The 72,089-nt window shown below is 35.3% G+C and overlaps 1 pseudogene; it reads right to left on the bottom strand.

The window, feature by feature from the left end:
• Positions 1-55,135: 55,135 nt before the first annotated feature.
• Positions 55,136-57,011, bottom strand: LOC122439483 (annotated as a pseudogene).
• Between the last annotated feature and the right edge of the window lie 15,078 nt (positions 57,012-72,089).

Here is a 72,089-nt window from a genome sequence, read left to right as displayed (position 1 = left end):
GATCTTCTTTGTACAGTTCTTCTGTGTATTCTTCCACTTCTTAATACCTTCTGCTTCTGTTATATTCATACCATTTATGTCCTTTATTGTGCCCATCTTTGCATGTAATGTTCTCTTGGCATCTCTAATTTTCTTGAAAAGATCTCTAGTCTTTCCCATTCTATTGTTTTCCTCTATTTCTTTGCATTGATCGCTGAGGAAGGCTTTCTTATCTCTCCTTGCTATTCTTTGGAACTCTGCATTCAGATGGGAATATCTTTCCTTTTCTCCTTTGCCTTTCATTTCTCTTCTCTCCTCAGGTATTTGTAAGGCCTCCTCAGACAACCATTTTGCCTTTTTGCATTTCTTTTCCTTGGGGATGGTCTTGATCACTGCCTCCTGTACAATGTCACAAACCTCCGTCCATAGTTCTTCAGGCACTCTGCCTATCAAATATAATCCTTTGAATCTATTTGTCACTTCCACTCTATAATCATAAGGGATTTGATTTAGATCATTCCTGAATGGTCTAGTGGTTTTCCCTACTTTCAATTTAAGTCTGAGTTTTGCAATAAGGAGTTCATGATCTGAGCCACAGTCAGCTCCCAGTCTTGTTTTTGCTGACTGTATTTCCTTTTCTCCATTACCTTTAGTTGATATCACTTTATGGTTATTATAAAAATGTCCCATACTTTAAATAAGTAATATTATGTGGCTGAAGTCAAAATAAAACTAGTAGTACTTCTGTGTTATATTTTAAGAAATTCGGAAAACTTTCCCTACCTTGACAATGAAATAGAAACTATTCTACTGTTAAGTATTAAAATTTTCCTTTTTAAACAATCTAAATACAAGTATACTAAATGTTAAGAACTTAAAATCAGATATTAGCAATAAACTATCAGCATTGAAACTAGCCACTACCTTTATTCAGTGTTTTGATGTAATAATTTTGGTGATCAATAATTTATTATCCAAACCAGGACACATTCGAAAGGTGAAGGAGGGTGGTTATAATTGTTTTGTTTTAATTACCAAGGATTGCTTCAAGAAAATAGGGAAATATATTTACCTTAATTACTTTTGGGTACAGTTTTTGTATAGGAAGTGTCTCTTGTCCATATGCACAAAGAAAGCACACTTCATTGATTTGCAATATGATTTTCTACAAAGTCTATATGGAGAAGTAAGACATGAAGATAGGAGCCAGTTCACTTTTTATAAAATCAGGAATTTGTACAAGTCAGTTTTTTCAAATGTAATGAAGAGTTTATATGGACTCTTAAAATGCATTATTTTAATAAATTCCATATGATTCCCTGGTCGATATTTTTTTCTCTTACAATGTGAGTCAGAAAGGTGCTTCCCTATTATGTCTGTTTGTTTACACTGGAGCTATTCATGAGAGAAATATGTAGTAAACCTTGCAAACCATAGAGAAACATGCTCTCAGTTTCTCAGAGCTGATGTTCTCTTAAGTATATTTCTAACTTTGACTTTCATAGTATTCATTAATCACACTTACCTATATAGTAACTATGTCTAATATCCATAGGTTCTTCTAGTGTTCTGCATGTAACAAGCATTAGATAAACATTTTCTCATTTGAAATAAATGAACTGATTCAAGCATTATTGCTCAGGTTCTATTAAGGTCACAAATAATAATCAACATACTGGTTTAAAATAAAATTTGATGAGATGCCACGACTTCCCAGGTGGATCAGTGGTAAAGAATTCACCTGCCAATGCAGGAAACATGGATCCCTGGATCAGCAATATTCCCTGGAGAAGGAAATGGCTACACACTCCAGTTTTTTTGCTTGGGAAATGCCATGGACAGAGAAGCCTGGTGGCCTAGAGTTTATGAGGTCACAAAGAGTCAGGCACAATGACTAAGCAAAAACAATTTCTTAGTTCGCTTTGAAAATCTGTATTTGCTGTACATATAATTTGTCTTTCATCTGGATATTTCAAACCTAATAAACAGGGTTAACTGCTAGCTCCTCTGGGGGGTTAGCTCCTCTAAGAATCCATGGGGATTCTCCAGGCAAGAACACTGGAGTGGGTTGCCATGCCCTCCTTCGGGAGATCTTCCCAATCCAGGGATTGAACCCACGTCTCCCACATTGTAGGTGGATTCTTTACCATGACAGCCACCAGAAAAGCCCAATTGTTAGCAAGAGGTAGTTAAATGGAAGCTTACACTTTAAATATAAGTCCAGTTGTAAAAAGTATATTTATATCTTGTATCACAAAGGTCAACAAAGTTTTTCTGAAAACAGTCAGATAGTAAATATTTGTGAGTTAGTAAGCTATATGTGCTATGCTTAGTTGTCAGTAGGGTCTGACTCTTTGCAACCCTTTGGACTGTAGCCCACAAGGCTCTTCTGTCCTTGGGATTTTCCAGGCAAGAATACTGGAGTGGGCACTAAGCTATATACTCTGTTATATCTAGTCAACCCTGTGGCTGTACCATGAAAGCAACCATAGAAAATATGCAAAGGAGTATGCCTGTGTTTCAGCAAACCTTTATTTACAGACACTGAAATTTATATTTTATAAAACTGTCATGTTTCATGAAATAATATTCTCCCCTTCACTTTTTTTTAACCACTTACACATGTGAAAAAATCTTCAGTTCAATTGCTTAGTCATGTCAACTCTTTGCAATTCCATGGACTGCAGCACATCAGGCTTCCCTGTCTATCACCAACTCCCAGAGCTTGCTCAAACTTATGTCCATTGAGTCAATGATGCCACCCAACCATCTCTCCTCTGCCATCCTCTTCTCCTCCTTCTTTCAGTCTTTCCCAGCATCAGGGTCATTTCCAGTGAGTCAGTTCTTCCCATCAGGTGCCAAAGTATTGGAGTTTCAGCCTCAGCAGCAGTCCTTCTAATGAATATTCAGGACTGATTTCCTCAAAGATTGACTGGCTTAATATTCCTGCAGTCCAAGAGGCTCTCAAGTCGTCTCCAACACACAGTTCAAAAGCATCAATTCTTCTGTGCTCAGCTTTCTTTATGCTCCAACTCTCACATCCATACATGACTACTAGGAAAACCACAGCTTTGACTAGACGAACCTTTGTTGGCAAAGTAATGTCTCTGCTTTTTAAGAAAAAATCTTAGCCAGAAGGATATATTGAAAATAGGCAGTCAGGAAGATTTGACCTGTGGCTCATAGGTATTCCCTCTTTTATCAGGGAATGTCATTTCCAGTCACATCAAAATCCACAACCAAAAATACCTATAATTTTCCTTGGCTGATTTTCAATTATGAAACACAACAATTGATATCATATTTATATTATAGTCATACCCACTGCTTGAAAACTGAAACTGAATAAAGTTAAATTATGTTAAATGAAAACACAGAATTATAAACACCTGACATCAGAAAGTAATCATGTGTACAAATACATCAGTGCAATCTTGGTGGTGAAAAACTGGAATGTATATTATCATTAATTTAATTCAATCCAAAATGTAAATTTATCTTCCAACTCACAAAATTAATTTTACAAAAGATCTAGCATTAATTGCACTAGTCTTAGCAATGCTGGCATCTCACCACTTTAGGAATGAGAAAGGGAAAATCCACACAAGACTCCTATAAACATATCTAGTAATTCCTTTCAAGAAACAAACTGAGGCATTAGATAAATCTGCCCTTTTCTCTTGTGGGATCTTGATTATGAATGGCTTGGGATTTTAATCATGCCTCCCATGTATGACTTTGTATCCCATGTATTCCATGTTCATAGACTCTTGTTTTCTGAGGAAAAAAATCAAACATGTGAAATTCAGAGAAAAAATAAGATAAATGACAGATGAATCTAGGGAATGTAATATACAAATAACAGTAGGAGAAAAAGAAGTGAATGGAAGTCAGAGAATAATTATTCCATTAAAAGGAAAATAAGATTTCTAAAATGAATAATGATCTGAATATGTACGTGGATGACATTTTGCTGGGTGAAATTGATGACAAAACGGCACAAATTTTGAGAAATTAAAAAACTAAAAGACTATCATAAAGACTCCCACTCAGAAAAAAGAGCTACTTAATAAATTAGATTTCTCTTCACCAACACTAGAACCAAAAGACAGCAAATAATATTTATAGCTAGTGAAATATAAGGGCTGCTCCTACATACATCAATAAATGTCATTCATTAGACAAAGTGAAAGAAGTTGATTTTTTTATACAAAGAAAATGTCACTCACTCTACTATCTGAAGAAAATACTGAAAAGGAATCTAGTAAACCAATAAAAGCAGCAGAATGGAACTTCAAAAAAGGGGAAAATGCAGAGGAAATAAAACAGTGGTGAGCAATAAACTTTGGCATATAAAAAGTTAAGTCCAAATTAATAGAGTATGAACTGTAAGTCCAGAATAAGTATTCTTGGAAAGGAAAATCCTTGCTACTAAAGAAAGAGTAAAAGCTGTTAACTGAATGATATTTTAACTAAAGAAAATGTAGGAAACTTTGAAAGGGTAAAGTTTGTTTTAAGGAAATAAAACTGTTCTGAAGATTCCTTATAATTTTGGTAAGGAAAGGCAGTAGGCAACATAGTACCCTAGTATTCATCTCTAGTATAAATGAACAAATAAATATTTATTTATATTATATATATATATACTATATATACAATTTATACTATATGCACATATAGTATAGATATATGCAAGGAAAGAGAAATAGAAGTATCCATTAATGAAATGGAGAAGTATAATTAATCTCATAAATTAATAAGATAAAGTCAATGTAAAGTAACTTGATCAAAACATAAAATAAGGGTAAGAAGAGAAAACTAAAATTTAAATAATAAAAACAGAAGAAAACTGTATGTACCCATTTTTTATTCTAAATATGAACTGATTGATTGATCCCATGAAGACAGATTTCAGCTTTACTAACTGAAATAAGAAATACAGCCCAGTCAGTGATAAAGAAAATTAGAAAACAAAGTAATGAGTACAATATGCATAATACAAATATTAGAAAGGCAAATTTTAAGAATACAAGTATAAAACAGAGTAACAAGAATCTATTAAAAAATGTACAAAGTCATAAACAATAGAGGCTATTTAAATAAAAATATCTAAAAATATTTTTTTTGAGAGATGCCTTTTGATTTGAGAGAGAGAAATTTATTTTAAGGAATTATCTTGTGCAACTGGATGTTGGGTATGGGAGAGGATCACCAGGGCTGGCTGGCCAACTGGAGACCTAGGAAAGAGTTGATGTCCAGTCCTAAGGCAGTCTGGAGTCAGAGTTCTTTCTTCCTTGTGGAAATTAGTCTTTTTCTCAAAGCCTTCAACTGGTTGGTAAGACCTTCTAGAGGTTAATCTATTTTATTCAAAACCTACATATTTAAATGGCAATAACATCAACATTTACAGCAATATCTAGACTACATTTGACCAAAAACTGAGTATCATGTCAAGTTGACACATAAAATTAACTATCACAGTCAAATGTTCAGTTGATGTTTATAAATGTATATAATGCATATATATATGAGGCACAAGGTTTTCTTTATTTACATCTATATTGAGTGTGTTAATCATATTACTTTATAAATATATTTGTGTATATGTATATATGTGTATATATATATTCTATACTTACATCTTATTAATCTGTTTCTCTTGAAAACACTTAGACATTGGTACAAAGAAAAATCTTGAAAAAAGTTTTAAATCAAATACTTTATGATAGAAATCTCCACAGTATTTTAGGTAATTCAGAAAAAGTAAACAAAAAATCTTAATAGCTTGGAAACTTAGGAAAAAGGAAAACAAAAAGAAAATCAAATATCGAATTATTTAGGAAGCAATGAAAACTGCCAATTCATGTGAAATGGCAACACAGCAGACATGTACTTAGAAGAAAATGTAAGAATTCAATTACATTCATTGGTAAAGAAGATAAAAGTAGTTTTACAACAAGTTATAAAGTTTAGAAAGAAATTTAAAGGTAACTAAGCTAAAAATATAGAATATAAAAGCTAAAAATAAATATAATGTATATAAATAAATGTGCAAAGTATTCACAGATTGAAAGTCTTGTTTTTGAGAAATACTAGTTAAAGTCTGGCTTGCATTTTTTTCTCATAATAATTTTGCTTTCTGTCGAAGAGTAACACAGCTTACTGATCAATTGACTCTTTTTTCACTTCTGTACTCCACATGTTTTTGTTCTACTAAGTTTTTTTTCTGATTTTAGGTACTATAGGGAAATTTAGGGACCTTTGTGAAGTTATAACAGCTTATAATTTTGTTGTTGTTGTTGTTGCAAACAGGGATGATTCCATCTAATTACTATTTGGATTAATGTGAACATCAGTGATTAACCAAAGGGTGCCATGTGACACATGGTTTAAACTGTATGAAGTTTTCATAGTAATTCTTTCTATAGGAATTTGGAACTGAAATTCAGAAAAGGATATAAATTGCTGTCAGTACTAATGGAGGTGTGTAAACTAGAGCTCTGCAGTGGCTGGATGCCCTCAGAAGCACTAAAACCCCCAGAACTAAAGGGAAAGATGGCATAAGGGAGAAAGGAACAGAAAAAAACAAATTAAATAGCATTCCAGTTCCTGTCTGTTCAGTCTTTACTTGGATTCTATTGGATATTTTAACTCACTTCTTAAAAAGTTGTGTTTTGCTTAAGCAAAGTTGTAATGAATTTCTATAACTTGCAACTTAAAGACCCTGGGTTTAGACCATAGTATCCAGATTGTATTCTGTAATGTATAGACTACATCAGATTTAAGTACTTGGAATATGTAGATAGAGAAATGTATTTGTTCTCAGAAAATGCATGTAGGAGTAGAATGAGAATCAAAAATATTATAATGCAGGATATACAGGACATATTTTGGAAAATTAAATAAGAGAAGTAATTCATTCTGTTAAAGGGATTACAAAATACTACTGAGCTGAGATGTCACTTAAACAGCGTGTTTGAGCATAAGTGGCATTTAACCAAGTGCAAAATATAAGGAGAAAGTCATGCTAGACAGCAGAAAACTGCATAAAGGCCCAGAGGAGTAGGAGAGAAGGTCATTTTCAAGCATCTATAAATAACCAAAAGTGTAGGGAGAAGAGGGAGGCATAATGGAATAGGAATATAAATAAGACAGGCAACAAATTACACTCAACCTTTTCCTGAATGTGATGGGAAGCCACAGAAAGATTTAAAGCTGGGTGAAATGATAAATTTTCAATTTTAGAAGAACACTCGGGAAGAACTTTGGAAGGTATAGAGTGGCCAAGAAAGTAAGGGAAGAGATATGTGGAAACTATTCAAAACTCATATTTGAAATAAGGTAAGTAGTTGAGTTAGGCAGAGGAAAATGGTAACAGATTGGAGAGGAAGGACCCAGGAAATAACTAAGAGTGGTCTTCCATGAGCACAGGTTGAGGACACAGTCAGAAGCTCTTTCCTCATTTATCGCTCAGATAAAAATGCAAAACTCAGTCACACTATGTGAGGACAAATTAGACAGGATATAGAAAACCTTGCAAAATTTATACACACACACACACACACACACACACACACACACATATCTTTGGCATTAGTCTTATTAAGCTCAGATGTATCCATTATTAGAAACTAAATAACTCTTCGGTCCCTCCAGCTATAGCTTATGGCTTTTACATATGAAAATGACCATTGTGTACTCATCCTAACTTTCATCTTCAGATCATTTTTCGTTCCTACTCTCCCTTCCACTTGTCTCATCTCCTTTCCTTTTTCATTGTCTCTTTGTATTTCCTCAACTCCTTTCTTTTTCTTGTCTCACAGAGAGCACTTTTTCAAAATATTAATATAAGTGAGCAATAGGGATTGACATTGAGTTCAAGTATCTCACCGGGCCAGAAACAGCGGTGATGAAGAAGAATTGGTCACTGTCCTCATTAAGCTTATAGTCTACCAGGTAAGACTGTCAATTGCAGAAATGTTAAGGTGTGTGTATGGGGCAGGGGGTGGGTCTGGGTGTATGTACAGAGAGCGAGAGTGAAAGGCTTTGAGGTTCTGTGGCATTATAGAGCAAGAACCTAATATATGGCTAAAAATATCAGTCTTCACAGAATAAATAATGTTTAGGAGGAGAACTAGCAAGTGAAGAAAGGTTATTTGGGTACTGCTGGGCATCACATGAATAAGAATTGTTCCAGGGCTTCCCTAGTGGTCTGGTGGTTGAGAATCTGCCTTGCAATACAGGGGACATAGGTTTGATCCTGGTCCAGGAAGGTCTCATATGCCCAGAGCAACTAAGCTCCTGTGCTATGACTACCGAGCCTGAGCTCTAGAGCCTGCAAGCCCCAACTACTAAGCCCAGTGCTGCAACTACTGAAGCTCACTTGATTAGAGAAGCCAGTACAATGAGAATCTCACATACCACAACGGAGGTGTAGCTCCTGATCACTGCAACTAGAAAAAACCCACATGCAGCAACAAAGGTCCACCACAGTCAACAAATAAAATAAAAAAATAACTTCCTTAAAAAGAAGAGAATTGTTCCAGAATAAGGGGAGGACTTCCTTGAATGTCCTGATGCAGAGGATAACACTATAACTTTCAGGAATAAGGATATTAAGTTGGCCTGGAAAACAGGTGGTGAAGAGAGAAATATCAAAGAGTCAATACTATCAAGAATGTCAAGATGAGTATCATGTGACTACATGAAGAATGAGGCCTTAAGAATCACATAGTGATACCAAGATGTACTTTAAAGCAAAACTCCATCTAAGAAAGAACATCTGAATCAGAATATTTCTAAGTATTATCACATCAGGGAATACAGGGACTATGAAACTGACTTGAAGATAAAGGAGAAAAATGATATTTTATAGAATTAAATAAATATTTCTATAAAATCATACCATCCTCTGATTAGATTTTAAAAATATAATGTACCTACTGGGAAACTGATTAAATGGTTTGAAATTGCTTGCACTGGAAAATAAATATACTTGGAAAATAGACATAATTGTAGCATAATTTAATGCCATAAAAACTCTAAAATACTATTATCTCCTCATTTGCAGAGGGTCTCCCACTCAGAATAAAGACAGAAAGAACAATCGATAAGCAGAAGCTGCACCAAGGACTGCAAAGCAGAAAGAAACACATCATCTCTACATGGCATGACCTCCATTATCAGCAGACCTGTCACTCACACCCACTGGGGAAGCTCCTGGTAGCATTCAAAGAAGTTGATGATTAGAGGGCCAAGTGGAAGAGTTGCATTACATGTAAGTAAATTGCCTATCAGCTTTCAACTGTAGCAACTTTTCAAGAAACGATGCAAAGGTCAAAAGGAAAGTAATAAAAAGCTCCTGATCAACATTGCTATAAGACATAGACAGTACCTATTTTAAGGTGTAATACTTTGATGTTTTTCAAGGACTCAAAAACTATATTAGAAAATTCACAAACCTCTTCTTCCAGAAATAGGCAATTGCAATCACTAAAATCCATTCTAGTGAAGGAGAAAAATATCTGTTGACCAACTGAAATTCAGGACTCTGTGGACCCATCTAAATTATTTATTTATGTATTCATTTTCTTTCAATCATTTATATCTGTGCTCATTATGAAACAGTTGTTTTGGTTTATTCAAGCTACTAGTTTATGTCAATTAGTGTTCAATCAGAACAGAATAATACTATGCTGCTGCTGCTGCTGCTGCTGCTAAGTCACTTCAGCCGTGTCCGATTCTGTGTGACCCCATAGACGGCAGCCCACCAGGCTCCCCCGTCCCTGGGATTCTCCAGGCAAGAACACTGGAGTGAGTTGCCATTTCCTTCTCCAATGCATTAAAGTGAAAAGTGAAAGTGAAATCGCTCAGTCGTGTCCAACCCTTTGCGACCCCATGGACTGCAGCCTACCAGGCTCCTCCGTCCATGGGATTTTCCAGGCAAGAGTACTGGAGTGGGCTGCCATTGCCTTCTCTGAATACTATGCTACTAATGGTTAAAAGAAAACATAAAATGATGTATGAACTTATTTTAGAATTAGAAGATTCACATTTTCTCCTATGTTTAAATCATCCAGATTTCAATCAGATTTCAGTATTATTTTATATCTTTAATCCATCCAGTAATTCATTCATTTCATATAAACTTAACCAACAATTATACTTTTAATATGAATAAGTACGTGCATCTAAAAAAAATCTGTATTTTATAATTTCACATTGTTACTGTAATTATATTTCTGTAATCTTTAGGTTGCTGCTATTGTTCGAAGGGGAGTTTTCTTCCCTCTCTCTGTTGTCTCTCCTTCCTTTCTAAAGATTCTATACCAGATTATTCCAATGTGTGCAGGTGGGACAAAGCAGTTCTCCAATACATGCTGGGTGTCCTACAACTCAGCTCAGTTCTGACACTATCAACCCAGGGGTGTCATCAGATTCCACAGATAAAGGGCTCAGTCCTACGAGACTGCCCTCCACTTCACTTATCAGTTGCAAGTTCAGGTTGTCACTTGTGCTTCTGACAAAAGGGATTTAAGCCCCAGGTTTTCACAACCTCCTCCTTGGGTTCTATTAACTTGCTAGTGTGACTCACAAAACTCAGGAATGCCATTTTCTCACTAGATTACTGGTTTATATAGGATATTAAAAGATACAAACCTGCAGTCAGATGATAGATCCATAGGGTGAGGCCCCTATGGAATTTTGCCCCAGCATGGTAGCCCATAGAAGTGTTCTAGTTCACAAAACTGAAAGTTCTTCAAACTCTATCCTTTAGGACTTATAAGGAGGCTTTATTACACAAAATTCTCCAAGCCAGGCTTCAGCAATACATGAACCATGAACTTCCAGATGTCCAAGCTGGTTTTAGAAAAGGTAGAGGAACCAGAGATCAAATTGCCAACATCCGCTGGATCATTGAAAAAGCAAGAGAGTTCCAGAAAAACATCTATTTCTCCTTTATTGACTATGCCAAAGCCTTTGACTGTGTGGATCATAATAAACTGTGGAAAATTCTGAAAGAGATGGGAATAACAGACCACCTGACCTGCCTCTTGAGAAACCTATATGCAGGTCAGGAAGCAACAGTTAGAACTGGACATAGAACAACAGACTGGTTCCAAACAGGAAAAGGAGTATGTCAAGTCTGTATATTGTCACCCTGCTTATTTAACTTATATGTAGAGTACATCATGAGAAATGCTGGGCTGGAAGAAGCACAAGCTGGAATCAAGATTATCAGGAGAAATATCAATAACCTCAGATACGCAGATGACACCACCCTTATGGCAGAAAGTGAAGGTGAACTAAAAAGCCTCTTGATGAAAGTAAAAGAGGAGAGTGAAAAAGTTGGCTTAAAGCTCAACATTCAGAAAACTAAGATCATGACATCTGGTCCCAGTACTTCACGGGAAATAGGTGGGGAAACAGTGGAAACAGTGTCCAAATTTATTTTTTGGGGGGACTCCAAAATCACTGCAGATGATGATTGCAGTCATGAAATTAAAAGACATTTATTCCTTGGAAGGAAAGTTATGACCAACCTGGACAGCATGTTAAAAAGCAGAGACATTACTTTGCCAATGAAGGTCCATCTAGTCAAGGGTATGGTTTTTCCAGTAGTCATGTATGGATGTGAGAGTTGCACTGTGAAGAAAGCTGAGCACCGAAAAAGTGATGCTTTTGAACTGTGGTGTTGGAGAAGACTCCTGAGAGTCCCTTGGACTACAAGGAGATCCAACCAGTCCATCCTAAAGGAGATCAGTCCTGGGTGTTCATTGGAAGGACTGATGCTGAAGCTGAAACTCCAATACTTTGGCCACCTCATGAGAAGAGCTGACTCATTGGAAAAGACCCTGATGCTGGGAGGGATTGGAGGCAGGAGGAGAAGGGGATGACAGAGGATGAGATGGCTGGATGGCATCACCGACTGGATGGACATGAGTTTGAGTAAACTCCGGGAGTTGGTGATGGACAGGGAGGCCTGGCGTGCTGCGATTCATGGGGTCTCAAAGAGTCGGACACGACTGAGCAACTGAACTGAACCATTGATTAAATCATTGGATATTGGTAGTCAATTCAACCTCCAGGGGGTGGTAAGGAAAGCTCTGACCTTTTAATCACAAATCTGGTTCCCCTGGCAACCAGCCATCCTTAGGTGTTTTCCAAGTCACCTGATTAACATATACTCAGGTGTAGTTGCGAGAGATTTTTAAGAATATTAAGGCACTTTTGTCACTTTTTTCACTTAAGAAATTCCAAGGGTTTTAGGGACCTTGTGCCAAAAATGGTGACAAAGACCAAATACAAATTACAATACCACACCTTTCTTATCTTCTACTTTTCCTTCTTTAAACAATTATGTGTAAAACAATATGGTCATTTGTATGTGTCAAGCACGACCACAATACTCTCTCATCTAATTTTGTCTTCTGAAAATGTAATCTTCGGCCATTGGTGGGGATCCTATGTTCTCCACCACGTATCTGAGTAGGAAACTGACCTTGGAGGAAAAGACTTGTAACAGAGGGAAAAGATATCTCTGCATTACTTTCAGGAAAATTCCCCTTTGGAAGCACTGAGTTTGCCTACCTCGAAGCACCTATGCTCTAAAAAACCTCAAAAGCACCTAAGGAGAGACTACAGGAAAAACCCCCAATGCCCCATGAAATGAAAAACAAAAACAAGTCAGATACCGATCCCCCATCTTCTTCCAACCCCCAGAGCTCCAGCCATCTGTCTGCAGCCATCTGTCTGCAACCTTGTGAATCGTCCCAAGTCAGAAACCCCAAGACAAGAAGAAACCATGGGAGTAAATGAAATTATTGTTGTTTTAACCTATCTGAGGTGATTCATTTTCAGCAGTAGAGAAGCAGAGGAAACACTAAATTTATGTTGACGTCTATAGATGCTAAGGTCACAAAATGAGTGGACTTCTCTTGTTTTCACAGTCTAGTAGAAAGAAAATATTTAAAATAACAATACATAGCAAACAGTACAACCACAGAGTTAAATGTATTATGTAGGGAATCCCAGAAGACTGTTGGAAGAGGCTATGGGCTCTGAGCATTCCTGAACTTTCTTGCAAGGGTACAGCAGGAATACATGTTCCAGGGTTGTGTTTATAGCACCAATATGATGTGTTTGCTGCTTACTCTGTCATGAGTGATAAAGTTCTCTGTTTCTACATAAGTACTGTCATAGTGTCCTGTCTTCTGCTGGTACCCATCAAACAGTGACAGTCAGGCTCATTAGTTTGTAAGCAGATTAAAGAACAACTTGTCAGTAATCACAGTTGAACTTTTCATATCTTCTGGGACCCATGTAGGATAGCACATCCTATTTTCATGGTTGTATAGGCTATCTATTTGACCAAGGTGAAATTAAAACTTAACTGCCTTAAAATACAATTCCCTACATGATATTTTTAATGAGACTGAAAAATCATGACTGGAATTAGAAACAGTCTAGGACAAAACTTAGAATGCCAGATAAAATTTTGACTTTATCTTGTTGAACAAAAGTTTCAAACAAGCAGGTGAAAAAAAATCAACTTTCCCTCATTGCTGATACTTTCAAAATTTGGTTTATCTGCAGTTTGATTCCATCTGTAGGTGTTAAGAATTCACAGAAGGCTTTCTCTTTGTTCTTTATTTCCTTCATTTCTACCATCAATTTGAAAAGTGTATTCCCTAGTTTGCATCAACAGACTGACAAGTTTTCAATTATTAATTGACAATTACCATCTGGTAGCTCAGACAGCAAAGAATTCACCTGCAATGTGGGAGACCTGGATCAGGAAGATCCCCCAGAGAAGGAAATGGCAACTCACTCCAGTATTCTTGCTGGAGAAATCTCATGAACAGAGGATATTGGTGGGCTACAGTCCATGGGGTAGCACAAAGTCAGATAAGACTGAGCGATGAACATTTCATTTCATTTCATCTGCTTTTTAAAAAATGTGACTGTCTTTTGTGTGTCATACTATAATTCATCAACATAAATGTAGACTGGGGCAAAATGGTTAAAGACAGTTCTATACATATACAGAATAGAATATTTCTCAGCCATAAAAAGGAATGCATTTGAGTCAGTTCTGATGAGGTGGATAAACCTAGAACCTATTATACAGAGCGAAGTGAGTCAGAAAGATAAAGATAAATATTGTATTCTAACACACATATAAGTAATCTAGGAAAATGGTACTGAAGAATTTATTTACAGGGCAGCAATGGAGAAACACACATAGAAAATAGACTTATGGACATGGGGAGAGGAGAGGAGAGGGTGAGAGGTATGGAAAGAGTAACATGGAAACTTACATTCTGTTCAGTTCAGTCGCTCAGTTGTATCCGACTCAGACCCCATGAATCACAGCATGCCAGGCCTCCATGTCCATCACCAGCTCCCGGAGTCACCCAAATCCATGTCCATCAAGTCGGTGATGCCATCCAGCCATTTCATTCTCTGTCGTCCCCTTCTCCTCCTGCCCCCAATCCCTCCCAGCATCAGGGTCTTTTCCAATGAGTCAGCTCTTCTCATGAGGTGGCCAAAGTATTGGAGTTTCAGTTTCAGCATCAGTCCTTCCAATGAACACCCAGGACTGACCTCCTTTAGGATGGACTGGTTGGATCTCCTTGCAGTCCAAGGGACTCTCAAGAGTCTTCTCCAACACCACAGTTCAAAAGCATCAATTTTTCAGGGCTCAGCTTTCTTCACTGTCCAACACTCACATCCATACATGACCACTGGAAAACCCATACCCTTGACTAGATGGACCTTCGTTGGCAAAGTAATGTCTCTGCTTTTTAATATGCTATCCAGGTTGGTCATAACTTTCCTTCCAAGGAGTAAGTGTCTTTTAATTTTATGACTGCAATCACCATCTGCAACAATTTTGGAGCCCCCAAAATAAAGTCTGACACTGTTTCCACTGTTTCCTCATCTATTTGCCATGAAGTGATGGGACCAGATGCCATGATCTTAGTTTTCTGAATGTTGAGCTTTAAGCCAACTTTTTCCCTCTCCTCCTTCACTTTCATCAAGAGGCTTTTTAGTTCCTCTTCACTTTCTGCCATAAGGGTGGTGTCATCTACATATCTGAGGTTATTCATATTTCTCCTGGCAATCTTGATTCCAGCTTGTGCTTCTTCCAGCCCAGCGTTTTCCATGATGTACTCTGCATATAAATTAAATAAGCAGGGTGACAATATACAGCCTTGACGTACTCCTTTTCCTATTTGGAACCAGTCTCTTGTTCCATGTCCGTTTCGAACCTGACCTGCATACAGGTTTTTCAAGAGACAGGTCAGATGGTCTGGTATTCCCATCTCTTTAAGAATTTTCCATAGTTTATTGTGATCCACACAGTCAAAGGCTTTGTCATAGTCAATAAAGCAGAAATATATGTTTTTCTGGAACTCTCTGGCTACCATATTTAAAATAGATAGCCAATGGGAATTTGCTGGAAAGTCAAACAGGGGATCTGTATCAACCTAGAGGGGTGGAATGGTGAAGGAGATGGGAGGGAGTTTCAAAAGGGAGGGGATATATGTATACCTATGGCTGAGTCATGTTGAAATTTGACAAAACAACAAAATTTTGTAAAGCAATTATCTATCAATAAAAAAAATTTAAAAAAACCAGAAAACTGCTTGTATCTCAAGAATAATATTAGCATAGTTACTTGTTTTACAGCATCTTTTTCTAAAATGTTACAAATTCCTCCCATTGAGGTACTAGATATAAATGCATATACTGTTATCAATAATGAACCTTAACATTATTAGTCTATGTGAAAGAAGGGGTGAAAGGGATGAAAAGGCTAGTTGCTCAGTCATGTCTGACTCTTCATGACCCCATGGACTATAGCCTACTAGGCCCCTCTGTCCATGGAATTCTCCAGGCAAGAATACTGAGTTGGGTTGTCATTCCCTCATAGCTCAATTGGTAAAGAATCCACCTGCGATGTAGGAGATCCCAGTTCGATTCTGGGTTGGGAAGATCCACTGGAGAAGGGATAAGGTGCCCACTCCAGTATTCTTGGGCTTCCCTTGTGGCTCAGCTGGTAAAGAATCTGCCTGCATTGTGGGAGACCTGGGTTCGGAAGATCCCCTGAGGAATGGAAAGGCTACCCACTCCAGTATTCTGGCCTGGAGAATTCTGTGGACTGTATAGTCCATGGGGTCGCAAAGAGTAGGGCATGACTGAGTGACTTTCACTTTCACTTTCCTTCTCTAGGGGATCTTCCTGATCCAGGGATGAAACCTGGGTCTCCTGTGTGGCAGGCAGATTGTTAACCATTTGAGGCACCAGGGAAGTCCTATTATTAATCTATGTGGTAACTAATTTTTTTCGTTGAAGTAAATGATTAGATATTCAAATATATAGTTATAACATTTGACATATTTTGATAAATAATATTGTCACATAATTACATGCAAGATATTGATGTATTCCAAAACAGGAGCACTGAGTCATTTTATAATGCTCTGCTGTGCTTATTTGCTCAGTCATGTTTGACTCTTTGCAACTCCATGGACTGCAGCCCACGAGACTCCTCTGCCATGGGGATTCTCCAGGCAAGAATACTGGAGTGGGTTGCCATGCCCTCCCTGCCAGGGGATCTTCCCAACCCCGAAATTGAACCCAGGTTTCCCACATTGCAGGCAGATTCTTTACTGTCTAAGCCACCAGGGAAGCCCAAGAAAGAATATTGGAGTGGGTAGCCTTCCCATTCACCAGGGGATCCTCCTGATCCAGGAATTGAAACTGGGTCTCCTGCATTGCAGGCAGATTCTTTATCAGCTGAGTTACCGGGGAAGCCCAGTTTTATAATACCATACAGTATTTTACAAATTAAACTTAAGTGACACTGATTATTTTCTCAATATTATACAGCAAATTAAAGACTTAAATTTTGTTTTATTTTTATTGAAGTATAGTTGATTTGAAATATTGCGATAGTTTCAGGTACACAGCAAAGTGATTCAGTTGTATGTATATTGTATATGTCTATATTCTTTGTTTATTCTTTTCCATTATAGTTTGCCATTAAGATAGTGAATATAGTTCCCTGTGCTATACAGTAAATCCTTATTGTTTATGGAAGAATACATTTAAAACATGAGTTTCCTGAATACAAAGTAACATAATTTTAAATGATTTTTTTAGTACTAATAGAAAGATATGTTATTTTTCCTGCATTCTTTTTACAGTGGCTTTGTATAATTATTCCTGATTATTTCTTTCCCAGCAAAAGAATAATGGCCTTTGGAGTATGGGAAGGAAGGTTACAAGAAGGAGAAGATAATAATGTTTATTTTTAATAGAAGATTTAACAGGTATACAGGATAGGTGATTTACTCAAAATATTCTGTTCAGTTCAGTTGCTCAGTTGTGTCCAACTCTTTGCAACCTCATGAATCACAGCACACCAGGTTACACTATTTTAATTATATCAAACATTTTTATGTCAAAGTATAATGAAGAAAAGTCATTACAAAACAAATCTTGCATTTATAGATCAGTGACTTATATCTTGTAAAAACACCCAGGAAGCACCACCCCAATCAAAATATTAGACATCACTATATACTAGAAACTACCCATGTGTTCTCTCCCTCCCATTATGCACCCCCAAATATATACACTATTTTGATTTCTATCACCAGAGATTAGATTTCCTTTTATATACTTTAAAATATCATTTAAAGGATGTCATGAAGTATACTCTTGTGTTTCAATTCTTTCAATATTCATTATATTTGTGAGCTACATTAATCTAGTTTTAAACAAGTATTAAGTAAGTGTTCATTGTTGCTTATGCATTCCTCTTGTTATTATATCTTGGAATAGGATTCCTACAACATAGGGTATATGTAAGCTCCAATATCAATTAATACTGACAAACATTTTTCCAAAGTAGTATCACCAACTGGAGCTTCCAAAGTGTTTCAGTAGTAAAGAACTGCCTGCCAGTGCAGGAGAACAGGAAACACAGATTCAATCCCTCGGTCAGGAATATTCCCTGGAGAAGGAAATGACAACCCACTCCAATATTCTTCCTGAGGAAATCCCATGGAAGAGGAGCCTAGTGGGCTACAGTCCATGGGGTAGCAAAAGAGTAAAACACGACTTAGTGATTGAGTAGAAGCATGATCACCAATTATCAGTATACATTCAAGCAACATTATGTGCCAGATCCACTATCACCTCATCCTTGATGACACTTATTATTGCTTTTCGCTTTCCTTCCTTCATTCTTTTCTTCCTTCACCTCTCTCTTTTTCTTTCTTTCTTCTTTTATTTCAGTCATTATAATGAGCTGCAGTGGTATTTCATTATGGCTTTAATTTAAATGTGTCTCCAATATCCATGACTTTTTGTATCTATCTTAATACTATGTGTATTTTAAGTTATTGTTAATATTATAAACAGTTAATATTCATTTGGATTTAATAGTTTATTTATTCTTTGTAGTGGTCTTTATTATTTCCTTTTGTGGTGTGTCCATCAGAAATCATTTTATTTATGCCTTACAAAGTAAATCATTTAATGCAGGGCTACTGGTGAGAAATTTTTGTTGTTGTTGTTCTTTGTTTGTTTGAAAGCATCTTTTTCATTTTTGAAGGATGCTTTTATCAGTGATAGACTTCTATGTCGGCACTTCTTTTCTTCCAGAATTTTAAACATGCCATTTTATTATTTTCTTTCCTCTATCATTTCTATAGTCAAATCAGTTATCAGTCTAATTTTTGTGTCTTTGAGTTATATGTCTTTTTTGTTTCCTTTGGGCTGCTCTGAATGTTTCTCTCTAACATTGCTTTTGAACTATTTTACAGTAATGTAAAACATTGTATTTGTTCCTTTTATAATCTGTTGGGCTTCATGAATCTGGGCATAGATGCATTTCATCATTTTAATTTTGGGGAGATATTTTTTCAAAATATTTCTCTTCTCTCTCCTCCAAGGACCCCACTTACATTTATTTTGAAGTTTTGTGTTTTTTATCACTTCTGATGTTTCATATTCTTTTTTTGCACTTTATTCCAATTATTTTTCTCTGTGTTTTATTCTTTATATTTTCTATAGCCCTACTTCCAATCATTTTATCTCAATAATTTCTAGAATCCTATATGACAATTCTTTATAAACTTCAATTCTCTAATTAATTCTCACTTGTGTCATCAGTTTCTTAAAGTTATTCATAATTAATATGTACTCTGTATCATCAGTCAGTCTGTCTGATAACTAGTATCTGGATCACCTGTGACCCTCTTTGTACTATCTGATTTTATTTTTCCCTCAATTTCCTTTTCCCTCAATTCATACCCTTTGTCATTATTTATAATTTTTTATTGAATGCTGAACATTTTAATGATGAACTTCAGAAACTGAATAATTTTACCTTTCTCCATAGTAAATTTTTTTTCCATATCTGTACTCACAGTAGGAGAAGATCATATTGATCCAAAGAGAGACTAAGATGATTCAAAGCTAAATTTAAAACTGTGTAAATATTGGTCTATTTACAGTTACGATTTTCTTCAGACATAGTTTCTCAACAGTTTTAATTAAAAGCCTAAGTTGCTTTTAGGACCTATTCTCAAGGATAGGCCCTATACTCCTTTCCATATATTTTCCCCAGTTAATGTTTCTTTGTAAACATATCTTATTTAATACAGATTGTTGAATTACTGTCACTAAACTGCATAGTTCACAGCACTGTAACTCCTGCCTGAACAAAGATTATCTAACACACACATTTTCTCCATAAGGAGCACCATAGTCATCTCTGACTCAAGAACAGTATACAGTACCTCAGCTATATGCTTGGATATCATTACAAATAGCAGAGTCACAAACAAAACACATACACACACAAAATATGGCACAAAATAGACCACCAAAGAGACATTTGTTTACAGTATGGTTGAAACAATAATAATTTGTTCTAAAGTGGGTACATGCCTGTGAAGCAACTCAAATGTGTTACCACTCTGCATGGCCACATATGCCCATAGAATGCCACAAGTACAGTGTGAGAAATGAAAACAATTTTATAGAGTAGACAAATTCAAAAATATGAAATTCACGAGTAATGAAGAAAGGCTGTATACAAATTCCTGTTATATATGTAAGTATTAAAAAGCCACACACTGCTCAGAGAGAAAGAGAATTTATATTGATATCTTTTGACTTGTGGTGAAGACCTGACCAATATGATGTAAATGTTTAATTTAGTTGAAATACAAAATTTCAATGTTCTAGAAAGCTTAAGAGAAAGACATGGAAAAAATATCAGATGTAAGCATACTTGATATTTGATAGCTCTTTTTTAAAAAGAAAAACATAAAAAAAAACTTGCCAGAGAGGTGTCAGTGGCCGCCAGCTAGACTACCAGAAACATACCTGTAATTGACAAATGTTGAGCGTTTTGACTTGGTGCAATGCAGGAGACAGTGCACAGATGAGAATCATGTAATATCTCAGTAAGAGGGTGTTTAAAAAGAAGTGTATGATTCAACCTTACGTTAGGTGATTTGGGGAGATATTTCAAAGAGGTGATGCTTTTCTCTGGATTTCATGCAGTCAGGGAGCAAAGGGAATTCTACACTAGCCTATTTTAATAAATTTTATATAATGTAAGGCATGTAGTGAAGCTGAGGCTGTAATAAGTGCAGAGGCAGCAGTCACTCATCCAAGAAAAAGATTTTTGCTTATATTTGAAGTTTAGACAATGTTCTTTTGTCTAAATTCAGTCATAGTTATGGGGTGATCTTACGTTGCCTTGATCCAACATATTCACAGAATGGCCTCGCATGATCCTGTTATTTTGCAAAATTCACTTATCTGAAGTGAATACCAGGACGTAACTATGAGACCTAACTGTCTCCACACAACACCAACATCTAACTGATTGTGCTACAGTAGCTGCTGAAGGTGAAGGGCTACTTTGATTTTTCCCAGGGGCACAAAGTATTAAAAACATTCCAAATAATCCATATTGTATCACCTCTGTTTTAATCTAAGTTATGTTGTTGAAAATCATACATTTCTTTTTTGTGCATATAGGAAATGGTAGTATAAAGATGAAAGAACATGACCCATTAACCCTAAAGTATTAAAGTATATTCCTGAGCATAGAAACAAGGGTTTTGAAAGAAATATTGCACAATCATAAAATATCCACAGATAGAGTCGGAATGCATATTTTCTCTACAAAAATGGAGAACACTTAATAAAAATAAAACCTCAGTAGAAAAATACAGTTTTATATTTGAATCTGGTTACTCTCTCTGGTTTTGTGTGGTTGTTTGCCTTCTACATATTTTTCCTTTGAAAATTAACAATATCCTCCTCATAAAGGGAAGTGTGAATTCTATTCTTTATTGACATTTATATCCAAAATTATTGGATGTGCATTATTGTTATAAACTGGTGGCCTGACTTAAGTTACTATACATGACTATTGTAGTTTGCGGCTATGGTTGAACAATTTAAAAGGCCATTATTAGGGATTTCCCTATCATTTTAGTGGTTAAGATTCTGTGCTTCCACTACAGGGGACATAGGTTTGATCCCTGGTTAGGGATTCTACATGCCATGCAGCAAAAAGAATGAAAAATAAGAGGCCATTATTATATGGAGTAAAAAAAAAAAAAATCAAAGAATGATGTTGATATACCAGCAACTAAAATGTTTTTATTACAATTCAAATATAGATGGAATTTTGAAAATTAGTACATATATATATCTAATATCATTGCTAACTTCTGCTAGTCACGTCCAAAATATGACATTTTAAAAATATACTTTAAAGTTTTTTAAATATACTTTAATAAATCAATCTTGGATATTGCTTCCCCCAAATCATAAAGCCATAGAATTTAAAATTAACAGACAAATGATGAAATCATTCATCTAAAAAATGTTTAATTATAACATTAAATCACATACACAGACAGAATAGAGAGAGAGAGACAGAACAATATGACAATCACAAATTTTCAGCCCCATATCATGCAAACACAACATTTTCTCATGGATAACAAGTTATTTAAAGTAAATACTAAATGTTCATCACAGCACTGTTTATAATAGCCAGGACATGGAAGCAATCTAGATGCCCATCAGCAGATGAATGGATAAGGAAGCTGTGGTACATATACACCATGGAGTATTACTCAGCCATTAAAAATAATTCATTTGAATCAGTTCTAATGAGATGGATGAAACTGGAGCCCATTATACAGAGTGAAGTCAGCCAGAAAGATAAACACCAATACAGTATACTAATGCATATATATGGAATTTAAAAAGATGATAATGATAACCCTATATGCAAAACAGAAAAAGAGACACAGATGTACAAAAGACTTTTAGACTCTGTGGGAGAAGGCGAGGGTGGGATGTTCAGAGAGAACAGCACTGAAACAAGTATACTATCAAGGGTGAAACAGATCACCAGCCCAGGTTGGATGCATGAGACAAGTGCTCAGGGCTGGTGCACTGGGAAGACCCAGAGGGATGGGATGGGGAGTGAGGTGGGAGTGGGGGTCGGGATGGGGAACACATGTAAATCCATGGCTGATTCATGTCAATGTATGACAAAAACCACTACAATATTGTAAGGTAATTAGCCTCCAACTAATAAAAATAAATGGAAAAAAGAAAAGAAAAAAAAATAAAGTAAATACTAAAATAAGTTTCTAAAAATGAAGTTGGTTTGGGGGTTGAATTCAGGTATGCCCCTAGGCCTCAAGTGAGACTCCAACTTGAGCCTCCACATCTATTTCCTGCCTATGACCAATGGGTCTCACAGCCCAAGTACTGATGTCAGGTTCTGCAAAGTATGGATTTTAGCTCTCAGCTTCAGCTGGTAGAGTTGACAGTCTCACGAATCACATTCGTTTTGAATATGTCATGATTCTTTATTACCAGATTAATGGTCTGTATCTCTATATGACACTAAAAATTGCTGACCTCCTCAAAATTTAGTAGTTTTCTGTCAGATTAAACAGATTTCAAGGCAGAGGCATTTAGATGTTTTACTGAATTTCTGATCATACCAATGATACCTTTGTTTACTTTCATATGAAAATTCCAAATTGCAGTGCGTTTTTCCCCTTAAAATTTTTAGACTTTCTTTTGGTTGGGATTGCGCTGATATGCTCCGTCATGGCTGACTCTTTGCTACCCCATGAACTGTAGTCCACCAGGCTCCTCTGTCTAAGGTTTTCCAGGCAAGAATACTGGAGTGGGTTGCCATTTATTTCTCCAGGGGATCTTCCTGACCCAGGGATTGAATCCGTGTCTCCTGCATTGCAGGCAGATTCTTTACCACTGTGCCACCCGGGAAGCCAAGGAGAGATTAAATGGCCCTCCATTTGGCTGTCCCCCAACTCCTGTCACACGATAGACCACAGATGGAGAGGGGGCCAGCTGGCCAAGTCAGAGAAGAGCAGGCAGCTCCAAGTGTCTATAAGAAATTCAGTTTTACCTGCTACATCAAGGGTGACCTAAGGCTCCACTGGGGTAATGAAAATGGATCAAGTGGGATCTGTATCTAGGCAGGCACTCAGGCCCCATCAGTCAGTATGTGGGCTCTCTCATCCAGCTTATTCACAAAGAACTGAAGCTGGTCGGGGTTGCCCTTTGGGTGTCCTCCAGGAGTGCGCTCAGGACATTTCCCCTTCCAGTGTCCCCTTTTCTGACAGAAGCACATCGGTTCAGGCCCAGGCGACTTCTTGGGGGTCTGAGCTTTCCCAGTCCTTCAAAGTCCCCTTGAGGTGGTGGCTGAATCAGAACAGCCAAGAGCTGCATTTTCTTTATTAGTCTCTGATTCTTATTGGCTTCCTCCATTGTCTTGGTAGTTACAGACCCTGAAAGCCTTCTCTACCAAGGATGATGGGGTTTGGGGTCCTAGTCATTGATAATTCAGAGATCTCAGTGCAATTATTATTTGTACTTTTATTAAGACTGTCAAAGTGAATTTTTTTAAAAAACAGCATGTGTTTGCTAATAAAAATGAAATGCTATTCTCAATTTTTCATGTAAATACTATTCTGAAAGAATAAAACTACTTTGCCTATTTGAATCATTATACATATTTAATAAATAATTTTAACAGTTAAAAATTACTAAAAATTTAAATATAGAAGTCAATTTATAAGAGTTTTCACATATTAAAAGAGATTTATTTTTTTCCTGTAGTCATCTGATTTTAATAATAAGTACCTAAGGAATAGAATGAGTTTAAATCTCATTCTTAACAGTTGAAGCCTGTAGTTTAGCATTATTTTCCCAATAAAAGGTATTAAGAATTGTTTGATTTTGAAAACATTAAGACAAATTGATCCTAAAATAAAGGTCAGTTGCAAACAGTAACTTGTTGTACAAGAACTTGAATAATAAAATATATTATTTCAAAGCTAATATGTGATACATGATATATAATTCCTAAATAAAGTGATATGAAGTTAATATGATATAGATTAAAGAGGTTTTAAAGTTGTGATTTTTATGTAAGCTTTTCTTTGGCCAAACCAAATTATATGTAAATTAAACTTTTTTCTGTGTAAAGTTCTTACCTTAATGAACCTAAAAAAGTGTTTTAATGTTATGAACTGCATCCTGTTCTTATAATGCTCATTTTTGAGAAAAAACTAGAGAATTGTTGGGCAGAAGAAATTTCATTACTTGTTAATTTTCCACACTTAAAGTAAAAATGTAATGAATAAATAATATGATTAATTCATAAAATGTAAAAGCATGGATATAGTAAATAAGAGCCCAGAATAGAAGTCAGCCTCAGGAAGCAGTCCTGTTCTACCACTGAGATGTTTCTTAGACAAGTTAATCATTAAGACTGAGGTTCAGTCTCTAATTTGTAAAAAGAGTGCACTTAACTAGATCTCTAACTTAGTCTGTTACTTTTTAATTTATTCCCTTTGTAGTAAGATACTTTTAACAGAATAAATTTTCTATATGATAATCTTATATAAAACTAGATACTAGATAGAATTTTATTTATTAACTGTTGGATTCTTTTCAATATTTATTATATTCTGTGCTACTTGGCCTTTGGGCTATAACTTTTTTGTATTCTATAGTAGTACTATCACTTTATTCCAGTTGAATGAAAATAAAGAATCATCTATTAGCCCAGTTCTTAGGAGAGATACTTTAAACTTGAAAGAATATATACCTTCTATGTGGCTGACCATCATAGAGTACATAGCTATTTAAGTTTCTTGATGTCCTGCATTTAAGATTATATTCATAAATCAAAATTTCAATAAGGTTAATTTTTAAAACATTTTTTTTAGAAATTGCAGTTTATCTATTTATTATGTATAACTTTAAAAAATGTGTGCATATGTCATTTTAACATTCCAAAATGATGAAGTAATGCTTAATATTATACCTTACCACTTTTATGTATTTTATTAAAAGAAACTATAGATAGGTGATGATGACCTTGGCTTCTCAGGTGGCGCAGTAGTAAATAATGTGCCTGTCAGTGAAGAAGCAGGGGATGCAGGTTCAAGCCCTGGGTCAGGAAGATCCCCTGGAGTAGAAAATGGCAACCCACTCTGATATTCCTGCCTTGAAAATTCCATGGACAGAGGAGCCTGATGGGCTACATTCCTGAGGTCTCAAAGAGTTGGACATGACGAGTTACTGAGTACAAAGTGATATGTAAAATTATTAAATTTTCTTTGTAAAATAATGAATGAAATTATGACATTTCATCATGCTTTGATAACAGAAACATATGTATGTTGATTAAAGTACAAATGAGCTGTAGAATAAAAAATAAATTTATATATAACATTGTAGTCAACCAAAATAGGGATTGTATTTTCTTTGGGGAAGGCAAGCTGAAAAAGTGCCTCTTCCTCCTATTCTGTTAATTCCCTGCTGGGAACTGTATTGAGAAGGAACTGAATAGATTTGCTGAGGACCCAATATAACAGGATGCGATTGAATTCACGGGCACAACCTGAAATCCCAGATGTGGGGACCAAAAAAGCAATAAAAATGGGAGCTGTGACTTAAATTTGAAAATCTAGTCATTTTCACAAAGAATTTCATCCAGATAGAAATGAGATCTAGAGAATTAATACAGTGAATGAAAGATAAAACATTCACAACAAAGAAAGTAGCTCTATTGAACCTCAGTAGATTAGGCTAATCACTGGGAAAATACTGTGAATTACAAAACTAGAAATACATCTTCTTGACCTGGGAAACATAATGATATCAGAAAAGAGACTCTTTTCTGTTGCCTTTTATCACTATTTTGCTCATGGTTTCAGCCTATTTACCAACTAAAGGGGTGAGTGGGCAAGGTTTCTGGTATTTTCTGATTTTATTCTAGTATCTGCTTCTTAAATGTCCTCAGTCTATGTCCAAAGATACTCTGTTGATACTTTTCTAAGATAATCTCCATTTTCTGGCCTTCATTTATCACTTCCAGTCAAACCCTTAGCAAATTTGTATCTCAAAACTTAACCTCAGTTCTTGTTCTCCAATGCCTGAGAAGCATCTCCCACAGGGTATCTTAAAGGCACCTCAAACTTTAATATATCCTATACTAAGCTTTCTAATTTTTAAAAAAAGTTTTAGATGTTCTTAAAAGTACAGGAAAAAACAATATCCATTTTTTCCACCACCTAATTTAATCTCTACTAACAATGTGGTATAGTTGCTATTATTTTTTTTTCTATTGTAAAGCAAACCTCCTCAGTTGTTTTTGTAAAAATGGTATATAGTTATTATAAAAGTTTCAAACACTACCAAAAAAGCAGAGAATGAAAGTGAAAGACCAGACCAAATCCCATGACATAAAGTAGAAACAGGCAGTACCACTGCAGAGAATTTCTATTGATTCAAAATTTACCATAGATTTTTAACACAGCTACTCTTTTACCTGCCTCAATATTTAAATTCATATTTTATTTGTCTAAATTTAGTGGTTAAGTAGGTAATCTCCCACTTCATCCCAAGAACTCAAGGGTCTTATATTTATTGAATTTGTTCACTGCTGAGAGGTCTGTTGATTCTATACCTGAATGGCCAGTGTGCTGGTGATAAACTTCTTATGACACTCTTGTCCTTAGATTTTGTAGACATTCCTCTATTGTCATTTGACGTTCATTGTTTCTTTAATAAAGAAAGAGAGAACCAAGACCCACTTGTTGCTAATAAATTGCTATTCCTCTCTGTATTACCAAATTATTTTTTTCTTTCTTCCATCTTTGAAAAAGAATTTGGTTGTATTGCAGTACATGTGTATATGTATGTGCTCAGTCACTTCATTTGAGTCCAACTATTTGCGACCCTATAGACTGTAGCCTGTCTGGCTCCTCTGTTCATGGGATTCTCCAGGCAATAATACCAGAGTGGTTTGCCATTTCCTCTTCCAAGAGAATCTTCCTGACCCAGAAATTGAACCAGCATCTCTGGTGTCTATTGCATTGGCAGGCAGATTATTCACCTCTGAGCCACCTGCGATGCCCATATTTTAGTTATATCTAAGTTTTGTTAAGTTCCTTAGAAAATGGGACAATTTTGGATATTCAATTCCTTCTTCATTTTCTTAAAATACATTTTATTTTATATCTCTGTACTCTGAAAGTATGATATTCTTTTATTTGTTTTAAAATTTTTTTTTTAAGTTTTTGCAACTAATTGCCATCAACTTAAGCCTTCCCACTACCACAGTGATTTGATTTTTAGTGATACATTGTCTCTTTCTTGTTCTTTCTGTGAAGTTCAAATTTGTGCTGTGTTGATTCTCATCATCTTAGTTCTGAAATATCCTTTTTATCTCATTCTGTTGTTTAATCATTTACTGCTTGAGCCCTTATTTTACTAAATTATATTTTTATTATGCTGATTTATCTACAGAAGCTATTGTAAGAATTTTTTTTTTCTTCCTTGAACTGACTTCTTAGACTTTGGGATACTGTGTTTCTTTTTACTATTTTATCTGTTTTTCATTTATTGGCATGCAATATTTCCTTTGCATGCTACTATTGTTGTAGGTTTACTTTTTTGTCCAGTTCTACCCAACACTGACATTTGCTTTCATGACTGCTTTCATGACATTTGCTTTCATGAAGAGTTCATAAGAACTCTTCTCATCCTTCCCATTGTATGTGGGGACAGATTGTATTATTTTCCCCTGTGAGCTCTAGTGTGAGGGCTGAGTATGGCCTAGAATAGATGCTGAGATAAGGAAGCAATTGCAGTTGCCTCTAAAGATTTCCCTGATAGCTCAGTTGGTAAAGAATCTGCCTGCAATGCAGGAGACCCTGGTTCAATTCCTGAGTCAGGAAGATCCCCTGGAGAAGGGATAGGCTACCCACCCCAGTGCTCTTGGGCTTCCTTTGTGGCTCAGCTGGTAAAGAATCCATGCAATGCGGGAGACCTGGGTTCAATCCCTGGGTTGGAAGTTGCCCTGAAGAAGGGAAAGGTCACCCACTCCAGTATTCTGGCCTGGAGAATGCTATGGACGAGTCCATGGGGTCGCAAAGAGTCAGACATGACTGAGCGACTTTCCCTTCACCAAAGATTTCAGATAAAGCTGAAGTCTATTCAAAAATAAATGCAGGATGCTCTCCCTTCTGAGAGTTTTAAAAACAACTGTACCAATCTTCACTCCCCATCAGTGTCAGGAACAAAGAAGAGAAAACAATTTTTATGTGATCCCAGTTATTTACTCAGCTTAAGAATAGTCCTGGATGGTTTACTTTGCTCAGAGAGAGGTATCTCTGTCACATGTTTTTCCTTCTCAAACAGAAAAGAAAAACAAATGATTCTGTTTGCTTCTTCCCAGATTTGAGAGTATTTATAAAGATTCTTAGTGTATTGTGAACTCAATTTTGTGGTACCAAGGGGTAGAGTACTGTCCTTGTCCTCAAAGAATCTATTACTTTGAGATTTAGTGCTTAAAAGGAGACAAGCATTTTATTTAGTTTTGATTCTTCCTATGTTTAATTTATTTTTACCAGTTTTTAGGAAAGTCAAATTCTAATACAATTTCAAACAACCTTCCCAAATAGCTTGAATTTCCAAACTTTCATTATCATTATTTATTCCAAACCTGTTGTTTTTTTAATTTGTGTCTTACAGCTAATCTAAGGGTCTTTCCAGTCACTTGCAGTTCATTTTGACTCCTTTTCTGTCTTTTTTTAAAACATATTAATATGATCAGCCATCCAGGTACATCAATTCTATGCCTGAAAAATATCTTGATGACATTTTTCCTTTTTTGTCTCTGAAGGGCTGTGTTCTTAGCTCAATATTCCTTCTATGATAGACTATTAGGCAAACCAATTAGTTAGAATTTTAGGCACTTCTCCCCATAACATTTTGTTAGATAGTTAAAATAGGGAGAAAGGGGTCCAAAAAGGGCGTTAGAGGAAACGGCGACTAGAAGAGCCAAGCAGAGGGCAAACCAAGAAAAGAAAAAGCCTATGGAAAAGGGGCACACAGGACCAGAGTGTGGAATCCCAGTGGGAAAACATGCCCCGTCCCCCGACTGGTCTCAGACGCATGCTTCATTTGCACAGGCCTCAACCAATCAGGCTCCAGGGACTGCCCAGGGGCGGGAACAAAGGATTAAATAAGGAAAACCAAAAAACTAGGACCACTCCTGTCGGGTTGGTCTGCGCTCACATCTCCAGAGGGTACTGCTTGCTGGTTGCTTAATAAATCTTGCCTGCTTGAGCTGCCCTGGTCCGTCTTTCCATTCATGAGACAAGAACTGAGGGAGACGAACAGATCCAACACTTTCAAAATTACAGAGAAATAAGTTTTTACTGACACCAGCTATGCAAAAAACATTTTACTTATCTCTCTTATGCTCAAATATTTGGGGGTTCTCATGGTGCTATAATCACCTCCCAAGTGACACAGCTAGTTAATCAGGGACAGAAGCAGGATTGAAAGCCACATCTAACAGAATCTATTCTGAAAGTATGAAGTGTTCATCTCCAGTTGTGTCTGACTCTTTGTGACCTCATGGACTATAGCCTGCCAGTCTCTTTGTCCATGGAATTCTCCAAGTAAGAATGCTGGAGAATGCTTCTCCAGGGGATCTTCTTGACCAAAGGATTAAACCCGGGTCTCCTGCATTATAGAAAGATTCTTTGTCTTCTGAGCCACCAGGGAAGCACATTCGAAAGGTATTTTTCTATTGCTTCATGTAACTTCCAAGCTAATAAATGCAGTATATGCTTTTCACTTTCAGAGAGTTAAGATAACCAATTCATTATAAATGAAAAAACAGCTTTCTCTATTAGATGAAATCTCAATTAAAAAAATAATCATCTTGCTATATGTGCTTCCTGACTTTAATTATTATCAAAACCTACTGATAATAAATTGCATTAGAATATAAATAAGGAATAACAACATTTGCTAGAAAAATATGAATATGGAAAAGACCTAATTAATCAGGCATAAAAATAAAATAAAGAAATGAAAATCACTCCTTTTTCTACAACTAGATACTCCCATTGAAAATCAAATTAATGGGGCATTAAATCAAATTAAAGTGTCATAACCCAAGGAACACCTCCTCTGACCTGTTTCTTCCACTTCTTCCAGTGACTAATAATTCTATGATCCAATAAAATTGGGCCATTTCCATTACTGTTTTCTAAAATAAAGATGAAGCATTTCAGGATTTTTCATCTAATGTATTTTGACATAAATGCTTTTTCATGAGTAAAGGATCTAAAATTCCATGCTTTAGAGTTGTATATATTGTCCAGTGGCACAATGGAATCTGAACTTACTGCAATCCTAATTTTTTAAATTGAAGTATGGCTGACTTAAAGTATTGTGTTAGTTTCAGGTGTAAAGTCTAGTAATTTGGGTTTATTTATTTATTTATTTTGCAGAATATATTGCATTATACAACATTATAAGATACGGGGTATTATTTCTATGCTATACAGTAAATCTTTGCTGCTTATCTATCTTATGTATAGTAGTTTTTATTCATTAATCCCATACTCTTAATTTATTCCCCCTTCCCCTATTAGTAAAGGGGAAATTTGTTTTCTATGTCTGTGAGTCTGTTTCTATTTTGTATGTAGACTCATTTGCATTAATTTTTAGGCTCCACATATAAGTGATATCATGTAGTATTTGTCTTCCTCTATCTGATTTGTTTAACTAAATTTTATATTCTCTAGGTCAATCCATGTTGTTGCAAACGACAATATTTCATTCTTTTTAATATTCTATTATATATGTGTGTGTATATACATACATACATACGCATACCATATCTTCTTAAGCTAATTGTCTGTTGATGGGCACTTAAGTTGCTCCCATGTCTTGGCTATTATAAATAGTGCTGCTATGAACATTAAGGTGCATGTATCTTTCAAGTTAAGGTTTTTATTTTATTTTTTCCCAGCTATACCCAGGAGTGGAGTTGCTGGATCATATGGTAGTTCTACTTTTAGTTTTTAAAAGAATTTCCACACTATTTTCCATAGTGGCTGCACCAATTTACATTCCTACCCACAATGTATGAGGGTTTCCTTTTCTTTCTCATCCTTTCCAATATTTATTATTTGTAGAGTTTTTGATAATAGCCATTCTGATTGGTGTGAGGTACCTCACTGTGGCTTTGACTTGCACTTCTCTAATAATTAGTAATGTTGAGCATATTTTCATATGCTTGTTATCTATCTATATGTCTTTTTTGACATATTTAGGTCTTCTGCTCATTTTTGATTGGCTTGCTTGTTTTCTTGATATTGAATTGTATGATCAATTTCTTTGTATTTTGGATATTAACCTCCTTTTTGTCTCATTGTTTGCAATTATTTTCTCCAATTCAGTAGGTTGTCTTTTCATTTTGTACATGATTTCATTTGTTGGCAAAAGCTTTTACATTTGATTAGGTCTCATTTGTTTATTTTTGCTTTGATTTCTTTCGCCTTGAGAGACTGATCCAAGTAAAGATTTCTGTGGTTTATACCAAAGACTATTTCACCTATATGCTCTTCTATGAGTTTTATGGTGCCATGTCTTACATTTAGGTTTTTAAATCATTTTTGAGTTTACTTTTGTATATAATATAAGGGAATGTACTAATTTCATTGATTCACATGTGGTTGTCCAGCTTTTCCAACACCACTTGTTGAAGAGACTCTCTCTTCTCCATTGTATATTCTTGCCTCCCTTGTCATATTAATTGGCCATAAGTATATGGGTTTTTTCTGGGCTTTCCATTCTGTTCTGTTGATCTATATGTCTGTTTTTGTGCCAGTACCACTCTGTTCCAATGATGGTAGGTTTCTAATCAAATGGATTTTGATTTCATTGTACATCCTAATTTTAAATTTTCTTTCTTTGAAAGTATACAGCTGCATGGCAGCCAGAATTGGATGTCATATATATATTAGCAAAGTGGTCCATGACTTACTAGGCATACTAAATTTTTTTTTTTTTTTTTTTGCTTTTTAACAAAACAAAAAACTTCCTGCCTTTTGAAGAGCTGTAACTCTCTTTGAAGGCAAGTATGATAAACTTCTAAATAATAAACCAACTTTGCTGTAGATACTGACTTTAAAAAATCAAATATTTATCACTGAAGTACAAACTGACCACTGTTAGATAGCTGGAAATGAAAAATAAGAAATAAAATTTACTCAGCATGTTAGCCACTTTACAGTCTCATTTCATCCTAAAAAATAAAAATAAATCCTGTGGAGTCACACAGTACTCCAGCTTTAAAGCTGTGGCTGGCTGTAGACTCTCTCAGAGAATGTTAGAAAATAATACAGCTATTATTACAAGGTGGAAGCAAGTATTGTAACTCATCCCTGAAGGGCTCCAAAGTACATGTTATCTCCACTACTCATTTCCACATTAATGTGCTATAAACAAATCATCTCCCCACTAGATCGTCATCACGCACAGATGTACAAGAACTTTACTGCACTCTAGAGTTTAGCAAAAGCTCACAAAGAAAGCACAACATAACACAAAGACACAAAAACACTCTTCTAAGAATATAGTATTCATTCAACAAAAATTCTCTGTCAAATTTAGCTTTGAACGTATGGATAATTGTCCCTTACTTTAGAACACTGCCAGTCCCCTAACCTTGGAATGGTATGCACTGCAGTATCATTGATATTGCAGATATACTGAGTAAGACATACTCAGACATACTGAGCAAGACATTGGGTGGCTTACCGTTAACAGGATTTCCAAGCAGCTGCTTTATGGTGAGCAGCAGAAACCACATAAATGTATACTGATTTATGATATGAAGCAATGAGGCATTGCTGCTGACTGCTAAGAATTGACAATAATCAATCAATATGACAACCAGCAATTAAAAACAAGGTAGCTGTAACCGAGGGAACATGTCAACCAGCTTATAAGCGAAGAGGCAGAGGCAGAGGCACAAATAGTAACAATATCTAAAAACACCAAAGAATTGATGCTTTTGAATTGTGGTGTTAGAGAAGACTCTTGAGAGTCCCTTGGACAGCAAGGAGATCCAACCAGGGCATCCTAAAAGAAATCAGTCCTGAATATTCATTGGAAGGACTGATGTTGAAGCTGAAACTCTGATACTTTCGCCACCTGATGCGAAGAACCGACTCTTTTGAAAAGACCCTGATGGTGGGAAAGATTGAAGGCAGGAGAAGGGGACGACAGGGGATGGGATGGTTTGATGGCATCACTGACTCAATGGACATGGGTTTGGATAGACTCTGGCAGTTGGAAATGGACAGGGAGGCCTGGCGTGCTGCAGTCCATGGGGTTGCAGAGTCAGACATGACTGAGAGACTGAACTGAACTGAACTGAAGGTCATGGCATCTGGCCCCATTACTTCATGGCAACTAGAAGGGGAAAAGATGGAAGTAGTGATAGATTTCCCCTTCTGTGGGCTCTAAAATCACTGCAGATGGTGGCTGCAGCCATGAAATCAGAAGATGATTGCTGCTTGGCAGGAAAGTTATGACAAACCTAGACAGAGAAGACTCTTGAGAGTCCGTTGGACTGCAAGGAGATCCAACCAGTCCATCCTAAAGGAAATCAGTCCTGAATATTCATTGGAAGGACTGATGCTGAAGATGAAACTCCAATACTTTGGCCACCTGATGTGAAGAACCAACACTCTTAGATTTTCATTTGAAAAGCACCTGATTCTGGGAAAGATCCAAGGTGGAAGGAGAAGGGGATGACAGATGATGAGATGGTTGGATGGCGTCACTGACTCCATGGACATGAGTTTGAGTAAGCTCCAGGAGTTGGCGATGGACAGGGAAGCCTGGCATGCTGCAGTCCATGGGGTCACAAAGAGTGGGACATGACTGAGTGACTGAACTAAACTGAAAAACACTAGGGCTTTTTCATTAATTAAAAGGTAGACCTCATAACCATACTTTGTAATAACTCTTCCACATAATGTCTTTTTTATTGTTCAAGTAGCATTCAAGTAAAAAAATATGGATATATGTAGAGTTATACATAGAGTGCAAAGCTATGCCTTACAAGTAATATCTTGTGGGGTTACCCTTCATTCTTTTAATACAATACTAAAAACAAGGCTGTTATGGTATGAAAAGATTCAAACAATTTTATATAGCATTTGTGCAGCATAAAAAATTGGGTCTTTCAAGAATGCCAGGATGCTTCTAATAAAGCATAGAGCAATTCAATCATGCTAATAGGAAATTTGTGCACTGTATATGGTGATGCAGTTGAAAAGGAAGTCTGTAACATGTTTTTACATTGTTTACATCAATTTTATTACATCAAATTATCACATCAAAATAATTACATCAATTATTTATTACATTACATGTTTACATCAATTTTATTCTTTAGTTTATAAGAGAGTGAAGAGAGGTTAAGATAATTTTAGTAACCAAAGTAATTATAGGTTATTTTAATGGGTTTTTTTTCTGAAATTTAAAATATCTTTGGAAACTGTATCTCATGGTGAAATTGAGATATTCATATATTAAGGCATCAGTTTTATGTGACATTGTTCCTCTTCTACCATTTTACACAGGTAAAACAGGATGACGTAAAGCATAATAACTTTCAGCCACCTTAATTTTACTGTTTTTATGAATTGGACTATATAATGATGAAGGCAAGAAATGATGTTAATCACATGTCAGTAAATTGCTTTATATAAAAGCAGATACATGAAGGAATTGTTAATAAAATTGAATATTTTCAAGCCCTGATATACACTGTTGATATATAATTTAGAAGGTCAAGACACTAATAGTATCTATGTACTTCTATTTATTTGCAAAGATAATTATGTGAAGATTCGATATGCACATATTTGGAATAGTTGATTGTGTTGAACATCGTTTTAGACAACGGAATTCACTTGCCAGTTAACCGAATGGCATTTAATGAGTGGATCATCTGTGGCCATTGATTATTAAGAATAAAATATGTCCTTAGAAAGAATTAGGTTAAGCCAGGATGTGGCTTAGATTTTCTCTATCTAATTCATGACTTTCTGCCCATTCTGCTTTATTATATAACTGGTTCCTTCATAAATACTTGAAAAACTTTTATGTAGTAAAACAATAAGCATAGATTAGAAAGTAGGAGGTGTGGATTTCATTCTTTTAGAAGAGAATTAGAATGAAGCCATTAATTCTTCCATCATGGAAGCAGGAAATGTGCCAGTGGAAACCACAGTGTATCATGAGGGCATAGTAATCTTTTGAGTTATGAAATTTTCTTGAAAATGAGAGCTAATGAAATCACTCAAACTGTGTATGGTCTAAGACATGCAGCCCCCAAAAAGCAGTATCCTTAAATTATGGGCAGAGGATACAAACTACTCCTTGTGGTGTTTTTGAACTGCTATTGCTTGAGAACAGAGATTGCAAGCAAAATGTATTCTCAGTAATAAAGTTACCAAATATTGAAGGGCTAAACTGGGAGGAAAAGTAAACCAAATAACAACAAAAAATTCCTCTGCTTTTATTTTCTTCTATCTTGATTGGCAATAATTTTCCAAGATGAGGAAAAAATATATATGTACAGTTTTCCAACTTGCCACTCTTCCATAAGAGAAGATATTTGAAAAATATTTATTTCATTAATGAAGTAAAATGCAATGGTGTTAACTCTGGCTCAATCAATATACCCAATAGGCAGCTGAATCTTAAATATCTGGTGACTTTAGAGGTGGGTAATCTGAATAGTTCAAACAATTACTGATGAATTATTGCTACATTTTTACAAATTTTCCAATCAATGTTTAGTCTCTGACTGAAGACAATTACACCTTAATTTATCTTCCTCTTCCTAAATTCACTGCACATATGCTCAATTTTCACTTTTATTTTTCCCATGTTTCCCTATTTTTGGAAATACCAGCCACTAGGGTGATGAAGAGGTTGAGAGCCTTTACTTTAAATCATTAAAGGCCATGTCAGAAGGTCATCAGAAATGAGAAATACAGGCACATTCTGAAAAATTGAACACTGCACTGCTAACTTGCTCTGATAGACACATCAGAAAATATCTCATAAATGCAAATGGCATTCTAGAACAAAAGGCTGTCACTTTTTTTTCTTTAATAGCTGTCTAGCTTATCTGTCTTTCCTCATCCTCACAATTACCTTCATAACAGTAGAAGATACATAATATGGATTGAAAGGCACATTTCATGTTTATGCAAAAGAAAAAAGCAGATTTATAAAAATGAATATAGTGATGTAAATGAGTAAAAAATGCCTACATGCAACATGAAGATCCCAGAAATATCAAGTGAGTTAAGGAGTGCCAAGTTTTCCAAAGATGTGTAGCTCTTATACAGAAGCAAAAACGAATCATTTATTTTAGAAACATTATAAAAATTTTTTAAATGACAGCCACAAAACCCAGACTAACTAATGTTTCAAAAAGATCTCTTTTGTCTAATCATTTGTAGGGGTCCAAGTGTAAGAAATAAGGACTGTCATTCAGCATGTGATGAAAGGGGAGGGGCACACTGTATCCAGAGAAGAGATGTCTAAGCATTAAAATCCATCTGAACAGTACAAAAATTATCCATAAAATATCAATTATTTTATTGATACTTAATTTTACAGGATGTCCAGATAGCTGGCTAAACATTATCCAGTGAGGGTGTTTTAGATGAGAGTAATCTTTAAATCTTTAACTAGGTAAATTAAGTAAAGCACATTGATTTCCCAAATATGGGTGGGCCTTATCCAATCAGTTGAAGGACTGAATAGACTAACAGAGTGACTCTCCAATGGGTGATAGAAAACTCCTCGTACCTGACTGTTTTGTGCTACAACACCAGATTTTTTATTTTTTCCCCAGCTTTTTGCCTTAAACTGTAGCAACAGCTCTTGGGTCTCAAACCTGCCAAGTCTTGAATTGGAACCTCCATAATTACATAAGCCAATTCCTTATAATAACATCTCTATTGCACATGTATATATATTGAGAAAGAAACAGAGATGGAGAGATATGCATATAGAGAGATATAGGTGTATATAGAGACATCACTGATTATTGATATATAGAAAGGTCATTGATGGTAAGTGATTATTGGTATGATTAATAAATACAAAAGCTGCCAAGGCACTTAAAAAGGAAGTAAATTAGTCTTCTTGATGTGGACACTCAAAGAAAGCTCTTACTGCATCATACTTCCCTCCTTCAGCAGGAAGTTTTGATGCAGACCTGAAAAACTCACCAATGAAGAGACAATAATATATTGTAAAAGAAACGGCAAGTTAGCACAAAGCTTTTTCTAATAGTTCTTCTCTTACCACATTTATTTATAGGTGGTTCAATTTCTCTTATCCCAGCCTTGTGGAGCCCTGGGTGTAGCGCTTTGTACATTCTAGTTAATGACTCTGTATTGCAAGTCTATACAATTTTTATTGGTGTAGCTCACTGATTTCCTCACATCGAATAGGAGTTAAGCTAACCATAAAAGACCACAGATGTCCTGGTACTTCCAAAACTACAAAAATAAATGAATGAGATTCATGAAGTTTATTTCTTCCAAAAGGCAAACAATAAAAATTTAGATTCACATGACAAATAATATTGTACTAAAGCACATATGGCCTTGAGACTACAATTCTCTTATATGAACTGAAAATAACTAAAATGTATCTCATAGAAATTCAAAGAATAATAAATAAATATAAAATCACTTTAACAATACTGACTGGCCTGCCATAGGGACATGACACTGAAATATACTAATACTTGACCCTTTCATATGTAAGAAATAAAATGTTTACTTTATGGATATTAACATACTATTATAAAGTTTATAGGAAAAGCATAAGACCCAGAATATTCTATATAACATTAAAGGAGAAGAATGAAGTTGGAGGACTGATGCTACCCAACTTTAAGACATATTATAAAGATAAAGCAATTAAGGTGGTATAGTACAGGCAAAGAAATAGACCAACGGAACAACAGAATAAAATAGGGAGTCCAGAAATAGACTCACATAAATATAATCAACTGGCCTTTGACAAAAATAACAAAGGCAATAAATGGAGCACAGACAGTCTTCAACAAATGACACTGAAATAAATAGACACCCAATGCAAAGAAAACAAATGGCTTCTGGACATAGATCTAACTAACAAACACCCTTAACAAAAATGAATTCAAATGGATCATAAACTTATATAAAAGTGAAAATCTACAACACCCTAGAAGATACCAACTTAGACAGCCTTAGGTATAGTGATGATTTGTTTAGATGCAACATCAAAAATAAGATCCATGAAGGAAATAATTGATGAAATGAACTTCACTACAATTAGAAGCTTCTGCTGCGTGAAAGATAATGTTAAGAAAATAAGACAAGCATGAGACTGAGGGGGAGTATTTGCAAAAGACACATCTGATAAAGGACTATCACCCAAAATACACAAAAACACTTAAAATTCAACCTTAAAAAAATAAAAAAACAGCAGTAGCCTAATTTTAAAAGGAATCAAAAACTTTAATGGACGCCTAATCAGAGAAGATATACAGATGGCAAATGAGTACATGAAAAGATCTCTGCCTTATATATCATCAGGAAAATGCAAATCAAAATAACAATGAAATACCACCCTACACCTATTAGAAAGAATGGACAATTCCAAAACACCAGCACCACCAACTACTGGGGAGGATGTGAATCATCATCATCCATGGTACATCCACGGTGCACTATGGTACGGCCACAGTGGAAGATAGTTTGCCAGTTTCTTACACGTGCACCCCAATGTTCATCATGGCACTGTTTATAATAGCCAGGACATGGAAGCAACCTAGATGCCCATCAGCAGATGAATGGATAAGGAAGCTGTGGTACATATACACCATGGAATATTACTCAGCCATTAAAAAGAATTCATTTGAATCAGTTCTAATGAGATGGATGAAACTGGAGCCCATTATACAGAGTGAAGTAAGCCAGAAAGATAAAGACCAATACAGCATACTAATACATATATATGGAATTTAGAAAGATGGTAATGATAACCCTATATGCAAAACAGAAAAAGAGACACAGATGTACAGAACAGAATTTTGAACTCTGTGGGAAAAGGCGAGGGTGGGATGTTTCGAGAGAACACCATCGAAACATGTATATTATCTATGGTGAAACAAATCACCAGCCCAGGTTGGATGCATGAGACAAGTGCTCGGGCCTGGTGCACTGGGAAGACCCAGAGGAATCGGGTGGAGAGGGAGGTGGGAGGGCGGATCGGGATGGGGAATACATGTAAATCCATGGCTGATTCATGTCAATGTATGACAAAAACCACTACAATATTGTAAGGTAATTAGCCTCCAACTAATAAAAATAAATGGAAAAAACAAAAACAAAAAACAACTAAATGTACTCTTACCATACAATCTAGGAAGCACACTCCTTGATATTTACCCAAAGGAGATGTAAGTGTATGTCCACACAAAAGCGTACACATAGACATTTATAGCAGCTTTATTCATAATTACCAAAACTTAAAAACAATCAGAATATCCTTCAACAGGGGAATGAATAAATAACTAGATCCAGACAACAGAACATTATTGGGCATTAACAAGAAATGGGGGCTACCCAGGTGGTGCTAGTGGTAAAGAACCCACCTGCCAATGCTGGAAACACAAGAGATGCAGGTTCCATCCCTAAGTCAGGAAGGCATCTCCTGGAGGAAGGCATGGCAACCCACTCCAGTATTCTTGCCTGGAGAATCCCATGGATAGAGGAGGCTGGTGGACTAACAGTTCACAGGGTTGCAAAGAGCCAGACATGACTGAAGTGACTTAGTTCGGTTCAGTTCAGTCGCTCAGTCATGTCTGACTCTTTGCGACCCCATGGACTGCACACACCAGGCCTCCCTGTTTATCAACATCTCTGGAGTTTACTCAAACTCATGTCCATTGAGTCAGTGATGCCATCCAACCATCTCATCCTCTGTCGGCCCTTCTCCTCCTGCCTTCAATCTTTCCCAGCATCAGGGTCTTTTCAAATGAGTCAGCTCTCCGCATTAGGTGGCCATTGTATTGGAGGAGCGGGGATAAATAGGTGGAGCACAGATGATCCTTACAGCAATGAAAATACTCTAAAAGATATTACAATGATAGATACATACCATCATACATTTTCCAAACCATAGAATGCACAACACCAAGAATGACCCCTAATGTAAGCTATGAACTTTGGGTAATTATGATGTGTCACCTTAGGTTTATCCTTAGTTTAAAAAAAAAAAAAATGCACCTTCCTGATGATTGATGTTGATAATGGGGGAAGCTATGCCTGTGGGTGTGTGGGTCAGGGATATTTAAGAAATCTCTGTATTTTCTTCCTAATTTTGCTATAAAAGTAAAACTGTTCCAAAAAATAAAATTTAAAAAAGAAATAACTTAAATCTTTCTAAATAATGGCAATAAAAGCTGATTGCTTTATCATAGGTAGTCTTTGAAAATAATTATCAAGTGAAAATAAATGAACATACAGTGTTAAGAAGATCTTTACACATTCTTAAGTTTATACAAAAATCACAAATTTGGGGACCCCACACAGTATTTCTAAAATATTTTCACTCATTGTCTATCCGTGTATGCAATACTATTACAATGTGTGCATGTTGAGACACCTTCAGTCACGTCTGACTTCTGCTATCCTATCGACTATCCCCTGCCAGGCTCCTCTGTCCATGGGACCCTCCAGGCAAGAATACTGGAGTGGGTTGCATTTCCTCCTCATATGCCTCCTGAAAAATCTCAAAGGAGCATTGAATCTACAACAAAGTAAAGGCCATCAGTATTTCCTTAGTTTTGGCATTTTTGTATGTTCTGATTTTGCTTATCTCTCATACAGATTGGAAAGCCCAAGGGATCTTACTACCTGGAAAAAAAACTGGGTTTTCTCTGAGATTTAAAGAATTATGGGTAGTTTAGCTTCAACATGAGTCATAATCTGGAAATATTTTCCAAAGATCTAAGATGTACTAAGAATACTATTGAGTGTTTGTTATGTCCATATTGCTCCTCAGATACAATTACATAAGCAGGTTTCAAAACCCTTATTTGACTGATTCGTAAAATTTGCTGAGTGCAGTATGTTTCCCTGGTGGCTCAGATGGTAAAGAATCTGCCCGTAATGTGGGAAACCCAGGTTTGATCCCTGGGTCAGGAAGATCCCCTGGAGAAGGAACTGGCAACCCACTCCAGGATTCTTGCCTGGAGAATGCTGCCATGGACAGAGGAACCTGGTGGGTCACCGTCTACACGGTTGCAAAGAGTTGGACATGACTGACTAACACACACGGTATTATGCTTATTGATTTACAGAACAACTTATTTTTTTCCTTCTATGTGCTGAACAGTGCTTTCAGTATGGAGCTCACTTTCTAGAAAGAAAGGCAGAAAATAAACTGATAAATATATATCATATTGCTGGCTATGGCAGAAGAAGAAACAGCCATGAAGTAAAGGAATGGGGAGAGACAGTAAGGTGTCTTTCATACAGTGATCAGGGAACATCATCTTCAGTGGTGACATTGAAACGTACGGAGAGAGTGAGTGAAAACAGAATTTCAAACAAATGCCTTGAGGTAAAAACAATTTGGTGCTCTGAGGTGCATAGGTTTTTCATGAGTTTTCTTTAAACAAGAGGCAAAAGAAATTCAACTTGTTAAACAGGAGCATAGCTAGGATGTAGCAAAGGTGTGCACGGATGCCTCTCATACCACTCTCCTTTATATTCACCACCATCCAGTCCAGTGGGCATCATTGTGTCTTGAACATCTTAAGTATGAGAACTGAAATTCTTCTTCCTAACCCCTTTCTGTACTGCAGTTTTTTAACTCCAGGCTTCTCCCTATTTGTGAGACCCAAGACTGAATTACAATAAGGCCCTACCCTGGAGTTAACGAAACTGTGAAGGTAAGGGCACAGTCCTCTAGACTGCAAGATGTGCCTAAGACTGCTAGCGCCAGCTGCAAGTAAGGGTTCAACGACAGAGTTAAAAGAAAGTGCGTATAAGATCATTCTAATTTCTGATAACAACTTCAAGTTTTGGAGTTTCCCCAAACCTCAGTTCTACAAATTAGTTCTAATTTGCTAATAAGCCTTACAAAATTCAACTCATGGAAAACTATAAACACATTTACATTCATTTAGGGCAAAGATACATTAAAATTAGCCATGGAAAGACACAAAGGGAAGAATCCAGGAGGGCTCCAAATGGAAGTTTTCTTTCAGTTAAAGATGCATTAAGTTGCAATGAACATGGGGGAATGCATCTATCTTTTCAAATTAGTATTTTTCATTTTCTTTGGATAAATTCCCAGAAGTAGAATTGCGAGATCATATGGTAGCTGTATTTTTAAGCTTTTTAAATCTGCGATACTGCTTTCTGTAGTGGCTGTACCAATTTACATTCCACCTAAGACTGCACAGTATTCCTTCTTCTCAACATCCTCTCCGACACTTGTTATTTCTTACATTTTTAGTAATAGAAATTCAAAAAGGTGTAAGGTGATATACTACAGAATTTTCATTTGCTTTCCCTCATTTTGAGTGTCATTTCACATACATGTTGGCCTTTTGTGTGTCTTTGGAAAAATGTCTATTCAAGTTCTCTGCCTATTTTTTTAATTGGATTGTTTGTAATTGGATTATATGGGTTCTTTATTTTTTTTTTTTGATGGTTAATCCTTATCAGACATATGATTTGCAAATATTTTTCCCCATTCAGTCAGTAGGTTACTTTTTCATTTTATTGATGATTTCCTTTGCTGTGATAAATCTTTCTCGTTTGATATGGACCCACTTGTTTATTTTTGCTTTCTTAAAAAATCATTTTATTGAAGTATAATTGATTTACAATATTGTGTTAATTTCTCCTGTATAGCAAAATGATTGTTATATACACACACACACTTTTTTGGATTCTTTTCCATTATGGTTTATCAAGATATTTAATATAGTTCCCTGTGCTATACAGTAGGACCCCGTTGGTTATCCATTCTAAATATAACAGTTCACATCTGCTAATCCCTAATGTATCAGATGAAAAAAAATCATCACCAATTTTGCTGCCTATTTATCTTCTGGGAGTTTTATTGCTTAAGGTCTTATATTAAGGTCTTTGTTGTTTTGTTGTTGTTTAGTCACTGAGTCACATCCAACTATTTGCAGTTCCATGCACTCTAGCCTGCCAGGCTCTTCTGGCTACGGGATTTCCCAGGCAAGAATACTGCAGTGGGTTGCCATCTTCTTCTCCAAGGGATCTTCCCAAACCAGGGATCAATCCCAAGTCTCCTGCTTAGTAGGTGGATTCCTTACCACTGAGTCACTTAAGAAGCCCATTAAAGTCTTTAACGAGCCTTTGGTACACTGTGAGTTAATTTTTGAATGTTGTATAAGATAGTGGTCTAGGTTTATTCTTTTGCATGTGACTGTCCTGTTTTCCCAACACTATTTATTGAAAAGACAGTCCTTTCCTCATTGTATATTCTTGGTTCATTGCATAAAAATTAATTGAATATATGTGTATGGGTTTATTTCCATAAATTCAATTCTGTTCTACTGATCTATATGTCTTTGTATTTTTTTTTTTTTTAAATGAAATGCTTGTTCTTTCTCTGGCCAAAGTTATATTGAGGTAAATGATTTTGCTCATCATTTTATATATTGTTCTTATTTATTTAATGTTACGAGTTACATAATATGAACTATGTTTCTCAATTTGTTATTTGTCTTTAATTTTAATATTTATACATTTTTCAATATCATAATTTAAAATTTGTAGCTCTTTAGGTATATCAACTACCACTATCCCCAGCTTAAATTTTCTTTTGTTGATACTTATAAAAGTTATTTTTAAATAATCCTCAAGTATTCACTTCTTTTTTCTTCTAGTTTTATATCTCTAGGTTTTGCATTCGATTCTTCAACTCCTCTGGAGTTTATTTTTATGATGATGCAACATAAAAAATTTGAAAATTTTTTCTTCAAAATTTACTCGATTTCTTAAACCACCTGACAAATACTTAATTTTCTGCAATTGTTTGAAAATAATTTTGATTAATAATGAATTTTAAATACTTTTGGCATAAATAAACTTTTGGCTCCTCACAATGCAGCCTCTTTTCTCGAGGAGATTCTTCTCATGTAGTCTCATGTAGAAAATAACATTCTATTTATTTAGTTCTCACATTACCTAAATGTCTCACACCCTTATATGTAGATGCTTACATTTTTCTTTGATATTTTCCCCATCATCCTCTGCTCTTCAATCTCAATGTACAATCTTATACTTCTTTTCAAAATGTCATTCATCTGGCTGAGGAGAGTTTGGGGGCAAACCTTTTTTATTTGTCAAAAGATACATATAGGACCAATACTAAAAAATGTAAATCACCAATTTCTCTCAACAAATTAATTCTAAAAAAATATCAAAGACAATAAACCATCTTTTCTTTGTTGCATATAATTGCTAGCAGTGTTTTCTGAGATGACTCTTTACTTCCATTGATCTAGCTATTTTGTACACATAGCATGTCATAATTATTAAAGCTTTACAATTATTTGGTGAATAACCTTGTGCCAGTTCTCTCATTATTCTACCGCTTAAATTGTTTTATAATTGTCACTTGTTTGTTGTTCCAAATAGGTTTCAGAATATTTGCTTGAGGTTAATAAAGATCCATTTGGAGTTTCAGAGAAATCATATTAAATTAATATACAAAGTTAAGATAATCATGTATCTTTTAAATAATTTTCTTCCAACACATGACTGTGCAACAGCTTTCTATTGAGTTTATTTTTAAAGTCACAAATAAAATGGAAATAAAATGATGAAAATGATAAAAATTGACTAAAAGTTTATAACTCTGAGCATTTTTCATTGCCATTTGTATAATTTAAAGCTGAATGTGATGTGATAGTTATGTTCAAAGTTTGATAAGAGAAATAATTTTCTTTATTCTGTCCATGTACACTCCTATCATTCTATTTAGAATACTGACTTATTAGTTTTAAATCACCTTTGTTCAGTAAGACAATAATTAACCTCTCCCAAAATAATTTTCATTAAAATTTTGTAGAAATAATTTTAGTTCTCTTTACACAGAAAACACCATATAGAAACAGGAAGCAGAGAAAAGACTCTGAGGGGGGAAAATATGATTATTTTACATATGAAATTTTTAATAGAAATATTTGAGTGCATTTTACTTGAAGGCCAGTTAGCTTGGAGGAGGGAAGGATGTTGGTATACTTCAAAAGACTTTACATCAGATAAATATAAACTATCTGTTTGCCAGTGATTAGTGCAGGTGACATATTAATTATTGGTTATCTGTTAATCCCTTGGTTTTATACAGAAGTCATGTCATTTTTATTTATTAGTTCTAATGGTTGTGTAATCTTCAGGGTTTTCTACATAAATGTTTATGTCATCTGTGAATAGACATATTTTATTTCTTTATTTCAAACTTAGATTTTTCTTTGTTAACTATTTGCCCTGGATAGGATGTCCAGTACTGTGTTGAATAGAAGTGGTAAAATCAGGCATCCTTTTCTTGTTCCTTATCTTAGAGGGAAAGCTTTCAGTATCTACTATTGGGTATGATGGTAGCTGTGGGGCTTCCCAGGTGGTGTAATGGTAAAGAATTTGCCTGACAATGCAGGAGACCCAAGAGACGTGGGTTTGACCACTGGGTCAAGAAGATCTCCTGGAATAGGAAATGGTACCCCACTCCAGTATTCTTCCTGGATAATTCCATGGAGAGAGGAGCCTTGTGGGCTACAGTCCATGGAGTCGCAAAGAGTTGGACATGACTGAGCAACTGAACATGCACCCACACATGATGGTAGTTGAGGGTTTGTCAAATATGGTCTTTATTATGTTGAGGCATTAATAGCTCTTTCTACTTTTATTTTGTTGAGTGTTCTTTTTTTATTACAAAGGATATTGAATTTCGTCAAATGTTTACTAGGCATCAGTTGAGATGACTGTTTTCCCTTTCTTTCTGGTAATGAGAGGTATTGCATCATTCTTAGGACAAAGCCTACATGGTCATGGTGTATAATGATTTTAATATACTGTTGAATTTGGCTTGTTAGTATTTTGGTAGGAGCTTTTACATCAATATTCATCATATATATTGATTTTTAGTTTTCTTTTCTTATAGTGTCTTTGTCTGACTTTGATATCAGGGTGAAACTTGCCTCATACAATGAAATAATGATTCCTCCTCTTCAGTTTTCAGAATAATTAAAGAATTGGTGTTAATTATTCTTTAAATGTTTGGTAGAATTTATCAGTGAAGTCATCTGGCCCTGGGCTTTTCTTGATTGAAAAGTTTTTATTGTTTCAATCTCCTTGACTAGTCATAGGTCTCTTCAGATTTTCTATTTCATCATGATTGTATTGCTATTTCTTTCATGATTTAGCTCTGGTAGTTAGTTTGCCTCTCGAATTTGGTCATTTCATCTGTTATTTGATTTGCCAGCGTAACAACTATTCACAGTACTCTCTTACAATCCTTTATATTTCTGTAAAATCAGTAATACTATTTACACTTTTATTTCTGAGTTTAGTTATTTTTGTCTTCTCCCTATTTTTCTTAGCCAGTCTTGCTAAAGGTTTGCCAATTTTGCTGGCCTTTTCAAAGAAAAATGTCCTGGTTTTATTGATTTTTCTTTATTGTTTTTCTGTTCTCTTCCTTATTCAACTCTGATCTAATCTTTATTATTTCCTTCCTTTGATAGGTTTGACTTGGCTTATTCTTTCTGTACTTCTTCAAGGTATAAACTTTAAGTTGCTGGTATCTTTCTTCCCTCCTAATGTAAATATTTATAAGTATAAATTTCCCTCTTAACATTGTTTTCACCGCATTCCATAAATTTTGTATGTTGTCTTTTCATTTTCATATATTTCAATATATTTCCTAGTTTCCCTGGTGCTTTCTTCTTTGACTCACTGATGTTTAAGAATGTGTTGTTTACTTTCCATGTATATGTGAATTTCCCAGTTTTCCTTCTGATGTTATCTTCTAGTTCCATTCTGCTGTGATCTTAATCTTTTTAAATTTATTAAGATTTATTTTGTGGCCTAATATGGTTAATACTGGAAAATACTCCATGTGCTCTTTTCCTCCTTTCTTAATCCCTGTAATCCCCTTTCTTTTATAATTTGGGTAAGATGTAATCAAGGCTATAATCTTTTGATTTACTGCATTCTTGTTTTAAAAGGAAAACATAAGAACATACATATATATTATTTTCCAAGTATATTTCTCTAGGTTGTATTTTTCAAAAATATTTTTAAAAGAATGACCAAATAATTTTTTTTAGTGATTCATTCTCCTGCCTGAGCTCCAATTGTTTTTAAGGTAGTAATGACTAAGTCCACTTGTAAAATAATCTTAATTTTGAAGTTAGGGAAATAAGTTTACCTCATCTAAATGCACTGATTGTGTTTTTGTTGCAAAAAATACATCCCCAGGCTTAATTTCATTATTTCTCTATTATTTCAAATGAGGTAAAAGAAAATAAACAAACTGCAAAAAGAGAAAGGTGGCACCGTGATTCAGTCTTGAATCAATCAGAGCTCATTAATAAATTATAAAGATGTACCGATCAACTAAATATAAGGGAAACTTCAAATGTTTGACATTTTAGATCATGATAATTAAACAAATAAAACTTTATTTTTTCCCTCCCAGAGTTCCTTTAGTTGTTTTTCTGGAATTTTACACACATGACAACAATTTATTTTCAGCAGTGATGTATATTTTCTACCATTAGGCAAGTAGAAAGGCTTGAGGTTTTCATGTCTCTAGTTTTATTATTTATACATTGCACCTTCATATTTTACTCATGAAAACTGAAGTGTTCAAAAGGAAATATGCAATCTAGATCTTCTGCTGACAATTTATTTCGTTTGAAAAGATCATTTGCCATAATCCCTTAGGCAACCTCCCAATACAAGGCCAAAACAATACAAGAATAGGATGCTGAGTTGTACTAGAAATCAACACACTGTTAAAACATGTTCTATTAGTTTTTCCCTTGTGGTATTCAAAATCACTGTAAATTCCTCTGCAAGTATTTATAAAAATATTTGATCATCAGAATTCCTTTCATATGGCAACAACTTTGCAAAAGAAAGTGATAGAAAGTTGGGGGTTCCATATAACACTTGTAGTAGGTAGAATAGTAACGGTCTTACCACCCCTACACTTGCCTGTTTTTTAACACACAAAATATAATCTTTACTTGAATTTCCCATAGGTAGACATGGCTATTTAATATTCTCTGTGTATTTATAACCATATATCCAATTGGTTATACAAATTATACTTTACAAGACACAAATTTACTTGTAATGTGTTTCTGTTGATTTCATAAATCATCATATTTTTAATTAAATTGTCATCCAACTGAGGCAGAGACATAGAAAAAAATGAAACAGCTTAATGAGCTTTCTCTAAGCCATTGCCCACCAGGTTAAAAAGCACATCAGCCTTGTTTACATGAAAGAAATACTTCTTTAGGCCCATTATAAACTGTGGATTTACAGTTATAATTATTTTTCTCATTGACTTTTCTATTGTACTAACGACCCTGCTGTGATTCAGGATCTGCTTTTAGATGCACTTTCATCAGACAGTTTTCAAAGTATATTTGCATATCTTAATTCAATTACATTAAAATTATTTTAAATCTAAACTGCATCTTTTAGTTCTTTTTTTCCCTTCTAATCTGAATCATTCTGCCTTTGCTTGTGTAAAAATTCATGCTGACTTTTTCATTTTTTCCTTGTTTATGATTTGAGAACCAACTTTGATCCACCTAATTAAAACTTCTGTGAAGGACAAAACAGAAAATGACTGCCAGGAGGCAGTCTGAAGCTATTCAAAATGATTTGAACATCAGTGCTCTAACTTTCCACAGCACCCTCAACTGTTTGCAGACCCAGGTAAACAAACTGCATGATCTTTCCCAAGTATAATCAGTATTCAATTACAACATACTCTGGGGACTTGATGAACCTGTCTGACCTACTGCCATGCTAAAATGTTAGCAAAAATAATTCGCATGAATTAGGCTGTTTATAGGTAGATAGGATGGGCAAATATTTTTATGATGTAAAAAAATACTTTAAAACAAAGAAACAAGATAAAAGGCCTTCCTTGGTGGCTCAGCAGTAAAGCATCCGCCTGCAATGCAGAAGACACAGAAGTGGGTTTCATCTCTGGGTCAGGAAGACCCCCTGGAGGAGGGCATGGCAACCCACTCCAGTGTTCTTGCCTGGAGAATCCCAGGGACAGAGGAGTGTGGCAGGCTACAGTCCATGGAGTCGCAGTGAGTCAGACAGGACTGAAGCGACTGAGCATAGCGCAGCACAAGCATGATAAAAGAGATTGCAGGCTTTACCACTATTAGAAAAGAAAAAGGAATAAAGATAAGAGGGGAATTGTAGGCTAACATAAACAATGAATAAAGGAATAGAGTTAAGTTCCAGACAGATGTTGACAGGAATGAAAATTAGGACATTAAAAAAAATGTAAATTGTAAGCTATTGATTAATTTTCCTGTCCATGTATAGCTTGTTTCCTTCTTTGAAACAAGTTCTGCAGTACTTCTGAGTGAGTAAGCCAAATGTAAATGAGGCTACTGCAGCACACACAGAGTCCTACGAGGTGAGAAAATGTTATGCTAATAATCAAATAGGTCTCTGAAGGTCATGGGGAAAAAGTATGTATGGGCCAAGACAGAGTTATCCACTTGTCTCTTGGACTTGTCAGAGATTATACTAATATTTAAGAAACCTAGATTCCTAATACTTTTTAGTATGTCTGTTTATATAAAATGAATAACATGTTTTTTTTCTAGGATAGCATTTCATGGATAGTATAATTATTTAGACCTGTAATAAATATTCATTATATCCATTATATTAAACAGGCATATCCCCACTATTAGACATTTACAAATATTTAATTTGGGGAACTTTTAGTGTAAAAGTGAGTAAAAAACTAGTTCACTGTGTTAAATATATATCCATTAATGGCCTTGTAGTTGTTTAGTTGCTCAGTCATGTCCAACTCTTTTGTGACCCCATGGACTTTAGACAGCCAGGTTCCTCTGACCATGGGATTTCCCAGGCAAGAACACTGGAGTGGGTTGTCATTTCCTTCTCCAGGGGATCTTCTTGACCCAGGGACCAAACCCAAGTCTCCTGCATTAGCAGGTGGATTCTTCACCACTGAGCCACCAGGGCTAGTCAATACCTAAGCCTTCCCAAGACATAATAGAGTTGTGAATTTATTTTTTATTGGGAAATGCCTTCTTATTTGAATAGTAAAAGTAATGGAATATACGTGCAGAGATACATATTTTATTCAGTTTGTCAATCAAAATTATGATATTAATATTTTTAATTTTGGCTTTGTATCATTTAACGTAGCAACAATTATAAAAATTGTTCCACATTCATAAAATACAAACACTAGAAAAAATAGTCAATGCATTCTTTTGAACTTTCTTAATCGTTAAAGTGGATCACATAACCAATTGTGCTGTTTATTTTATTCACATTTGAACAACAAATTCTAGCTTGCCTCATCTAGAAATAATTCTATATTTTTAAATTTCTTTTAACTTAATCCAAAGAAATACTTTTGATGCTATACAATTGACGAAAGACTTAACTACTTTGTGAATAGTTATTTTCAAGGAATGAAATTTGAGAAATTTCTCAGCAACTAAAGTAAAGGAAGTAATCAAGATAACCTTATGCTATTAAAATTTTTGTTTATTATATAGGAAATAATATCTGTACAATTTAAACTCATTCATTATATATATATATGTTATATATATATACACACACATATATTCATGAATTAAAATAGATAAGAAAATTCAATTTGATCTAGAAATATCACTCTATCAGGATTTTTAAAAAATTATACCAATGACTACCATTGTATTTAACATGGGTATTTAGAAATTAACCCCTTCTTTCAATGGTCAGAAATCATATTGTGTATATATGATTTTGTTCCTCTCCTAGAAGCAGATAGTCAGATTTAAAAAACTTGCCTGCAAATAATTATTTTGGAGTACAAATGTCACTGGTGGAAATGTGAGAAAACCATAGGGAAGAAAAGGCAGCCATCAAGTGTGCATTTCTATCAGCTATCATGCTGGGCTAATGGAACTTAATCCCCTAGGGAAATTCTAAACAGTGGTATAAGATCACAACTTCAAATTCTCTCACTTGAGAGGAAGGGAGTTATATATTTAGCCATCAACTCCCAGAGTGATCTGAATCCCCTGATCATTCCCAGCACTGGAAGAGCACAGAGAACAGCCTTCTGTGCTTCTAGAAAATGTCCTATCGACCCAGGAGGCAGAGATTCACACTTGGAGACTCTGGAGACTAGCCATGATATAGGGAGCTACTTGCAGTACCGGGAAGGGCATGGCAATAAATGTCTTCACTTTATATTGTTCAGGTCTACCTCAGACCCTACATTAAATACACAGTTGTATTAATGTCACTGCTTCTTAAAGGTTGGTCACAACTTAAAAACAACAAATTACAAGACAATGGTGAATAAGGAGCCCTCCCTCTGTAACTGGTGCTGAGGCTAACCACAGCTCATCCCTTTATATTCTTTTATTTCTCATACTAGATTTCCCTCAACTTGAGTCAGTACTTCAGCTGGCCAAGAGTGCTTTTCCCATGAAATAAATCATACCTTCATGCCTGAGAGTTTTGATCCTTTGATTACCACGTCTTTGTCAGATTGCACTTCCTGCAATTGGCATGTAAGGTTTTAACTCAATAAAAGCATTAAGAGGTACCGTAGGAAATCTCCTTAGCTCCAGACATACATTTCCCTGGCCCAACACACAGCAGCCATCTGATCTCCTCGTGAAAACTGTGATCAGTTATCCCTGCCAGCAGAGTAGCTCCATTTCTGTTCCTTGTTTTGCTGGCCTGAGGGACTCAATGAAAAACTTCTTATTGCTGTCACTTAATCACTAAGTTGTGTCTAACTCTTTTGCGACCCCATGGACTATACCCCTCAGACTCCCCTGTCCATGGGATTTCTCAGGCAAGGATGCTGGAATGGGTTGCCAATCCTTTTCCAGAGGATCTTCTCAACCCAGGGATCAAACCCAGGTCTCCTGCATTGGCAGCCAGATTCTTTACCACTGAGCCACCAGGAAAGCCCCAATGTAACTTGAATCAATAAATTTAAGTTTAGTGAATTCCTTCATATGTTCTAGTGTAAACATACCCCTCCCCTCAGCATCAGGACCTCTAATGAAGAGGCCAGAAGTTGCTCAATGAGGCAAAAATAAATCAATTGCATCACTAGGACCAATAGTGAGAGGGTACTCAGACAAAGCTATTCCATCTATAGGGAATATTGAGAGTATTAGGGTCAAAGGCTTTCATGGACATTTTGCTAATTATTGCACCATCTTCTCCATAGTTTTGATTGCCTTTCTAAGGTACTATTCATAATCCCATTGTAATAAATCAATTTGTTAGCCCAGGAGTAGATTTTCTGGCCAAGAGAGTGCAGACAGACAAGGAAAAGCCACACCCTTGTCAAAGCAAAACTTGTACCAGACAGTTAAACAGGCCCCCAAAGACCTTTTTCAAGACTGCTTCAATAAAGAGAAAGACTGACTTCATCTCCTCTGATATAAAAGATGGGAAATATCATAAGCATTGGGATGAGCTCGTGGAAGAGTATTGGAGGATTTTGTGGGTAGGGTTGATCTAAGGTGTGTGTCCAGAACATTGATTTTTTCCTGAGTTTGCAAATCTTTTTCTCTGTAATTTGGCTATTTGTTTGTTAAGTGTTGCCTCATGAAGATAGCTCCCCCCTCCCTCAGAGACTAGGAAATCGGGGTGTTATCGCCTTTGATGTTTACATTTCAAAGAGATGGTTCCCAGGTCCTTGAGAAAGACATTTCCTGAGCTATAAAACTGACAAGAAGTTAGAAGCAGATTTACATACATTTCAAAGGAACAGAACAAGAATTTACAGTCCAGAAAGTTTTCTGAAGTAAATGCTCTAAGAAAAGGCAGGTCAGGGGTCTGTCGTTAGAAGAAACTTGTCTAAATCTGTTAAGCTGAGGGGAAATTTAAAGTCTCCTTGGTCACCCAGAATATGTATCAATCAAGCATGAGGATAAATTATTTACTCTTTGAGGATAGAAAGGATCCAGTGTAATCAATCTATCCCTGGGTGGCTAACTGAGCCGCTCAAAGGATGGTGCCTTACCAAAGGCTTCACTTAAGGCTCTACTGCTAATCTGTTGAGCATTCAGCGGTCACAGTGTCTATTACAGACTCAGTAAGAGGGAGTTCTTGTTGGGCCCAGGCATATTTACCAAGCCTGCTACTATGGTTATTCCTTTCAAGGAAGACTAAGGACAGAACATTTTTGTTGTTTTCTGAGTTGTTTGGTCAGCTATGCTTGTGCTAATAATTTTGTGATTGATTTTAATCAATTAAGTTTATTAAGCCAATTTTAGGGATGGAGGTGTTTCAAAGCTGGATGGTAATCCCTTTAAGGGCTATGCTTTTACTCTGTTCATTTTGATTCCTGGGGAATATATTTTCCAAGTTCCAACTCAGTGTACAGAACCTCCCTACTCTTGACATTCTTGGAATCCTAAGCTTTGTATCTGAGTTAGCAATAGAGCTTAATTAATTAATTAAATCCTAACACAAGAGAAATACATGCACATCCACCATTGCTTTACAGTCAAGATTTTTTTTTTAACATTTTACAAATTTCTTCATAACAGCCTAAACTCAAAATAACCTAAAAGTCCATAAGCAAGGGATATGTAAATTTGGGAATATTAATAAATGAGACATTATATACCCATGAAAATATATGAACTAAAGTAAATAAAACCACTCAAAAGTCGGGATGGGTCACACAAACATGTCAAGCAACTGAAGTCAGATCCAAATGAGTACATGCTATATAACTCTAGGAAGATGAAGTACAACGCAGCCAAAACTATTGCACTGTGTTAGAGCTCAGGATGATGTTTATTTTAGGGAAAGAAATAGGGAGTTGGGATTGGAAGAGGCATGCAAGGGACTTCTAGAAGGCTGGAAAAGTCCTGTTCTTGATCTGTCTGTGATTACGGATGCATTTGTGAGAAAATCTTTAAGTTGTACTTCCTACTGTTTGATATACATTACAGTATGTATGTTATGACTCACAATAAAAAAATAAAAAGAACAAAAACTAAGATTTCACAGTTGTGCATGCAAATCATTATATCTCAAAACATAATTAAACTTTTCTCAGTACTTTGTAAAAATTGCTTAATTTGAATGTTTCTTTGTTCACCAAAAAGAATATATTATAATGTTATAAGAGTAAAATAAAGGGATATAAATTTTTCCTCATATGTTAACTTTTATTAATTAATTGTTCTTTCCGATACATTAATTTCTTTTTACTGGTCACTGAGGCCTTTCCATTTTACACATAAGACCACTAAGTATGGTATTGCCTGTGGACACCTTAGAGATTATACTATAGATACTCATGACTCCAAATAGTTGGTGGGAAGAGAGATGAGAAAAACAATGATTTGGGTCAATGACATGATTATAGAACTAAAGTTTCCAACAGGGTTTCAGATGGTCAACCTGGCTTCTGAAGCAGCTCTAAGGATGCAGTGAGAGAACAACACAGGAATAATAGAAGGAGTTAACTATCAGAAGCCCCTGCAAGTATCAAGGGAGACCTTGAACTATCTGTGCAAATATCAAGAATAACATTCTAACCAGCCAACTAGTGACTGAAAGATTTAGGTGCTCCCCTGTTCCCAGCTTATTTGGCTCATCTGAAGCTCTTGTTAGCAAATTTAGCTTTGCTGCCCAGTTCTTCAGCAGTCATGAGGATCTGGTTGTACTTGGTCAAGCACTGGGATAGGCAAGGCACATCAGTCTTCATCTGCCCAGTGCAGGTCTCTGCCACAAGGTTGGCAATGAAGATGCCTTCAGTTTCCCCAGAGTTATGAGATACCATGACGCCCCACCTATTGGACTGGGCCAGCTTGCACACCCAAAGAGACTTGGCTATGAGCTGATCTGGTACACTTTGAGCAGGAGGTAGTTGCATGATTTTTCAACCACAGCCTTGGAAATCTGCTTCAGGCTGGTCACTGAGAGATCATTCCCCACCACCTGGATTCCTGTCCTAGCAGTGAACTTCTGCCAAGTTTCCCAGTCATTTTGGTTAAAAAGGTCTTTGATAGACACTGCTGAGGAGTTATTGATGAAGGATTTATAAGGGTCTGACAACTGGTCAGGTGGGGGTACCTGCTGAGACCACTGGGCAACTTGACATCCAGGTCATACTTTCCTGACCTGAAGAACTGAGAGGCGGTCAAGTCCATGCCAATGACAACCTCAGGGGTACACCAGCTGTCCTGATCTCATTCTTCAGCAATTCTAGGGCTTCTTTATTTCCCAGGAGCAAATTGGCCTTCACCACCCCCACATTGGTGGCATCTTTTCCATATTTCTTTTTGATGATGTTCTTCAGGTTGTAATAAACCTCTGCTCCAATGTGCATGGCTTCCCTGAAGTTTGTTCCACCAAAGGAGAGGATCAGAAACTCCTGTGTGGCCAACTTGTTTCCAGTATGAGAAGCACCACCTATCACACTGACTTTCAAATTGTCAGCCATGTCAGCAATATGGAGGTAAAAGACACCCCTTCTCAAAATCCTAGCCTTACAGACAGCCAGGGTTCCTCCCCAAATTAAGTTAGCACAGATAATTTCCTCACTAGTATAGGCCAAGAGTATTATCTAAAGGAATTTTTATAAAGTTAACAGAACAAATTAATATTTAGTCCAATAAGTAAAACACAAGTCACAATTTTGAGTACAACAATTGTTTGAAGATTTTATGTTCAAACTTAATTGCTTACATGATAATATTTATTAAAGGTGAATAAAAATCACCTTAATTAAAGATTATATGTATTTATATATATTTTCCAGAGTCAACATTCTAGTTTATCTAAATACAAACTTCTTTATTCTTAATGAGTCTTTCCAATGTTTAGCATATTTTAAAGCTATCATAGGTGAAATTAGTAGTGGCTAAACTAAACGGGAATTTAAAAATTTCAGCCTACTCCAAAGAGGAAAAAGAAAGACAGTGAATTGTTTTGTCTCAGAAAAACAAACCACCCCTCTAAGGGAACTAATTTGGAATCAAGGAAAAAGGAAATTCAAACAACAAAGAGAATTCATTTTAATTATCTATGTGAAAGTAAAAATTATTTGTATAGGAACAGGAAACTCATAAGTTTGAATAACATACTATGACATAACCTTTAGGGTGAACTCTATTTCAGTATCACCCATATCCATATTTATTTTCTTCTAAAATTTACCTTGCCTTCATTTATATTCAACATAATGTCCCTATTATTCTTGCTTGGCTTTTCATTTTACTATAAAATAAAAAGTGTGCTAGACAAAATAAGGTAATAGAAAGAAATGGAACTCCAGATTGCTAACTCTGTTCAAGAAATCCCACTCATTTTAACCCAAAGTTCTGAATTAAATCATTGTTTATATTCTCCCATTTTACACGTGAACTACAGTGCTAATCAAACAGCATAAATATCACAGTTTTTTTTAAAATACCAGATGTCTTATAAGATAAACTTCATAGGAAGGTGTATACTATTTTTGAAAGCTTTGTTTATTTTGTCAAAAACATACTCCTTGTTTATATGTTTGGCATCAACTGGATAATATTGAGATCATTTCTTTAACTATTGAACATGAGGAAAAAAACAGTTTTTGCACACTATCAACTTGATGCAAATATTACAATTTACAAAGTTTTCTCATATAATCTTTGTTACAAGATAGATGAGATAATCAGTACCAACCAAAGACTTTGAAAGATTAGGGATTAAGAAGACATAGCAACATAAAGAACACTTAAAATCTATAATTTTTGACAAACTAAATCACAGGAGAAAATACATGCAAATAATGTGACAGACAAGGGGTTAATATCCATAATATACAAACAGCTAATTCAATCAAATATTAAAAAAAAAAAACCACCCAAACCAATCAAAAAATGGACAGAAGACATAAATAGACATTTTTCCAAAAAGGACATGTAGATGGCTAATAAGCATGAGATGCTCAATATCATTAATTATTACAGAAATGCATATCTAAACCATAATGAGGTATCATTCCATACCATTCAGATTTGCTATGATCAAAAAGTCTACAAATAATAAATACTGGGGAGAGTGTTGAAAAAAGAGAACTGTCCTACACTGTTGGCAGGAATATATGGAAAACAGTTTGGAGGTTCCTTAAAAAGCTAAAAATGGAGCCACCATATGATCCAGCAATCTCATTCCTGGTTATATATCAAGAAAAAAAATAAAAGCCTAATTCAAAAGGATACTTGCACCCCAAGTTTAGTGCAGCACTATTTACAATAGCCAAGAAATGGGAATAATCAAGTAGCCATCAATAAATAATGGTTTAAAAATGTGAAATGGAATATTACTCAGCCATAAAAAAGAATGAATAGTATTATCTGCAGCAGAATGGATGGACTTAAAATATAATGCTTAGTGAAATAAGTCAGATAGAGAAAGACAAATACTCCATGATATTACTTATATGTGGAATCTAAGAAATAACACCAATGAATCTATAGACAAAACAGAAAGAGACTCATAGACATAGAAAACAAACTTATGGTTACCAAAGAGAAGAGAGAAGGGAGGAACAAATTAAGAGTATGGTGTTAATAGATATAAACTACTATATATAGATAAGCAACAAGAATTTACAATATAGCACAGGAAACTATATTCAATATCTTGAAAAATAACCTATACTGCTGCTGCTAAGTCGCTTCAGTCGTGTCTGACTCTGTGCGACCCCATAGACAGCAGCCCACCAGGCTCTGCCGTCCCTGGGATTCTCCAGGCAAGAGTACTGGAGTGGGGTGCCATTGTCTTCTCCAAAAATAACCTATAATGGAATATAATTTGAAGAAAATAACTGAATCACTTTGATGTACACTTGAAACTAACTGCAATGTCAAAAATGAGCTATACTTCAATTTAAAAAAATCTTTCTGTGGTAGAACATACAGTAAATTAATTATATTGTAGACTTGTATATAATTGAGTTATTGAAGTGTACTTTGAATGTTTTATAATTTCTGATAGGGAAATATCAGCCTAAATATTGGTTTGTGTTGCTTAAATGCCACACATTCACCTAAATGAAACACATCTCTAATTAAGAAGCAACTTAATAAGAAACAATTTTGATAAAAGAAATCAGGTTCCCCCACTAATTACCTTTAAATCTTACAGAACAGTGATCAAGAAAATGACTCTTACAACAGATAACCATAATGCTGAAGTATAGGCTTTGCATATAAAGTGATCTGTGTATGAGGGTCAAGGACAATCAGACTAGATTATTTTATCCATTATCTATCTGTAAATTCTAAATGTTAATAGCTATTCAAAGCTTAAAATAGAACCTGCTATTGGGCTTCCCCTGTGCCTCAAAGGGTGAAGAATCTGCCTGCAACACAGGAGACACAAGTGACGCGGGTTCGATCTCTGGGTCAGGAAGGTCCCCGGGAGAAGGGAATGATAACCCACTACAACATTCTTGCCTGTAAAATTCCATTTTACAGAGGAGCCTGGTGGGCTACAGTCTATGGAGTCTCAATGAGGTGGACATGGCTGAATACACACAAAGCAAAACATAAATCAGACAAGATGTCTAACATTATAACATCAATGTTACAGAATGCTTGTAAGGATCCCATTGGAGCAATATTTCCCAGTATCTTCTGATAATCAGGAACAACCCTCAGTATATCACTCACATTAGAATCACTTTTTAAAAAAATCTGTAATATTTTATATCAGTCCATGTGTTTTCAAAACGTTTACATAGAATCTCCCTCACTTAAAGGAATATCAGTCCTCAACCCCTTACAACTCATTTCAGTACCAAGTACAGAGAAGGAATATTAATTTAGTAGAATAAGTGAAAAGGTAAATGAATGAATAAATAAATATCAAGAGGTTGTTGTTAGTATAAAATTGCCAATATGTAATTAATATTTCAACAATTGTGAGCTTCATTTACTTTATTTTGAATTTATTGGAGATTTTTAGGAAAGACATTTCTAGATAAAGTTAGTGGCGTATGAAATAAAATGCTTAGGAAGTAAATATAAATGTGCTATCACATTACATGTTGTTATTCAGTCGCTAAGTTTTGCCCGACTCCTGACCCCATGGACTGCAGCACGCCAGGCTTCCCTGTCACATTACATATTCCCCATCACATTACATTACATATGTGTGTGTGTGTGTATGTGTTTTGTTCTTGTGCTATCTCCTAGTTAGCTTGGCTTTGAAAAATAATTATACCTATCTATTTAAAGTATAATTAATCCAGGGCATGTTTATGGTAAAGGATGTTGTGAAGAAAGAACAGTTGTTGAGGTTGGATTGGATATGTTGGATAACAGAGGTAGAACTTGCCCATGGGCTGTCTACCTACCCCATCATCCAACCCACTACCTGTAAGTATAACCAACAGTCACCAGAAACAAAATTCTAAAAAACCCTGTGGTCAGCATGCTTCTAGGGAAACATGCCTGGATAATGGCAAACAAAATTCACCTCAGTTATCTATAAACAAGGACTGCCATCCAGAAATTAATAGATTTCAAAGGAAAATCAATATTATCTAAAGTGAAATTTCAAGAAAAAATAATTTAGAAAATTGTTAAAAAGAAGTAGATAATTTAGTGAGAGAATATATTTTAAGAAGAGAATTTTAAAAACTAAATCAATAGCCTTGACATATTAAGGAGTTAACTTTTGAAAAAATTAACTTTTAGTCAAAAACAGGTTAATATTTTTAAAATGAGCCAATAAAATGGAATGCTTAGATGTATTAAAACATTTTTTAGAGAGAAAAAGAACTGGAAGAAAAAGTTTCTAACAGTTACTAACCACTAATAACACTCCTCAAATATACACATATATGTAAATAGAAAAAAAGTTGAGACAGGGCTAATGAATATAGGGGTTCCAATTTTCATGTGAAAGGAGTTTGAGATTATCAGAGCAATAATGGAAGAGGGAAATAAATGCCTCAGAGAAGGGTTATCAAAGGCAGGAATAATCAATGGTTTCAAATTGCAAGACACAAGTGAGTAGAAAAATGAAAGGGGTTACAATATGTTGATATGTATAAATAGGCTTTGAGAAAGCCAAAGATCAAAAAAAAGTTCACTAAAATAATAAGCAAGAAAGACTGATTATTTAAAATGAATAAGAATTGACTTTGTATAGAATCTCCACAGGAACTCTGATTAAATGATATAAAATTATTAAGGAATGCATCTGTATACACATTTTTAAAGTAACTAAATATTAACAAGATGAGTCAGAGAAATGATTTGAGATATGAAATTTTGAGAGTATTTATTTCCTCTGCATCTTTCCAAGGAAAATAATTATATTTTTTAATCCAAGAAATGGGGATGACATAGACTCTGTGAAAAACAAAACATTACTGAAAACATACAATTTAAATATGAATCAAACTGAGAAAAAGAAATATTTTGAGCAGTGATATGATAAAAGAAAATGAAATCTATTGTTTATTTTTCTTGGAATACTACTAAGTGCTACAAATTTGATTTCATAAAATAACACTTTTTCTTCTTTTCAATATCTTTTTAAAAATTTGTTTTAATTGGGGGATAATTACTTTACAGTGTTATGACTGTTTTTGCCATACATCAACATGGATTGGCCATAGGTATACATGTGTCACCCCTATCTTGAAACCCTTACACACCTCCCTCCCCACCCTATCCCTCTAGGTTGTCACAGAGCACTGGCTTTAGGTGCCCTGCATCACACATCAAACTTACACTGGTCATCTGTTTTGCATATGGTAATGGACATGTTTCAATACCATTCTCTCAAATCATCCCACCCTCTCCTTCTCCCACTGAGTCCAAAAGTTTGTTCTTTTCATCTGAGATACAGACGTTTTCTTCTTTATGCAAGTCCATTTGCAATACTTGTTTCTACAACATCCAATAATCAACAAATCATAAATTAAAAAGCTGAGTATCTTGGATTTTAATCTTTAGAGTCTTTAATCTTTACAGAATACTAGCAGTATTCTTACATTAAGGTTAGAGCAGAATATAATGTTTTAAGTCTTGCCAACTGAAAAAAAAATGATATGACTGGCAGTGAATGAGATATTTGTGGAGTAAAAGGTTATATTGAAAGAAACTTAATAAGTATATACCACTCCTGAGTAATGAGTTAAGGGGAATGTTCTACACTTAAAAAATATAAGACTAACCGAAAAAGAAAAGTTCGCAAGATGAAGTAAGTTGGGAGATTGTATAAGTGTGCTAAAAAACCCATTTTTCAGAGCAGGGTGTCAACGGTCACTACCTAATTAGATAAATCAAGGAAGGAGGAACAAGTCTGTTTCTGCAAATATTCTTACAGATTCCATTCCAGTTTATTTAAACAGAGGGGGATTTCTTAAAGAATTTTAGACATCTCAGAGCATTTTCAGGAGTGCTTGAGAGTCAGTCCTGGATACTTCACAGCTTGGCACAAAGCAGTCAGATGCATGGAATCTAGAAAATAAGTAACCATGGTGTAGGGACTCCTCCAGCTCAGACAATAATTAATGTCTGTTTCATCCATTGCTCTACACACATGACTCTCAGGGCTTGTCGCCCGATGGAAGTGTCACACAGCTGCCCTTGAATAACTGAAAACCTTGTGTGCTTCTTAAAACAAGTGTATACCAGTTGCCAGGTGTTATTCATTTCTGCATCCAAGTTCAATAAGGAGGCATCCAATCAGTAAAAATGTCAGTCATATGCTTACATTCTAGAGACAAGTGATTCTCTAGAAATGCAGAATGTTAACTATTTGGAAATGTTATTTATTTATTTATTTTGCTTAAAACATAAAAAAAAATTATTCTCATTGCTAGAGGTCAGAGGTCCAAAATCAGGTATCAGAAGGACTATACTTCCCATGAAGTCTCCAAAGGAGGATCCTTCTTTGTTCTGGTGGCCCCAGGCACTCTGGTAAACACATCACACAAATCTCTGCCTCTGTGTCTTTCTTTTTAAAAACCATTTCTAGAAATTATTATAGAGACAAACATTACATAGGACTGTTCCCTAACTTTTCCCCCAACATTATTAGATATATCATTGACACATAACATATGTAAGTTTGAGGTATATGATGTGATCATTTGGTTCATTTACATAGTGCCAAATGATCACCACAATAAACTTTTAACACATTCATTCTCTTACATAATTACCATTGTATTGTATTGTATAGTGTAATTCTAACAGATGACATTATAAATTAATATCCCAAATATTTACCATTTCACTTAGGTATTATATGAAAAAAAAAATTTCCTCAGTAGAATTTTATGTTAACTATGTTTTAATATACATATGTGTAAAACAGAATAAAGTGAATCTCACTTAAAATGGAGTCAGAAGGGCAGAAGAGGAAGCCCTCAGGCGCTACCATTCCAAGTCAGTGACAGACCTCAACAGGAAGCATTAATTATAGGCCCTCATAGAAAGAATGCTCCTTGCCCAGCATCCAGCCCAGCCAAAGGGAAACAGCACACCATCCTGAACTCCTAGTAAGTGAACCTTGGTTCAAAATAACCTCTCTGAATTTCCTTTTTTCTGTATGAAGTAGCATTCCTGTTCTTTGCTTATTAGACTTGCCACTGGCTTTTGCTATGGGTTGCTTGTCCTAAATTGCCATTCATTCCTCTGCTATTCTTGAAAATAATCCATTTTGTTGGCAAGACAATAATGTTTTGTTGTTGTTGTTGTTGTTTTAAGGTAATAATAATAACAGGGTTCTGGAGCAGATTTTCTAAGCAAAATAATATATACTCACCAATAAACTAATACTGACATCTCCTAAAGTTAAAAATAATAACTATAACTACAGTTTATGAAATACTTATCTCCCAAGTATTTTTTTCTGTACCTTCTCTTGTGTAATTCCCATAGTAGCTCTCAGATCTAGGCACCATTAGTCTCACATTTAAGGAAAAAATAAAAAGCATTGAAACTAAACAAAACTTTCATACAGTAAACCCAGACAGAAAATGGCGGAACACGGACTGGAGTCTAGATTCCAAAATCCAGGAGAGCACATACGATCCCTCCAAAACTCAAACACAAAGTCATAATGAGATTGCTAATTATCCAGTATGCATAAGAGACCTTTTTGAATTAAGAAACCATATTGCTATCATGAAAAAGGTCTAAATTAGGAGGAAATTCTTAGCATGAACACACAAAAAATTAAGAATGGACATCTTTCAAAAAAAAAAAAAAGAATGGACATCTTTCATAATAATCATGCTAATCTATTTAGGATATTTAATACTTTATTGACTGTTCAATTAGACTTTTAATTAGGCATGAGCATATATCGATGATATATTGATTATTCATAAGGCCAGTGTTTCAGCTGGATAAACTAAGACGGATTCAGCCATGATCAGATATATTTTGACATGTTTTATGAGCCACTGGAACTGATTACCAAGGGTATGCATATACAAGGAATCTAGAAGTCTCCTTTGAGAGTGCTTATTCAAAGAAAGATGAGAATCAAGGCGAATAAGTATTGCTTAAGAAAAATAGCATTAGGTAAGAAACATGATTTAAAATGTGTATGTTTATTGCCTATTCTTCATTTCCCCAAAATGTCTTATGTAAGAAATCTAGGAAAATGATATGATAAATGAGAAGAAGAAGAAGGAAAATATATATATATATATATATTTCACTGAATTATCTGGATGATATTGGAAATATATATATAACATTTCACTGAATTATCTGGATGATATTGGCAACCAGTGTCTCAATTACTCTTCTGACACAAACGCATGAGATTAATAAAATGTATCCAACTCTGTTCTCAAGGCAAGAATACTGAAGTGGTTTGCCACTTCAGTATTCTTGCCTTGAGAACACCGTGAACAGTATGAAAAGACAAAAAGATAGGAAGCTGAAAGATGAACTCCCCAGTCAGTAGGAGCCCAAAATGGTACTGCAGAACAGTGGAGAAATAACTCCAGAAAGAATGAAGAGACAGAGCCAAAGCAAAAACAACACCCAGTTGTGGACGTGACTGGAGATGGAAGTAAAGTCTGACGTTGTAAAGAATGATATTGCATAGGAACCTGGAATGTAAAGTCCATGAATCAAGGTAAATTGGAAGTGGTCAAACAGAAGATGGCAAGAGTGAATGTTGACATTTTAGGAATCCATGAACTAAAATGGACTGGAATGGGTGAGTTTAACTCAAATGACCATTATATCTACTACTGTGGGCAAGAATCTCTTAGAAGAAAGGAGTAGCCCTCATAGTCAACAACAGAGTCTGAAATGCAGTTATTGGATGCAATCTCAAAAATGACAGAATGATCTCTGTTCATTTCCAAGGCAAACCATTCAATATCACAGTAATCCAAGTCTATGCCCCCAACCAGTAAACTGAAGAAGCTGAAGTTGAACAGTTCTATGAAGACATAAAAGACCTTCTAGAACTAACACCCAAAAATGATGTTTTTTTCATTATAGGGGACTGGAATGCAAAAGTAGGAAGTAAAGAGATACCTGGAGTAACAGGCATATTTGGCCTTGAGTACAGAATGAAGAAGGGCAAAGGCTAACAGAATTTTGCCAAGAGAACACACTGGTGATAGCAAACACCCTCTTCCAACAACAGAAGAGAAGACTCGACACATGGACAACACCAGACCATCAATACTGAAATCAGATTGATTATATTCTTTGAAGCCAAAGGTGGAGAAGCTCTACACAGTCAGCAAAAATAAGACCAGGAGCTGACTGTGTCTCAGATCATGAACTCCTTATTGTCAAATTCAGACTTAAACTGAAGAAAGTAGGGAAAACCACTAGACCATACAGGTATGACCTAAATCAAATCTCTTAACGACTATACAGTGGAAGTGACAAACAGACTCAAGGGATTAGATCTGATCGACAGAGTGCCTGAGGAACTATGGATGGAGGTTCATGACATTGTACAGGAGGCAATATCATCCCCAAGAAAAAGAAATTCAAAAAGGCAAAATGGATGTCTGAGGAGGTCTTACAAATAGCTGAGAAAAGAAGAGAAGTGAAAGGCAAAGAAGAAAAGAAAAGATATACACATTTGAATGCAGAGTTCCAAAGAACAGCAAGGAGAGATAAGAAAGCCTTCCTCAGCTATGGATGCAAAAAAATAGAGAAAAAAATAGAATAGGAAAGACTAGAGATCTCTTCAAGAAAATTAGAGATTCCAAGGGAACATTTCATGCAAAGATGGGCACAATAAAGGACATAAACGGTATGGACCTAACAGAAGCAGAAGATATTAAGTGGTGGCAAGAATACACAGAAGAACTATACAAAAAAGATCTTCATGACCCAGATTATCACAATGGTGTGATCACTCACCTAGAGCCAGACATCCTGGAATGCAAAATCAAGTGGGTCTTAGGAAGCATCACTATGAACAAAGTTAGTGGAGGTGATGGAACTCCAATTGAGCTATTTCAAATCCTAAAAGATGATGCTGTGAAAGTGCTGCAATCAATAAGGCAGCAAATTTGGAAAACTCAGCAGTGGCCAGAGGACTGGAAAAGGTCAGTTTTCATCCCAATCCCAAAGAAAGGCAACACCAAAAGCCGTTCTAACCACCACACAATTGTACTCATCTCACATGCTAGCAAATAATGCTCAAAATTCTCCAAGCCAGGTTTCAACAGTAGGTGAACCGTGAACTTCCAGATGTTCAAGCTGGATTTAGAAAAGGCAGAGGAACCAGAGATCAAACTGCCAACATCTGTTGGATCATGGGAAAAGCCAGAGAGTTCCAGGAAAACATCTACTTCTGCTTTATTGACTATGCCAAAACCTTTGACTATGTGGATCAGAACAAATTGTGGAAAATTCTGAAATAGAGGGGAATACCAGATCACCTGACTTGCCTTCTGAGAAATCTGTATGTAGGTCAAGAAGCAACAGTTAGAACTGGACATGGAACAACAGACTGGTTCCAAATCAGGAAAGGAGTACCTCAAGGCTGTATATTGTCACCCTTTTATTTAACTTTACGCAGAGTACATCATGCAAAATGCTGGGCTGGATGATGCCCAAGCTGGAATTAAGATTGCTGGGAAAAACATAACCTCAGATATGCAGATGACACCACCCTTATGGCAGAAAGTGAAGAAGAACTAAAGAGCCTCTTGATGAAAATGAAAGAAGAGAGTGTAAAAGTTGACTTAAAACTCAACATTCAGAAAACTAAGATCATGGCATCCGGCCCCATCACTTCATGGCAAATAGATGGGGAAACAATGGAAACAGTGACAGACTTTATTTTTGGGAGACCCCAAATCACTAGAGATGCTGACTGCAGCCACGAAATTAAAAGACACTTGCTCTTTGGAAGAAATGCTATGACCAACCTAGATAGCATATTAAAAAGCAGAGACATTACTTTGCCAACCAAGGTCTGTCTAGTCAAAACTACGGTTTTTTTAGTAGTCATGTATGGATGTGAGAGTTGGACTATAAAGAAAGTTGATTGCTGAAGCATTGATGCTTTTGAACAGCAGTGTTGGAGGAGACTCTTAAGAGTCCTTTGGCCAGCAAGGAGATCCAACCAGTCATTCCTAGAGGAAATCAGTCCTGAATAGGTATTATAATGACTGATGCTGAAGCTCCAATATTTTAGCCACCTGACGTGAAGAACTGAGTCATTGGAACAGGCTGTGATGCTGGGAAAGATTGAAGGCAGGAGGAGAAGGGAATGACAGAGAATGAGATGGTTGGATGGAATCACTGACTTGATGGACATCAGTTTGAGTAAGTTTGGGAGTTGGTGATGGACAGGGAAGCTTGGTGTGCTGCCATCCATGGGATTGCAAATTAACTGGACATGACTGAGCGACTGAACAGAATTGAACTGATTGATTTCTGTAGGGCAGTCACTTGAGAAACCCAAAATCAGGGGATGATTATCTGTAAAGATAAGACTTGGTAATATAAGGATGGATAGTCAAGTTGTGTCATCTTGTTTCAAGAATATAGAATCCAGGCTCACCACTTGTTAAGCAGAATAGGAGGCAATATTTTGCAGTCAGAGCAAAAAATAAGGCAACAGTTGCCTCAGTTGTGGTAAGACAGTTGTGATAAAACTTGATATGTGAACACTCAGGTTCCATGTGACAGTCTTAAAAGATCATATTTATAAACTGAGAATTTCCTGCATCAGGGCATTGAATTTGTTGGGGGCAAGAGTTAATGCAATTGTGTGGATTAAGTTGAAGTGCACCAAATTCTTTTGTTAATGCCGATTGTGACTATATACTTTTAACAGCCGAACTTGGATATTCTAGAAAAACATAAGCTGTGCATTCAACTTTTACTTTACATTGGTTTGGCAAACACACTGGACTATTTATTTAAATATGAGATTTCTTTTTCTTCCTTTTAATCCTTTCAAATAAAGACCTTTGTAAAAGACAGGATAAGTGAAAAATGACTAGAAAACTTTCTATGTAACTTACTTTAACCAGTTCACTTACTAATTGAAAGAGCAGATAACTAAAAAGTCAACAGAGAAATGATGATGGTTCATAAAAATACAGATGTCTTCATTTGAATGCAATTGTTAGAAACATGGAAGTTTAATAACCCCACAGATGGTCCTCAAATTAAGCACATTTGTGGTATTAAAACCAACCAACACTGGTAAATAAAAAGAGTGGAATTACTCCATATGAAGAAAATAAAAAGTTTATCATCAAGTGTTTATCTTGTTAACCTCTTATTAACTCTGTGTGACCTTTGGTTTGCATCATTTATTTTTTCACACCACTCATTTTTCACACATTTATTCATTTCTTATATATGCATAAGTACTGTCCTAGGTGATACATTAAAAAAAATACAAGACACAAACCTACTTGAAAATTGCTTATTATCTTATTTGGGTGCTTCAGTGTCAGCTAAGTGTTCCCCAATAAGTATATTGTCTTGCAATATTTTTTTTTTTTTTTTACTTTTTGAAGAAGTCCTTTAAGAATTTTTAGTTGAAGGATAATTGCTTTACAATGTTGTGTTGGTTTCTGCCATACAACAACGTGTCAGTCATAACTATATGTATTTATCCCCCTCCTCGTGAGCCCCCTCCCACCCCCACATCCCCCGACCCCAGGTCATCACAAAGAGCCAGGCGGAGTTCCCTGTGTTACATAAAAGCTTTCCACTCACTATCCATTTTACACATTGCGGTGTATATATGTCAATGCTACTTTCTCAGTTCATCCTACTCTCTGCTTCCCTCGCTGTATACACAAGTCCATTCTCTATGTCTGGATCTCCATTCCTTCCCTGAAGATAGCTTTATAAGTGCCATTTTTCTAAATTCCATATATAGGTACTAATATATGATATTTGCTTTTTCTCTTTCTGACCAACTTCACTCTGTATAACAGGCTCTAGGTTCATCCACTTTACTACAACTAACTCAACTTCATTCCTCTTTATGGCTGAGTAATGTTCCATGGTATATAGGTACCACAACTGCTTTATACATTCATCTGCCAATGGATATCTAGGCTGCTTCTATGCTTCTTGGCCATTGTAAATGGTCAGCAATAGTGATATTCCTTTTTTTTAATTAATAAAAAGAATTTTAATTTAGAACATGTGTGCCCATGTTAAGAAACATACTGATGCTTTAAAAAGAGATAAGCAAATTGACCTTCTGGCCTCTTTCTTTCCCCTCCTTCTTTCTAGTTAGTAAGGAGATGGGATGATAAAAGCTGGAATAACAATGCATTGGAAGCCATGTTGTAAAGGGCAAGTGAACGATATAAAAGGAGTTCAGATGCCACACCAGTAAAGTGGTTATATTGGCCCCAAATTCTACATGAAAGGAAATAAAATTTTATTAAATTTCATCCCTTGCTATATTTGAGACTTGTGAAAAATTGATTTTTATTTTAACATATGTAGAGATAAGTCAATAATTCTAACTTTATTAACTTTGAACATATTTATAATAAAATTTCATAATTTACACTTATTCTGAAACTAAGTTCATTGATAATTTTACAAACACTTAATTTAAAAGTATATCTTATCAATCAGATTATAATGTAAGGATAATAGTAAGAAAGGTGATTTGTTTATTAAAAATGTATTTCAAGATATAAAATTTGAGCAAGGCTACATTAGAAAAAAAATGCAGTAGTTCGATGCTTGGGGATACATAAAATAATTTAAGACTAGTAGAGCTGCTCCATATAAGAAGCAGAGAAAGGAAAGTAGGAAAGAAGAAAGGATGGAGGGGAGGAAGGAAGGAAAGAAGGGAGGGAGGAACTGAGGGAGGGAGAGGTGAACAAAAAAATTCAATTAAAAACAATAAAACAAAGACTGTATGAAAGTTGTGAGGCATACATTGGTGTCAGTATCAGATTATATTTGAAAAGCAATGAAAATAAAAATAATAGTTTTAGTATATAACTTACATACTATAGATTTATCATTTTTGGATAAAAACAAAAAATATGTAGACAAAAGTGGTATTAAATATATTAAAACATTCTATTAATGAATTTCAATATAATCTCAACTTTTCTTGAGTCACTGCTAAATTAATATTATTTAAATTTACTTACAAAATAATTTTGTTGATAACTCTCTCAAATACCCTGTTAAAACATTTGCAGTTTCTTTTTTTACAGTAAAAACACTATCAATGTATAATTATTTTCAAATAAACATGTAGCTGCAAATGTACATGTAATTTATAGGTATATGTAATTCTTTCCAAAGAAATGAGCATGAAAGTCTTAACTGGACCCAAAAAATTTTATAACTCAACTCCTTTTGTCATTCTCATGTCATAAAGTCATCTTCTACATAAGTTAATTCTTCCTCCAAATGTTTGGCTAACACATTCCTCATTCACTTCAAATAAATTCAATATTTAAGGTTCATGCTAACTTAGAATCATAATTTTTGACAGCAACCAAAAAATAATAGCAAGATGCTTCCAAATCAGTTTAAGTACGTCCCTATCAAATTTCAACCAGTATTGGAAACTAAAAGTTCTCATGACTAAGACTATTCTATTACATACAGGTTTTAATAATTCCCTGATTATTCCCCACACTTTAGTGAGATACACCTCATTTCCATGTAGCCCAAGACAGATTTATTTTAACTCTGCAAATATATCTAAAAAATTTATCATGCCATTTGCTATATTTTAGTTTCAATTTTTAATATTTCACTGAAAAAAACCAACAATGGTGAAAATATTTTTTAAAGTTTCTTTGAAATATCACTGTAGCTCAAAATGGTAATAAAAGGTTACTAAATAATCTATCATTCCAGAAATTACTATACATTTTACATTGATTATTATGATACATTATGCATTAATAGCTCAGTAACTTCATTGATTTTTGAAGTCTTTTTCAAAGTTCTTGGCAACTAAGTGCTATTGATGAATAATGCAATAAATTGCTAAAACACCTGGCGTTTCTTTTTTAAGTTGGCTGTAAAGCTGTGTCACCCACTAACCCGAGTTAGTGTTCCATCTGTTGTACAAGCAGTATCATTGGAAGAGGGAATTTTTTTTTTTTTCTGTGAACTGATTTTAAAGGTTTCAAATATTGACAAACTCTGTGTACCACAGTCTGTTATTTTAAATGACATCTCCTCTATTATTTTTTCATTCTTTTTGAAGTGTGTGTATGGTAACCTCAGCTTGTTATATACTTCATTTACTTTTGCTTTCTCATTGATTTATATAAAAACGGTAATTTTGTTCAATGAAAAGAAATAAATTATTACATTTGAACTATCACCACAATACAAATTACTTTATATACAGTTGGCAAGATAAATTTTTCTCTAATTTTGTATTGTGTGCATGCTCAGTCATTTCAGTCACGTCTGACCATTTGAATTCCTATGGACTGTAGACCCCCAGGCTCCCTTCCATGGGATTCTCCAGACAAGAATATTAGAGTGGGTTGCCATGCACTCCTTTTGGAGGATATTCCTGGCCCAGAGATTGAACCCATATCTCCTGAGTCTCCTTCATTGCAGGCAGATTCTTTACCCGCTGAGCCACCTGAGAAGCCTTAATATTGCACAGGTCATCCTATTTTATATTATTTGTACTTCATATAAGAAAGAAAAGAAGTCTTGATCATTCTGGATTTAAGACTTTTTGAACATCCCAGTGAAAGTACAATACTTTTCAAAACTGTCTTTAAATATCAAAATTGTGTGGTCAGTGTCTCTTTTTTAAAATTTGCATTCACTC

Source organism: Cervus canadensis, chromosome 1, assembly GCF_019320065.1.
Source record: "Cervus canadensis isolate Bull #8, Minnesota chromosome 1, ASM1932006v1, whole genome shotgun sequence".
Lineage (NCBI taxonomy): Eukaryota > Metazoa > Chordata > Mammalia > Artiodactyla > Cervidae > Cervus > Cervus canadensis.
This window is presented reverse-complemented; position numbering and strand designations above follow the sequence as displayed.